Raw genomic sequence first — 57,430 nt, forward strand, 5'->3', positions numbered from 1 at the left:
GAAATACTCGAAATACTCAAAAGACTAGAAATACTCCAAATACTGGAAATACTCGAAATAATCAAAATACCCGGAATACGTAGTGAAAAACTCGAAATATTCGAAATACTCGAAGTACCCAAAATACTCGAAATATTCGAAATACTCGAAATACTCGAAATACTCGAAATATTCGAAATACTCGAAATACCCAAAGCACTCGAAGTACTCGCAATACTCGAAATATTCGAAATACTCAAAATACCCGAAATACTCGAAATACTCAAAATACTCGAAACACTCGAAATACTCAAAAAACTCAAAATACTCAAAATACTCAAAAAACTCAAAATACTCGAAATCCTCTAAATACTCGAAATACTCGAAATACTCGAAACACTCGAAACACTCGAAATATTCGAATTACTCGAAATACTCGAAATACTCGAAATATTCGAAATACTCGAAATACTCGAAATACTTGAAATACTCGAAATATTCGAAAGACTCGAAATACTCGAAATACTCGAAACACTCGAAATATTCGAATTACTCGAAATACTCGAAATACTCGAAATAAACGAAATACTCGAAATACTCGAAATATTCGAAATACTCGAAATACTTGAAATACTCGAAATATTCGAAAGACTCGAAATACTCGAAATACTCAAAAGACTAGAAATACTCCAAATACTGGAAATACTCGAAATAATCAAAATACCCGAAATACGTAAAATACTGGAAATACGTTGTGAAAAACTCGAAATATTCGAAATACTCGAAGTATCCAAAATACTCGAAATACTCGAAATAATCGAAATACTTGAAATACTCGAAATATTCAAAATACTTGAAATACTCGAAATACTCGAAATACTTGAAATACTCGAAATACTCGAAATACTCGAAACACTCAAAATAATCGAAATACTCGAAATACTCGAAATACTCATAAGACTAGAAATACTCCAAATACTGGAAATACTCGAAATAATCAAAATACCCGAAATACGTAAAATACTGGAAATACGTTGTGAAAAACTCGAAATATTCGAAATACTCGAAGTACCCAAAATACTCGAAATACTCGAAATAATCGAAATACTCGAAATATGGTATTATTATTTGAAGGAATATCATTGGGGTATTCGTAGAGTCAAAGATAAATTGCTTTCTGAAAAGAGGTAAGTTTATGAATGTAGACATCTCCTGTTGCACATAACGTAACAACATAAAAAATCTATGCTTACATTTTCAGTAGAATTAGATGGTCGTGACTTAGTGAGCGACATATCCGTCTCGTTCAACTGAACGAGTAAAAAAGATTAAACTGCGTTCTTAATTTTCTTATTGTGAGTTGAACTAAATAAGGCAATATTTTTGGACAATTAGTTGCTGCTAATCATAGTGGATGTCCGGTGGGTAAAATTTCCAAATTGGAACTAGCAATTGAAAGCTCTGTGAATTATAATCGTATAGTGAATGAAAACTATACACAAAATTATTTAACGGATCTTTCTCATTCGAGAGGAATGCCATCCGTTGTGAAACATCAAGAAGATCCAACAATTCATGTCATTTCGAAGCTAGCAAATTTATCCCAAAGAACTGACTGTGACATTGATTTCCATTGACAAATAAAAATCGACACTAAATTAAACCAACAAATGAATTTTTTATTTGTTTGTGCGCAGTTTGCCATACTCGACGGGCAATTTTTTTCAACGTTACTCTTCGATCCATACAAATCATCATTGATAAAAATGACTCGAATTAATGAAAAGGATTGAAAACTATAGGTATGAAAATTTAGTTTTTTAAATATTATATGGGTATACGCCACTTTCATATGTTACTTCTTCTAATATCAACGGTATTCATATTTTACTCCTGAAAAATTGACGTTTCTTGACAGGTGATAAATGGAGTGAAGTTGGCTCAATCACCGGTGATGGTGATAGAAAAAGTGATCACCTTCGGTGATTCCAAACATTCTGGTGATCACCTCTTTATCACCAGGAGGTGATAGTCACTTATCACCTTACATGATTCCACCCCTGGATTATGTAATTTTCGCGTGATATATAATTTCAACCCCTTTTAACTGAAATCCTAGTCATTTTCGAACCTGATTCGAGTTAGCTCACACCCCCGTTACTAAGTGGGAAGCCCACTTCAGTTTCGTGAAAATTGTTCGTTGGATGAAACTACCCTGGAACGGATCCAGTTTGCTTTAAACAAATTTTTGACCTTCCTCCATGTTTTTGGAGTCCCGGGTTGGCGGTTTAGGCGCTGGTCTTACAAGCCAGTTGTCGTATCTTCGAGTCCCGACCTTGAAGGATTCTTAGTGTCTACAGGATCGTAGTACTAGCCATGCAATGACTCTGTACGCTAAGAATCGGTTGCAAAGTCTGTTGAAACAGAAAGGCCAAATTCCACTAAAGGAGTGTAATGCCAGGTTTTCTATTTGCTTTGCCATGTTTTTGGAACTTGCCGCCTCTGGCTGCCATGAAAAGTTTTCAATGCCATGAGCATATTACGGATATATGCATGGATTACATCGACAATTTTCAGTATCTCACAAAGTCTTTGATTGCCATGAAGCAAATGAAGTGGAAAAAGTGAGGCGACATATATAAAAAATCCGAACGCCTTTTGAATTTTCGACCAAGTAAATAATTAGAAGAAAACATCGAATTCACCGAACCTCCGGCGAACGACCGTTAGTAGGTTAAAGCCGGGTATAAATAAATGATATAAATCCGTTAGATTTTAGAGCGTTAATAGAACTGTTTGGTAGCTTTTTGATTGATCCATGATGTATTTTACTAACCAATTTCGAGTTTCGTGCTTGAAATTTTTTAGATAACTATTTTGGGGTTTGTGTTAGGACGGTTAAAACTTAAAGCCGTCTTGAACTCAATGTTATACCTATCACTGCTAACGAGCAATAAACAGAGAGAAAAGATGGCATGTAAGTTATCAGTTGTGTAGTAACGAAGTAGCTTAAAAACAATTTTATACGCAATTCATAATACCCATTTCTTTGGATTCATCAAACCTTAACCTAGCAACTTAACTGATTATTACATACGGACTGGGAAAATCTCATAGACAGAAATACAGATTTTATTATGTCATGCACCTTTGCCGGGCGAACGATGGAAACGAAAATACAATTATTGAGTGTAGCTTGGGGATACTTGTCTGCGATACAAGGACAAACGGGTAAGATTCAAGTAGATCTACATCTACTATCAGAAGCGTACAGGGTCCGCCATCTAACTTTTTTTTTTGAACTAGCGGTTATTTCGACATTGGTAACCTTAATGTCACTTCTGATTTGACAGAAACTTTTATCCTTCCGCTGAACGAAAATGGTTGTGTATAAGCTTGAGAAACGCGTGAAAATAGTGCCAACTGGGCTTGCGATCAGCTTGAAGAAAACGCCGATTTTTGCCAAAAAATTTGTTAATGTTAATAAGTAAAATTGTCGCATCTGGGGGACGAAAAACCCGCCCGTCAACATGGAGAAGCCATTCGTAACCGAATGTTCGAAGTGAGTACACGCGTTTTTTTAACAATCGACATCGGTAAGACGAAGGTGCCTATCACAGCAGAGGCTGTAGTATAGGCATTAAATAAAAGTGATAAAAAGTAGCATCCCCGCAAGTGAGTTCTGTCTGTGCACCGGTTTTGTATCGGTATCAACAGTAGACGCTATTGTGCTATCCTCGGGCAGCAGTTATTTCTATTGTTTGCTACCCGCATCGCAGCAGCCAAATCCTGAGTCAAGGTCACGCTGAAGCACAACGAAGGAGTGAAGGAGCAACTCACCTAACAGCTTACCGTGACATACTGTTAAGTATTTTCTCAAACTTTTTCTTTCAACTTTTACTATTCATATATTTTCTTTTCATTTTATTTCTTTCTTTCTCATTTCAAGTGCGGGAGACTTCTTTACTCCCGCACTTTAAATATGAATATTGATGACAGTGGGGGTGTCTCGGAGGAGGGCGAAGCTGAACGAATGAACGAAGAACATTTAGAGGCTGAGTTTGCTTCCGAGATGCCATCTACCCCTCCTATACCATCTCCCCCTCCGATACCATCTCCCTCTCCGATGCCATCTCCCTCTCCGATGCCTCCATCTCCCTCTAAGATATTGCCTGCCCGCCAAAAAGTTTACCAAGACGATGGCTCGGGGGGTCCGTGGGTGGTATACTTCCGGCCCAAATTAAAGTCTCTCAGAGTTTTAAATATTGCTCGGGACCTGGAAAAACATTACTCGGCAATAAAAACAATAGATAAGGTTTCGCCAAACAAGTTACGCGTTGTTGTGTCCGACCTGAAGCAAGCAAACGCGATTGCTACCAGCGAGTTGTTCACGAAGGAGTACCGCGTGTACGTCCCGTCTCATGTGGTGGAGATCGACGGTGTGGTCCGTGACGAAAGTCTGACAATCGAAGATCTGATGAAGGACGGGGTAGGCCGTTTCAAAAACCCCGACCTTCATCCAGTGAAAATTCTGGAGTGCAAGCAATTGCACTCCAAATCGATAGATGGTAAATTTTACCAATCGGACTCATTTCGCGTGACTTTTGCCGGATCTGCACTTCCAAATTACTTGGTAGTGAGTGGAGTTCGTCTACCTGTTCGGCTGTATGTACCGCGGGTAATGCATTGTACAAGCTGCAAACAGCTAGGTCATACGGCAACCTATTGTTGCAACAAACTGCGATGCGGCAAATGCGGAGAGGCCCATGAGGACGATCTCTGCAGAAGAGCAGTGGAAAAGTGTTGCTACTGCGGGGAGAATCCTCATGATCTTTCGGTGTGCCCTACGTACATACAGCGTGCGGAGAAATTGAAGCGATCCGTGAAAGAACGTTCCAAACGTTCTTATGCGGAAATCTTAAAAAGAACCACTCCATCGACCCCTGAGAACCCGTTTGCAATCTTGCCAGTTGAAGAGGATACCTCTGACGACCCAGGCGAAGGACCTTCCTACACACAGGTTGAAGGAAGCAGGAAAAGACAAAATCTGGCTTCTCCCAAGCTTCCTCGTAAAGGCCTCAGACTGTCCTCTTCGTCACAAAAGAACCAAACGGAAACAAAAAGTGCTGACTCAAAACCGAAGCAAACACCTCCTGGGTTCAAAAAACTTAGGGATGATAAGGAGTACCCAGCACTTCCTGGGGCATCAAAAAACCCGAATGACCCCAAAGCACAACCAGAAAATCCAACAAACGCTGGATTATTGAAATTTTCTGATATCGTGGACTGGATATTAACAGCCTTCAATATTACTGATCCTCTGAAAAGCTTCCTAACTGCTCTACTGCCAACAGTAAGGACATTTTTAAAACAGTTGACTGAACAATGGCCCCTCCTTGCAGCGATCGTATCTTTTGATGGATAATTTACCACTGAGAATCGAAGATATGATCATTGTGCTTCAGTGGAATTGCAGAAGTATCATCCCAAAACTTGATTCTTTCAAACACTTAATACATACTCATAATTGCGATGTATTCTCCTTGAGTGAAACTTGGCTTACTTCTAACATCAACCTCGACTTCCATAATTTTAACATAATCCGCCTGGACCGAGAAGACTCTTATGGAGGGGTACTTTTAGGGATTAGAAAGTGCTATTCATTTTATCGTATTAACCTCCCCTCGACACCGGGAATTGAAGTTGTTGCTTGCCAAATTAATATTAAAGGCAAAGATCTATGTATAGCTTCTATCTACATTCCTCCCAGAGTCTCGATAGGGCATCGTCGGCTTGCAGACATCATAGAACTTCTTCCTTCACCGCGGCTGGTTTTAGGGGACTTTAACTCGCATGGTACAGGATGGGGCTGCTTATATGATGATAATCGTTCTTCGTTAATCCAAGATCTGTGTGACAACTTCAATTTGACAATTCTAAACACGGGAGAAATGACACGGAACCCTAGACCGCCAGCACAACCAAGTGCGCTGGATTTATCCCTTTGCTCGACTTCGCTACAGTTAGATTGCAAGTGGAAGGTAATCTGTGATCCTCACGGTAGCGATCACTTGCCGATCATAGTTTCTATCACCAACCGTGGAAGACCATCGGAAACAATCAATGTTTCGTACGATTTCACACGAAACATTGATTGGAAACGTTACGCGAGCTCGATATCTGAGAAACTAGAAACATCACAGGAGCTTCCTCCGGAGGAAGAGTATACATTTTTGGCTGGCTTGATTCTTGACACCGCAATTCAAGCTCAGACGAAACGAGTACCTAGCGCGCAAACTAGTATGCGTTCTCCCAACCCATGGTGGGACAAAGAGTGCTCAGAGCTGAAAACGAAAAAAGCTTCAGCCTTCATCTCGTTTAGAAGGAACGGAACTCCAGATAATTATCGGAAATACGCGGCGTTAGAATTTCAAATGAAAAGTCTGATTAAAGCTAAGAAACGCGGTTACTGGCGAAGGTTTGTTGACGGATTAACGAGAGAAACAGCAATGAGCACTCTTTGGAATACGGCCCGTCGCATGCGCAATCGAAATCACGCGAACGAAAGCGAGGAATATTCTAACCGCTGGATATTTGATTTCGCTAAGAAAGTATGTCCTGATTCTGTTCCGGAACAGAAGATATCCCGCGTCGCGACATTGAATACAAACGAAACACCGTTTTCGATGGTAGAGTTCTCACTTGCGCTCTTGTCGTGTAACAATAGAGCCCCGGGGTTAGACAGAATTAAATTCAACTTGTTGAAAAATCTGCCCGACTCTGCCAAAAGGCGCTTGCTGAATTTATTCAACAAGTTCCTCGAGGGTAATATTGTCCCACACGAATGGAGAGAAGTGAGAGTTATTACTATTCAAAAACCTGGAAAACCAGCCTCCGATCACAATTCGTATCGGCCGATTGCTATGCTTTCCTGTATCCGGAAATTGTTGGAGAAAATGATTCTCTTCCGTCTAGACAATTGGGTCGAAACAAATGGATTGCTTTCAGGTACACAATTTGGGTTCCGCAGGGGCAAAGGAACGAACGATTGTCTAGCGTTGCTCTCAACAGAAATTCAAATGGCATTTGCTCGTAAAGAACAAATGGCATCAGTTTTCCTCGACATCAAGGGGGCATTCGATTCAGTTTCCATTAACGTTCTATCTGAGAAGTTGCATCAGCATGGTCTTTCACCAGTTTTGAACAACTTTTTATATAATCTATTGTCCGAGAAACACATGCATTTTGAGCATGGTGATTTGACGACAAAGCGATTCAGTTACATGGGTCTTCCTCAGGGCTCATGCTTAAGCCCCCTTTTATACAACTTTTACGTAAATAACATTGATGAATGTATCAACACATCTTGCACGCTAAGACAACTTGCCGACGACAGTGTTGTGTCTATTATAGGACCCAAAGCTGCCGATCTCCAAGGACCATTGCAAGATACCCTCGACAACTTGTCGACATGGGCTTTTCAAATGGGTATCGAGTTCTCTACGGAGAAAACTGAGCTGGTTGTATTTTCAAGGAAGCGAGAACCTGCGCAATTACAGCTTCAACTAGGGGGTGAAACCATAGCTCAGGTTTTCACATTTAAATATCTCGGGGTCTGGTTCGATTCCAAAGGTACCTGGGGATGTCACATTAGGTATTTGAAACGAAAATGCCTACAGAGAATCAATTTCCTTCGTACAATAACCGGAACTTGGTGGGGCTCTCACCCAGGAGACCTGATCAGGTTGTACAAAACGACGATATTGTCAGTAATGGAATATGGATGTTTCTGTTTCCGCTCCGCTACGAATATTCATTTCATTAAACTGGAAAGAATTCAGTATCGTTGTTTACGTATTGCCTTGGGTTGCATGCAATCAACCCATACGATGAGTCTTGAAGTGCTGGCGGGCGTCTTACCGTTGAAAAACAGGTTCTGGGATCTCTCATATCGACTGCTAATCCGATGCGACATTTTGAATCCGATGGTGATAGAAAACTTTGAAAAGCTCGTCGAGCTTAATTCACAAACCCGTTTTATGTCCTTGTATTTTGACTACATGGCTCAGAATATAAATCCTTCTTCGTTTGTTCCCAATCGTGTTCATTTTGTGGATACTTCTAATTCTACTGTGTTTTTCGACACATCCATGAAAGAGGAAATTCGTGGAATCCCGGATCCTGTACGCCCTCAAGAGATCCCAAAAATTTTTAATAATAAATTTAAAGAAGTCGACTGTAATAAAATGTTTTACACTGACGGATCATATCTAGACGGGTCCACTGGCTTCGGTATATTCAATGTAAATTTCACCGCTTCCTATAAACTCAGTGATCCAGCTTCAGTTTACGTCGCAGAACTAGCTGCAATTCAGTATACCCTTGAGATCATTGACACTCTGCCCACAGATCACTACTTCATTGTATCGGACAGTCTCAGTTCCATTGAGGCTCTCCGTTCAGTGAAGCCTGGAAAGCACTCACCGTATTTCCTGGGGAAAATACGGGAACAATTGAGTGCTTTATCTGCAAAATCATACCAGATTACCTTGGTTTGGGTCCCCTCACATTGTTCCATACGGGGCAATGAGAGGGCGGACTCGTTAGCCAAGGTGGGCGCACTAGAAGGTGATATCTATGAAAGACCAATCTGCTTCAATGAATTTTTCAGTTGCTGTCGTCAGAAAACTCTAGCCAGCTGGCAGAATACATGGAATAGTGGAACTCTGGGACGATGGTTACACTCAATAGTCCCACAGGTATCGACGAAAGCTTGGTTCCGGGGGTTAGACGTGAGCCGAGACTTTATTCGTGTAATGTCAAGGCTCATGTCTAATCATTATATGTTCAGCGCGCATCTCCGTCGTGTGGGGCTCGCTGAGAGTGGTGTCTGCGTTTGCGGTGAGGGTTATCATGACATCGAACATGTTGTTTGGACATGTGTCGAGTATTGTGATGCCAGGTCCCAACTCATAGGTTCCCTTCGGGCCCGAGGTATACCACCCTTCGTACCAGTCCGCGACGTCTTGGCAACTCGAAATCTTCCTTATATGACTCTCATCTATAACTTCTTGAAAACTATCAATGCTCAAATTTAGTGCTCTCCCTATCTCTTTCTCGTCTACAGCTCTACCGCACTCTTCTTTACGTTGCTGGAAGTATGGCCTGTGTAAACGATGCTTCGGAGCATGCACCTGCCTTGAACTGACTGAGTTGCTGGAAGCTACCCAAAAACGTCACATCAACGTCAGAACACACCAACGAAGCATCCCAATCCAGAATAATCTCTTCATTGCTACAAGCTGAAAAACATGAAGATTCATCGAACGCAAAATGTGTCTAAAAGATGTATGCCACAAACCAATGATGTATTCAAATTTCAATTCAATACTGTGTAGGTCCCACCCTCCCTATGTCCCCTTACTAACTGGGGAGTATGCCGCCCCGTAATACGGCATCCCTTTCTCTCCCCCTAACAACAAGACAATCGGCCACGTTAAGCTAAAGCAAATGAGCCTAATAAAAATTTTATTTGAAAAAAAAAAAAAAAAAAAACATGGAGAAGCCGATGCATCCTCAGAGAGTGACGGTTTGGTGCGGATTTCGGTCTGGCGGCATTTTTCTTCAAAAATGAGGCAGGAGCCGCCGCCACGGTCAATGACGAGCGCTACCGCGCCATGATCAGCGATTGGTTCTTCCCGTTACTTGAAGAGGAAGACTTGGACACCATTTGGTTCCAACAAGACGGCGCTCCGTGCCACACAGCCAACGCTACGATCGATCTTCTGCGCACAGTCTTCGAAGATCGAATTATCAGTCGAAATTCGGATGTCGTTTGGCCGCCTCGGAGCTGTGATTTGACGCCGTTAGACTATTATCTTTGGGGGGCTGTCAAAGATAAGTGTTATGTGGACAAGCCAGAGACAATTCAAGCCTTGAAGGACAACATTCGTGCAGCCATAGCTGAAATAAAGCTGCATACAATCGAAAATGTACTAAAAAACTGGACCGACCGTATGGCGTACTGCAAGGCCAGCCGAGGCAGCCATTTGATTGAAATTATATTCCACAATTAACTGGAAGGATTGTACTTTGATATGAAAAAATAAATTTTGAAATCGGATGAACCGTTTGTGTTTTATTGCATGTTTTAAAAAAAAGTTACATGGCGGACCCTGTAAAAATGTTCAATCGAATGGTCTTCTAAAATGCTTCTTCTAAGCCCGAAACTGTCGAGCGAGACTCGCACAGGTGGCAACCGCATTTGGTTCATCATACACAATTGAATCTGTGTGTTGTGAGCTAGAATTGGATGATATTCTTATCGTTTCTCACGCGCTTGTAATACAGAGCCCTCACACTAAACTTTATTCGATATTTTATTCATCTTTTGACGAGTTTAGAACGGCCGACATACCGAAAATTCTCATTCGACTGATAAAGCAGTACAAATAAACAATTGTTGACAGCTGTACCCTAAGGTACCGTTGTAAAGAAATGTTATTTTCAAGGTTCAACGCGCCCTGGTGGAGTGCAGATGGATGCTGAAACGTAGAGAGGGTTTATGACTCTCGAATTGCGCCAGTTGTTTGAATAATGATGTTATTCACCAAGCATATATTGAAATGCTGCGGTGGAATAAGCATATCGATAAAATGACGGAGAATCACATGGATCTGATAAGAGTACAAATTGAAAAATAGGTCTAGAATTATTGTTGTGTTGAATGAATAATATATCATTTGCCTTGTTTTGTCAATTTATTGGATTCATTTTTGTTTTACACCAAACGTAAATTTAACTGTGATGAGCTTCTCCCTGATTTTGAAATAGTTTATCTGTTTTAATAAATAGTTGCTGTTTTTCGTAGATAGATTTCTCGAACTATTGCACTAAATCTATAAAATAGTATTAACATTGTTAATTGACAGTCGTAGAAATTAAATTTCGATTTCGGTCACTTCAATAAAAAGAATAAAAAAGTAAAACATAACAGTACTCTACTATAATAATAAAACAATCACTGATTGTTAGTGTAGTGTTGAAACGCTCTCCGGCAGACTTGCACGAACCGACTTTTCTCGTCGTTACTGACCGTTCCCGCAACATTCACTGTAAGCTGTAGCAGATCCTGCACGCAAATTGGTGCAGTTGCATCAAATATTTCATTTTCTTGTGCCTTCTCCATGTAGGCCCTATAGCGCTTCAGTGGCATTCTCCATGCGTTCGTAGGGGAGAAATCAGTCTTGTGAACTGCTTTTCCTTCCAGAGGGCAGATGACCAATTGGTCGAAAGAAAAGTTGAGACCATAAAACCGGAACAATTCTGTAGCACACTTCCGAACATCCGTTTCGCAGTCTTTAAGTTTCAGTTCTTCTGGTTTTCTAGCAACAAAATTCACAATCATACCTTTAAAAGTATCGTTTTAACTGTTTGAGTTAATTTATTAATTTGATGAATACTACTCACTCTTATGCACCTTTTGTTCTGGCATATTCTTTTGTAGCTGTTCCACCGTTGGTAGATATTCCTGTACTTGTAGGTAGAACATTACCAGTAAAACAATCAAATAACGACTGAAATTCAAATCCACTAGCTTTAAGAACTCCTGTAGGTAGTAGCAGAGTTTTTGCAATAGCGGAAAAGTCTGCATATAATACTGAATGAGCAGAGAGTTGTAATAATAAATTTCGCTATCGAACGTAATCCTACAGCAAACATTTTCACAATAATTTTTCGCTGTTAGTATTGAGTCATAACCAGCAATGTGCTTTTCTTCAATCATCCAGTCGTCATCATTTTTTGTGAAAAACTCACACAGTTTTTCAATCAATGGTTCAATAGAAGCATCCGATTTGGTTTCGAGTCCTAAAAAGAATTGGCTCATTATTTTTCTCAATAGTTGTTTTTCGACGACGAAAAATAAATTCTACCAGAATCGACGAATAAATTGAGGTAATCTTCTTCATATCCGACTCCGGAAACCTTTGCACCATAGCACCTAACCTTTACGTCAGGAGCAACGGCTTCCATTGCCATACATAGTTCCGATGGGATCACGCTTGTTGAATGAAATTCCCTAAGAAGGTTACCATTTTCTATTAAATCGTCGAGTTTCGGATCGTTCAAGAAGCGTTTCAACTGCTCGTCCATCGCGTTCGAGTTCAGCGGTGGTAATATCGAAGTGTTGACCGCATTATTCGGCATGCCATGTGGTATTTGCTGCTGAGGAGGTATTGGCGGAAATGATGGACGCGGTTGATGAGGCTGCCCGGAGTTGAACCGCGGTTGTTGTGCATTGCTAATCGGTTGAAATACATGGTGCCCTCCTATAATGGGTGGTCGCATTGGTGGTTGCATACACGGAACAGGTAGCTGCATACGTTGAAAATCTACAACGGATGACATCATTCGAGGCGGTGGAACTGTTCTGAACGGAACGATGTTTGGATGGAATGCTTGTTGGTTAGGCCCATTGGCCACATTTGAGTTCATTATTAATACGCTTCCTTGATAATGAGCAGGTGGTGGCTGAGAGAAAATATTTCGGTCCGCTAGAAACAAAAATAAGTGTATTAAAACTACATTCTATGATCACAGTAAATTAAATTTGTTGACCAAACAAAAGTCACCTCAAATTCAAATATGGAATTTACATGTTCGATAAAACAATTTAACATAATGCAAAACAAAAATACCTTGAAAGCAATTCGGTTTGTTAAGTCGCAATTTTTCCGTTATTTGGGTAGCATCATTCTGTAATTCAGTTGTGATCAATTTTTAGCAGACATTTATTGAAAACTATTCCTACTACATAAGAATACATATGATCATTACTCACATATAATTGATTTTGGAACAAGTACCGAATTTCCCATGTCTTATCGGACAATAGTAGCGAATTGTATTCCGGAACCGATTCAATACACTGTGCATTTGAAACAAGCAAATCAATTTCCGTAAGTAACTCACTAACGCCGCTAGCAATGATGGTTGATGGCTGATACTTAAGTTTTTGTAACGAATTCAGATAACGAGAAGTAATTCGCAGAAATGACTTTGTCATAAAGTAGAAATCCAATATGCAATCCAACGTTTGCGGAGGAAAATTTCGTTTTTCCAAAATAGCACATTCTTCACGAATGAACGTTTCGTAGCCCGAAATGACACGTTTGCTTATTTTATTACTTTTTTTGGATATATTTTGATGATATCTTTCAACCATCAAGTGAGTAAGCAGTTGAAAAGCACTGCTGGCATTCCACTCGCATAAACGACAAGTTAAAACCATTCGCATGTCATGGTTGTTAAAATCATTCTCATCGTCATCTGGAACCTGAAAATGGGAAAACTTGCTATCGGAAAGCAAATCCGTTAGAGCTTCCAGAAGCACTACCATATTCGAATCCAGCACGGCCATAGTGCCAACCTGACGGACCACATTTATGTATGCGGTTAGTTGCAAGGAGTAAACCTGAACGCGACGTTGATGCTGTAATTAGAATTGTTAATAGTTATAATATTATGTCAAATACGTTTTTACCCGTAATGAGCTTCTGCTCGGTGTATCGGATGAACAGCTGACAGTGTCCGTTGCCTGTGACATGTTGAGTAAGTTCAAGTAAAAGAATATTCGAGCTCCTTAAATAAGCCAAGTATGCATTGGATGATAAAGACCAAAAGAAAAAACAAAAGCGGATGATAACAGCGTTCTATGGAAACGGTATCACTACAGCAACTACATAACGTGTAGTTTTATTTTTCTTTACTCGAGCATTAGTAATCAACGACAAGAAATGATTGTACAAGTATAATGATAACAATAAATCGGTACTAACATATGAAAAGGGCGTACTATATAGACCCTTGCGAAAATTACAAAGGAATAATTCTAATTACTTGGGTTTTAAGCACTGAATTCAAGCATACCGTGCATAGTTTTATAGACAGGGCTCCTTACTACACGTTCTTATCGATTATTGAGTACTTGGAAAGCTATCTAGAGCCATGCCATTTCGTATTATTCTGTCATAGGCCTAATACGATAGGCCCTAATCACATGTTGGCGCCGAAATATTGACAATCGCTGTCTGCGCTTGGCAAGAATGCACACAGAAAAAGATCCAATAAATACTAAACGTCAAAAACTATGCATAGATTAACGAAAATGTTTGTTCGATGTATTTCATGTGTCCTATAAAAAGAAAAATGCAGTTTATTTCAAACATGAAACTATAAATGATTTGTTTCAAATTCTATAATTGGTCTTTCATTGATTCGATTCATCGAATTTGATTTCAATTTGATCGTTCAAAACTATGGTATATTTGTTTTAAATAGCTATTTGGAGAGCTATTGAAAAAATATTTTCGCTATGTTTACATAAAAATGAGCCAGAGTTTAATCTGATACAAATTATTTGTATTTGGTTTAATTTTGGTCAGTTTTCTCTGTGTGTATGCCAGGTAAAATTTTCGAATATCTGCAGACAGGGTTGCAAAAGTCTGTAACTTCGGAAAAATGTCTGCGGGATTCATTTCTTTATAAAATATGCAACACAAAACTGGGTTGGAGAGCAATGAAAAAAGGCGTGACCTTTTCAAAAGTCTGAAAATTTTGACAAGTTTGCGAGAAACTCGATTTTCAAAAGTCTGCAATATATGTCGACAGCACTAGAGTAACAGAGGTATTTTGGCCCACTTTATGCCACATTTACACTTCTGCTGGTTGCCAGCATGCTGGTGTCAGTGTACTGCCCTCTTAGGAAAAAACGTTCAACTGTGGTCCAATGATCCAAAGTATTAGACCAACGAAGGACCACCGTTGAACGTTTTTTTCCTAAGAGGGCAGTACACTGACACCAGCATGCTGGCAGCCAGCAGAAGTGTAAACGGGGCATTCATATTGATTTCATTTTGGCCCACTTTGTAAAAATATTCACCAAATGTTGTAATATTTTTGAAATACCCTTCCGCAATATCAAAGACATCATATTAACAAGATATCCAGCTCTCACATTTCCCGACAAATCATTGGCAACATCCTTTTTGCGAGCATGGCGCCCTCAGGCGAGTCAGAATCGAATCTTGTACATAGAAGTAAGGGAGAGAAATGTCAAATTCGTGCGCGCCAAAAATAGCAGCATTGCGCACCCATATAATTGACATGATAGGTTGAATGTGATGCCGTGCGATGGCGTTGATGAACTGAAGATTGATTTCGCTACAAGCTGACAGCGTCTGGCAATATGTACTTTAATTTGATTAGCTTCAAATTGATGCAACATGGATTATTTAACATCAATTAAATCCATAAAGTTTATTAGCTTGGCCAAAATATATGAAGGGACCAAAATACCTCTGTTACCCTATATAAGAAATTTGCAGATTTTCTAGCCCGGTTGCAAGGATAAGGCGCTCTAGCAAGTGTTATTGTAGCCAACATCTCGGGCATTCGGTGGACAATCAGTGTGCTCAAAATGTCGTAAACAAATAATCGAGCATTATAGATCGGATAATATATCAATTTCTCCATCGTAGTAGTGATATGCTGATCCATAATTTATGGGAAAGTATGGTAAAAGGCACTGAATAAATGTGTAGTTAACCATATTTAATTTTCTGTTGGTTATTCGTTTTCATTGTTTGATTTTTGTAAAACATGTTCACTACAGTAACATGACTTCCCAGCAGAGGGATGAGATTTTCAGACAAATCTGCAGACATGGCATCTCTGGTGTATGCAGTAACAGAGATCCCTCTCAGCAGGCCGTTCAATTTTGTTGGTTTTTGAGCGCTTGTTGAACGACATATTGCACGAAATATTCGTTTCATTTGCTGGAACGGTTTGTTGTTGTTTTTTCTCTTGCAAAAATAGTGTGAAAATTATGTGAAGTAGAAGTATTGTGCAGGTATGTATTGTTAGTTTAAACAAATAAGTGGAAAAAACTTCAGAAATTCTGCAGTAAAACTAGTCCAACGAGGCTCCAACTCCTCATGTTAAAAATGGCTCAACAATGGACCTCTGTCCGCCGGGTTTGTTGAACGAAAAAAATGGCATTCGGTTCAACGGTCTGTTTCAAAATCGGCAAACGAAGGTCCTGTGTTGGCCTCTCGTTGAACGATTGATTGGACTTTCATTGGACCAATGATCCAACGTATTGGACCAATGAAGGACCACCGTTGAATTTTTTTCTAAGTGGGATGTCATTTATACACGGAAAATAAAAAATACCTATTATTTGAGTTCTTTTTACTTAATTTTGAGTTCTTTTGAATCTTTTCTTTCGTTCGCTCCTTCCATTAGCGGCCCTTACACGATCATTAAAAGTGTCATTACTAAAAAGGAATGGCACTTTTAATGATCGTGTAAGGTCTACGAGTTCAGTAATGATGGAATTGTGGATTTTCCATCATTACCAACATTATTTCTTCTTCTTATTTTTTTTGTGGAAGTGATGAATATCTTTAGAACTATGCGCGAAAAAATGACAAAGTGTAGATTTAAATTGTTAATATTTCATTAACCTTAACGTTTCAATGACAAATCAAATTTATTTTCAGCTAAACGAAAATAAAAATATTGCTATTGCTGGAGTAGTTACAAATACTCATCATTAATAATGAACGTGTAATGCTAAAAAGTAATGATGTGCAGTAATGCAGTAATGACGAGCGTTTGAGCAGAAGTGTCATTACTTAGTAATGACACTTTTAATGATCGTGTAAGGGCCACTATTGTTGTCAAAATACAAAGAGCAAAATCACCCAACAGCGAGAGTTTCGTTCAATAAGCCAAAATTAAGCAAACCGTACCAACTTGAAATTGAGTCAATACGACTCAACTTTAGAGTAAATATAACTTACCATTGAGTAGATATAACTAATCTTTAAGTATTTTTTTCCATGTGAATTACGGAAACTACCAAGAGCCACTTTACCAAAAAATACCCAAATTGGGTGGAATGTACTTAAAATTAGGTTGTTTTGCGGTTCCGTGTACAGATTTCTCCAAGTTCCAACCCTTTCTGTCAATCTTGTATTGCAAGAATCCGACAGAAACAGAACCTTTAAAAACCGCTAGATGAAATTCTCTGCCAGAAACGGTTGTTGCATTGTTGCCAGACTTCCGGAATTCTGGCAGAATTTCGACAAAAATGGCTGACAGACATAGCCAGTCGTCTGGAGGGAAATCTGCCTGCCGCGTACAAATGCGGAAGAGCGATTTCTCAAGCCGTTACGTGGCGATCCAAGTAACAATTCGAATGCCTTATGGTTTTGATTATAATTTATTTCATGATTCATTTTCAGAACGTATGCACAAGTTTTAACGCCACGAAATGGTTCTATACAAAGATGATGATGAATCACAAAAAATAATTTTCATAAATATCGGTTAATTTTTCAAAAGGGCGTATAAGCAAGTGACAGTTTCTCTTTGTTTACTTTCTCTTCTAATAATTACCAAGCGGTTTCCACGTTTATCACTCAACTCTTTGCATGAAATGATACCCGAAACTTTCGACTTTCAAACAGAATAATGATATCAAAGAAAATCTTTTTAATCACATCACAATAATCGAAAGAGAGAGTGATTAAAGAGAAACTGTCACTTGCTTATACGCCCTTTTGAAAAATCAACCGAGAAATCATTCAGACTTTTGCAAAAATCGCATTGATTTCAAGGCGATTAGTTATAATTCTTATTTCGTATCCATACATTCACGATAAAAATAAAAGCGCATGAAGTTTTTACGTTCGGAAAATGCCTCAAGCTTGTAAATAAATCTAATAATATTCTTACTGATTACATTCAAAGCAGACATGACACACACAGTCAAGAAAAATATCAAAACAACAGTTTATTCATAGCGGAATTCATTCCATCCGAATAAATTTAATGTTGATCCTAAAGCTGGTTTCAAAATTTTCTTGAATTTGGAGTTTTAACGCAGGATTCTTCACTTTGCTTTATAAACCTTATGAAGAATGGTCCACTTGGCAGGAACATGCTCTCATAGAGGTTTTCAGTAGGCTTTCGTGGAATTAAATGTTTTAATGCCAGATTTATTATGTAGCATTGAAGACAGTTACAAGTATTTATTAAAATTATGAATGTTACTTGGGGAGAGAATGATACAATTTTGCCTGTAACATTTTTGACAGCTGCCGAATCTTACCAGGCTTCTGCCAGCTTCCAGAATTTCTCAAAAGTGGGACGACATCATTTGATATTCGTCAATCCCGCATGTTCATACAAAAAAAACTAATCTTGAGATGAATTAAAAGAGATTTAAATATGGGTATGTTTGGTAGTTAGTAAGAAATATTATTAGCAATAACATGTAAAACCGCTTTAAAACGATTCTGCCAGTATTGTATGGCAAGAATCAGGCAGAAACAGAACCGTTAACAATTGCTAAACGAGATTACGAGAAAATGGCGCTCAGTTCAATGGTCTGTTCTAAAATCGGCAAATGAAGGTTCCGTGTTTGCCTCCCGTTGAACGATTAATTGGACCAACGAAAAACCATCTGTGGCGGAATTACAAAACCACCACGTTTTCCACGTTAAACACTCAGAACAATTGCAATAGTACATTTCATTTCATTTCATTTCATTTCGACACAATGTAGTTACATTGTAAACGTCTTCTTGGGAATACTTTGTACGGAAATCAGCCATACATCGTAGCACATACAGCTTTATGATTTGATGCATCGGCACTTTACAAATCATAAACTTTAAATATTTTTTGAGTTGGACCGATACAGCCGAAATTATGCTCGGTACCAAAAACGGTCCTCCTATCTTAAACACTTGAACTGCTTACAGCGCACAAGCAAAGTAACGCAATGAATATAAACACTTTAAACCATTGCGCCGCTGGCGTGGATTTTCCGCCTCGCGCGAAGGAAAATAAATAACTTCAATTGTTTATTAAACACTAGCCTTCTCCATATAATCATTACCAAAACTTGTTCGATATATGTAATTGTCAAGTCTCAAGACTTCTCGTCAAACTTACACGTACACAGAGAAAATTTGTACATTTTATAAACGTTGAACGTTTTTTCTAAGAGGGGGGTTAGAGCGTTTCTCACAGATCTTTACAGATTTAAAACGAAAGTATATGTATATGTATCATCGATGATATACAGATTTTTCAACTTGAAACGCGGTTTTTGAATGGATAGTTTAATCAAATACAAAATTCTATTTGGTTTAATTCTCGATGAAAAAAGGTCGTGACATATTATCTTTATTTAGTAATTTCCTACAAATTCTGCGTTGCATATTGAAAGATGTTTGTTTTTGTTAATATCCTATGTGAAGTGTTAAATGGAAGGATTGCCGATGAGACGGTGATCATCGAAAGAGAAGACAAACAAAGAGGAGCTGTCGTTTGCATCTGGGACCTTTTCTAATGTCCATCTTCAGTTGGCTTCCCCGATTTTTTTTCGGGATTAATTGAGCACATCTAAAGAAAGATGAATAAACAATTTTAAGATCAATTTATTGGCATATGTATATAATAGTCGAGAGTATGCTTAGCTTATTGCACAAGACGTAAAGAGATAGACAATGGTTGTTTAGATTCTATAGTTTACATAACGCGATTTCTGATGTATGGGAGAAAATATCTAATTTCTCAATTCCATTCCGATACAAACTCAGTTTGTTTCAAAGTAAAATAATCTAACTTTTAAAAAATAGTCTTGCTACCCGACTATTTGAAAGACAAAAAGCATACCGATTTCTTCGTTCCTAATGATTTTTTTTATGAGGAAAGGGTTATCACTGTTAGCCAAGATGGGAAGTTCAACTCGTCAATCACTATAAATATTATTTGTCCCTTCGGTGGTGTTTTGGACATAACACATTATCGTCAATGGTTGAAACTTTCTGCGCCGGTTCCAACAGTAAATGATCATATTGACCATCTTTCGACACATCTTCAGGACCTTTCAGTGCATACTGTCGAATAAAACTTTCCACTACTTCTTGTTGAAGGACGGAAAATTCTAATAATGCCCCCCACGCTACAATCGCGAAAGGCCGGTCTTTAGAAGGAAGATCCGACGAAGTTATTATATGCCGGTATAGACAACTTTTGACAATTTTCTTCAGTTCGTCAGTCTGCTGTTTATTGGCGCATGGATGATAGAGGGCGATAATTGCACCATGCTCGCTGCTGTGTAGCCACCGCTGAGGTGGGACGTACTTGTATTCACCATACCGAGGCCACAGCGGACGGTGAGTTCCACTGAAAACAAATGGAAATGTTGAAATCTGATTTGCATTCGTGAATATCTACTTACTAAGTAGGTATACTACTGTCATATATTATGCTGGAGTTCATGCATTTATGAATCGCAACATATGCATCTGGAATATCGATTAGAGTGATCAGTGGTTCCACGTTGTAATCACCACGATAGTCTCGTTTGCTATCCAGACACATGTATACTGTGGAGTGACTGATGTTGTATGGATCGAAGTCAATCCCTAAATTTGATTTAGCATCGTCACATTCCTCGTTTCGAATACCCATTACAATTCTACCATGTTCATCTACTGGTGGATGGGGATGCGAGATGTAGTCCGAAAAAGTCACATTCGAAACTATTCCTGTTATCTGTAGATCGTCTGGTGATTTGGTATACCAGTTGACTACAATTTGTTGTGGAATATGTCATTACAAATTTGCATATAGATTTGATTAATTCATCATTTACCTTCATCAATCGCAGTACCCAACGCAAGTAGCAATGAATAAACTAAAAATTGGATTGGTTTGAACATTTTAGGAATGTTTTAAGGATCACTTAGAACATGACGTAGTATCACAATGCGAATAGGTATGTGTTTATGTTATTTTTCCTGTTACTGTATAAACATAAGCAGAGATAAGGAAATGCGCAGGCATGAATTCATTGTTACGATGCGTAAGTAAAGGTGGTAAAAATCTTGAGCAAGGACATGAATTGCCAATACCGAGAAATTTCTAACACGAATATAATCTATTTGCATCATTTTCACACGCGGTTCTAGTCATTTTAGCTGGAGTAGTATTGCAGACAGCTGGCAGCCACATATCTTTCAGGACCGATGTGGCAATATCCTGGTGGATACGGTTGTATCGTTCAAGGTGTGTATCTGACAGCGGTGAGGCAGCCGAACACCAGAATGGCTCGCTGCAGCTATTAGCAAAGTCAATGCGGGTGCTAGTACCCTCTTGTGAGGAATTCTGGCAACATTCAGAAGGCTGGCTGCATTCCGGCTGCTGTCAAAATTGTCCAGGCGAAATTGCGTCATTATCTCGCCATATGTGTCTTGTTTATTTCCCTCCTCTTTTTTTTTCTTTTTTTTTATTCGACTTCATTTGATATTCGTCAGTTCCGCATGTACGTACAAAAAACGAATCTTGAGACGAGGTAAATGAGATTGAAATATGGGCATGTTTGGTAGTGAGAAAGTAATGTTTTTTTTGTGTTGTCCTGGGGACGGCTAAGACCGATCACGGTCCATCTCGCCTAAGAGAAAGTAATGTTATTGGCAATAACATTTCCAATGATTAGTATATATGAAGGGCAATAACTTATTGCCTTTCATATGTATATTTTATTGAAAAAATAAACCCAAGACGCTTAAAATGTAGAACCGATTCAAAACGGTTCTGCCAATCTTGTATGGCAAGAATCCGACAGAAAAGAACCGTTAATATCCGCTAGGCGAAATTCTCTGCCGGAAATGGTTGTTGCATTGTTGCCAGACTTTTGCCGGAATTCTGGCAGAATTCCGCCAAAAATGGCTGGCAGACCATCACCATCACATACGAACGCCTTCAGCAGTTAGATACAACCGAATACAAATTATAATACCCCTAGGTCACTTACGAACGGATCACCATTGTTTGGTTCAACGAATGATCGATTTACCCTAGCCAAATTTTACATTCATTTTTGACAAAAGAAATAAAGCGAAAATGTTTCTATCTGGCCACTTTACTTAAAGTTGCTATGGTATAGTCTTTAATAATTTTAACGGTCATTTCGAATATTCCTTTAGTTGGGACAATACTAGTATATGTCATGATGGCGCCACGTTACCCCATCAAAAACATCTGTCATCTGTCATCTAGACTGTGTTATTTTTTCACTTACCAAAAGAGTTACCATTCATACAGAATTATCTGTAATGTATACTGATTTGTATACGTCCATGCGGATATCGTTCAGGATACAGATTGAATACATACTGCCAAAACTAAATACATAATTGTTCCTACTTTTCATCCTCCAACGCAATACAAAATTAAACCCATGTTATGTTACGATATTTATTTGCTTCTGACCTGCAACCACTTAATTTCGGGTGTAAATTACTAACACAATTATTTTTTTTAGATGACTACAAGTTCATTTTCCATCTGGACCGATAATGAATGAATATTACAGCTATGTACTGTCGTGTCCAAATTTGGGAATAATATCACGTCGTGCCTTCGTGAAAGTAGTCCAAAGAATGGCGCAACTCTCCGATTCCCGCTCAGACGATCGAAATCTAACTCTCTTCTTTTTTTTCTCTCTCTTTTCCTCCTTTTGTGGTGAAACGCATTGAGTGTGCGGTTTTGTTCTTCTTCTTTTTTTTTCTTCTTTCATAGTTGCCAGTTATATTGTTTAATTTCCGTGCCAGAGGATGTGTGCAGTGCTGAGAAATTAGACTATGTATGTCACCGATATTCTTACTTAATTCATTATCACTACATGTACATGCCACAATCCAAAAATCGTACCTGAGTAGTCATTTTTCGGAATAAAAATAAATTGTTTCTTTCAAACATCGCCAAAAAGTTATCAACGTAATCCCATAATTTATTGCAACGCTTCATTTTCAATTATTATACAAAGCATGATGAAATCAGGCATCATTGCAAGCAGATGATCTGTGTTGACAAAAGAGGGGGAGGGGTGAAACCAACTTGTAATAAAACTTTTACATAACACAAGGGTTTTACCGATCAGTGCAGTAAAACTTTATTCAATTCAATTGAAACCGAATGTGAAACACACTGACAATCTCATTACTGCAGTAAACTTCACACTCTGACATAGACAACGTTCGCTGACGTACCGAACGGACAGCATTCAGTTCTTCAATCGATTCTCTTCAAATCAAAGCTCAGGTTAACCACCGTCAGTTGATCTCTTGAAGTAACAAAATATATCTTTCAATAGTGTGAGAGTGATATTATTCGATTGAAAATGAAATTTTACCGCACTGGCACCGATAGTAAAAAGTTAGAGAATTGAATACAGGTGGAACTAGTGTTCCACGAAAATTTATTATTACAAGAATTTACTTATAGTGTCATGTCTGCTAGTCTGTGGTATGGTGGCCATACCGTATTGTAGAATAAAAAATGGCTTAATATAGGTTAGGCTTGACTGATTTAACAATCTTCAGCAAACAAATTTCTATTATAGAAATAAAATATGTGCTTTTTGCACAAACCAACAAAACCCCTAAATGTTCAAACAAATTTCTTTCAATAAAATTATATTTGCTGTGGAACTACGTTATAAGAGCGTTCTAACTCTACACATCCGCGATAGCCATTCTGCGACGCAATCACTGTTATTATTGATAATTAGAAATCAGAGATTGTCTTTGACCGACAACTGACCTTCCTGAAGACCTACTTCAATTTGTTCTGGGGTTCCGTTTGTGTATGGCGATACATATGAATGAAACATCCTAAAACTATGCTAACATTATTTGATAGTTACTCATTACAATCACATTGGATGCACATATCCTTCGAATTGGACTTTCCGAGACTAATCATTGTACATGTGGCAAAGGTTATCGCGATATTGATCATGTCGTTTGGACATGCGTGGAGTATTTCTCTTCAAAACAAAGCTCAGATCTCAACTAATAAATTCCTTGCGTACCCAAGGTAGACTATCCAATGTCCCAGTTCGCGACATTCTTGCTTGTCGTGACCTTCCTTACATGAAACTTCTTTATCATTTCATTTCATTGGAGTTCCAATTTAAATTTTATTTTATGATAGCATAAATCAAATAAACATAGATTTCTCACTGTAATAGTAATGTAGTTGAGCAACCCGTGACACCAAAAGCACCGTCTGGTGGAGAATGGGTGCGTAAATGCTCCTAAGATGCATGCAAAAAGTTGCCTGCGCATTTAACACAACCACAGTAGCTAATACCATGTTCACATTAGCGCTGATATCACTTGATATACCGAGATGATATGCATATCATGTCGAAGTGTTCACATATGATCGAAATGATATCGTTTGACAATCAAGTTGTCATATTGAATGTTCCCATTAGGAGTAAGATCAATAATATTGCTTTTCTCTCCTACAATTCAATCAATAATTGAAGTCTTGCAATGAATGGTTTCCGAACCCCAGTATTCGTTGAAAATTTAAAATTATAATGATTGTTTATTGTCACTCTCAAAGTGACGTTTATAAATGAGTACGTTCAATGCCATCATCCGTGTTGCTAGTAGCGATTTTTGACAACTCGACATGATATCGTACATGATATCCCGGATATCATGCCAAAATGGTGATACGCGATGACATAAAATTGTATGGGATATCATGTGATATCGCACATGATATCATCGGATATCAAGTATATCCGTATATCACTTGATATCAGCGCTAATGTGAACATACTATAATGGAAAAAAGTACACCCGTTGAGATCCTTTCGAAGAAAGTATATTTCTTCTCTTAGTATTAAGAAAAATGTTTCAATACATCTAGTGGTGTAAAGATCCCTTTCTCATATTAATAATACTATCATCATAAATCAAATAAACATAGATTTCCCATTGTACGGAGACACCAACAGCGCTTCTAGTGAGAAACGGTTGTACTTTTTTCCATTAGCTACTATCATAAATCAAATAATAATAGATTTCCCAGTGTAATAGTAATGTAGGTGAGCAACCCGGGACACCAAAAGCGCCTTCTGGTGTAGAATGGGTGCGTTAATGTTCCTAAAATGCATGCATAAAGTTGCCTGGTTGTGTTAATTGTGCAGGCAACATTGTACATGCATTTAAGGAGCATTTACGCACCCATTCTACACCAGACGGCGCTTTTGGTGTCACGGGTTGCTTAACTCCATTACTATTACGCTGGGGAATCTAGGTTTTTTTATTTATGCTATCATATAAAAAAATAACCAGAATCGGCTTGTTTGGTCATCTACTGGTAATGCCCACCGATTGGAGTAGTGAGTATTTGAGCCCGATTTAGACATTTTTTACGAATTTTTTTTCACCCCTTCAAGTGATAATATAAAATTTCAACACACTTACCCTCTGAGCACAATGAACAAGTAGTAAGTAATTAGTTCAAGTGGTAAGTAATTCGAAATTGGAATTTTTACACTAATCACAAGGCCTTTCATTCGAATCTGGTTTAGTGAAAATCGGTCCAGCCATCTGCTAGAAAAGTTAGTATAAAAAAACGTTACGTTGTGAGTGTAAAATGGTTTTCAGTACAAAAGACATTACATAATTATTCAAATGCCCGGGAATAACAAGTATCCAAAATAAGTGGTACTCGATCGCTAAGCATTCTATAGTACTTGAAATGTCAACTTTGGACTGGTTTCTTTTTTAAAAAGTTTAACTAAATTTCACAAATTTCTGAAGATTTTCCATGTTTAATCGTAGCTCATACTAGTAAATATTATTGTCAATCCAAAGTATTGTCAATACCATCAATCCAATTGGCTTGATAACTTCAGTCCGAGTTTTTCAAAAAATTCTAGCGTTTGGCGCTTTAAATATTGCAACTGAACATTAAAATATTGAGAGAAGAGGTAATTGCACATATTTAACAGTTTCTCCGACGACACGACCTGCCACTCGTCTATCAAAACTGTATCGTAAATTTAACTACCCCTCAGTAAATCGTAATGTCAAAACGAGTTCGCATGATTTTTTTAAACTGGCAACCTTGGCCGATAAATTGTTATTTTCGACTAATAGTTATCGATGTCCTAGCAACGATTCGATTAACGTGTTGTTTACATGTCTTGTACCGTCGGATTGAGCGCAAATCCTTCTCGATAGCTGCTGAACCTAAAGGACCTTGTTTTCGATAGCTACACTGAGCTAAATTTTCATATTCACATTATATGATATTCTAACGATTTTTCACTATTAGCATTTCCAATGATAGCTACAAAGTGTATTAAACATCATGTCAAAAATATAAGATAATCTTATGAAACATAAAACTCTTCGTAACGTTATTTTTACTAGATTTTCATATAACGAATAAAATTTCCAGTCTGAAACAAATTTATTGGCACGCCCTATAACTATTACTAGATATCCACACAACATACATTGAAACAATTTATGAAGCGCATATTATATTCATTTCGAATTAATATAGATAGATTTATCTATACCATATAACTAGTTTTATAAAACTTATATATAACTTTCAATGGAGGTCATTTCAGTTCTATATAGCAGTTATATATAGATCAAATGATTGCTATTTGATTAAATAAGTGATACATATAAGATTCTAATCAGAAAAAAATACTGGGATTATGGTGCTTAAGGGAATAAAAAACAACAATAAAAATAATTATCTTATTAAAAACTTATTGTTATATTTTTCGTATATAAAGAGTATCATAATAAAATATTATTTTAAAATTTCAACTACACTTACTTCTTTGGTTAAAATATTATTTCTTGTTATTTTCTTCAGCTGTCTCGTTTTTTTCCTTGTTGCCGATTTGATGTACGCTTCCAATGAAATTTATAAGTTTTCGCATGACTTTTATTAAACATAATCAGCATGCGATTAATAGAAAAGTGTAATGAATATCAAAATTATGTTGGCTTAAGTTGTATCAACTTTTCGCATAACTTGTATATTTATTGAACATCATTTAGATTTTATGTAGAGTTCCATTAAAGGTCATAAGTTGTCATATGTCTTTTATGAAACACCATCTTCGTACGATTCATAGGACGCATCCAATGAATATAAATTATGTAACGAGTTAGGTTTCATCGGATTTCAATATACATTATATGGAATATTTATATAACTTTCATTATGGTAACGTCTATTTAGATTTAACGTACACTTTAAATTATAAGTTATAAGTTTTCATATAACCTTTATAAATAATATTCTGCATACGATTCATATGACAAATCTGATGAATATAAGTAAGATTTTCATTTCAGTGTACATTCAGAGTATACGGAAGTGTGATCGTTGTAGAAGAGTCAGAGTTTGATACCTTTTGTCAGTTTCCGTGCCTTAAACTCGACCTATATATGTTTTGTGTATGTCTATCAAATTAACATGTAGAAACGCATAGAGCCAGTACTCAGAAATCTTATAAATAAATTACAACTGTGTTGTGGTTGGCACCCAACTCTCCGGTTTAATACACAATAATATAAGAGTTATAAAGACAGGTGTACAGCGAAAAAATACTGAATTTCCAATAATTGATGGAAAATGTCGGCAATGGAAGAATACATCATCTTATTTCCACTGCGCATTAGAGCTGGCTCCCACAATTTGGTTCCAACTAAGTTCCAGGCTCAATCTCCATGGCCTGCGTTAGCACTCTAATGACATATGTTTATATGCCAAAATCAGATAAACCAAAACTAGGTTCGATTATTAGATATCAAACTGTACTAAAGATTGCGTAACAACCCTATTCGGTATTTCGATCGAATCGTTATATTTTGGACTAATACCAAATTTTGTATTATCTAGAGTTCGAGATTTCCATAAAAAAGCATCACTCAATCGAAATGCAGAATGAAAATTTTTACATTCGGCCGAAATATTCTAATTCGATCGAAATGCAGAATACGATGTCAACATTTCATAAGGGCACATAAATCAATGAGAGTTTCTCTTTGTTTACTTTCTCTTTTGTGAATATCTCCTTAATTTTCACGTGTACCTACAAATTATTTATGTAGAATGAAAGACAATATCCCCATGTTTCCAACAGTACCAAATATGTAACGAACGTTTGTATAATAACGCAGATATAGTCGAAAGAGAAAATAAACAAAGAGAATCTGTCAATTGTTTTTAGGACCTTTTGAAATGTTGACGTCGAATAGGGGTAATAATTTCGGATTACATTCAGTTTATTTATCAGAACCAATCCAGACTAGATAAGTATATTAACTATTAGAAAATTTGTGATATATTCTAGTGTCCAAATGAAATCGTTCTATTATTAATACAAACACACAACTGACATTTTTTTTAGAACCGTACCAACAATTGTGAATTTAAAAAATAAATAAAGAGAAAGGTAATCTCGAGGTTATGCCCCATTTCACACGAAGATTTGTTATTACAACGGTCGTTGTAGGTGCTAGAACCTAAAATATTTGTTTTCAACTTGATTAGGTTAAAAAGAACATTGTGTAGTATACTTTTCCACAAAACTGAAATGAATGCTATCAATTTTGCTCATACTTTCGCTTAGGTAGGCAGTTTACTTTAAGAGCTCCTCGTATGCATCGCCCGCATGTCACATTTATGCACTGGTACTTCATTTTCACCGTGAAATCGCTTAAGAAATGAATTCTGATTTTCTCTGCAATGGAAGGTCCATTCGAAACCTTCTGAAAAATTGATTCCTGTTATATTGAATAAATGCATCAAACTATTTACAGTCGGATCAGACTGACGATTGTTATGAGATTCAACAGCCTGGTCGCAAACTCACTATCACAAGCAACTTGGTCTGACCGCTTTGCATTGTATATATACAATTCCTGTATTATTCGTGTATTTATTTTTCGTCACCGAAGAAAATAACTTTAGATTTGTCCGTGAATCTCTGCGTCAGTAAATTACGGAACGGATAGATCTAGAGGTTTGTTATCATCTTTGCCACATTGGAATTGGTAGTATCGTTACTGACAATATCTTCTGGCTTAACTTAAACCGACGACACGACCTGCCACTCGCCTATCGAAACTGTATCGCAAATTTAACTACCCCTCAGTAACTGGTAATGTCAAAACGAAATCTCTAGAAAAAATGTTGAAACTGGCAGCACAAGTTGATAAATTATTGATTTTGAATAACAGTTACCATAACCTTGGTTACTGGTTTTAAACAGATTTTACAATGTAAACAAAACAAATGTTGATGCCATTCCACAAGCCGAACATTCGATCGAGGACGATTTTGGCCGCTGCCAGAGGCTTGTTTCAATTGTAGTGGAAAATCTTGTGTCACCGTGTCTTGGAATTTTCCTACCAGCACAATTTTTATCAGCTGTCGTATAAACCGAGCTGAGATGGATGAATTCTGGTCTTAGTCAATTAAGTGTAAAGAAAAACAAGAAAAAAAAAATATATGTCGATATACAAATCCGATCTATTTCACTATAGCTAGAGTGTTGAATTAACGCAACAACCGTTCATGACTAGCAAAGATCTATTTAGAGCAAGCCCGAACGATTGAAACATCTGGAATAAAGCTCTCCTATCCATGACGGAAGATTCCGAAAATTCTCTGAGAGAATAAAAACAGAAAGCCTACTATCAAATGTTATTACCAGACAAATATTAGCACAGTAATATAAGTTAATTATATAAAAAAACAAAAACCAAACAAATCATATCCATTACACCGATTTCTTGCTTATTATCGTTTACATGAGATATCGATTCAAGTTGTATGTGGAGTGTTTTGAACAATACTTCCAATGCTTTCGGAACCGGAAACCGAGTTTGCCATCAACTAACAAGACCAATTTGAGTACAAAAATCTGGAATGAGTTATTCCTATGTATTAATTAAAATATATTGTACAAAATAAACATATTCGCAAGGGATTTTATAGCATCAAATTATCCTTAAGCTGTAAATGTTCGTAGACAATCCGATTTCACGCTAAGAGTCACTGTTTGTTTATTTTAACACTGGTCACTTGGTAACTAGTTCGTAGCAACTAGAACAGTGTTGCTCAAAAGATTATTTTTTTATATTAGTAAGGGGTCACTCAATTTATGGTAACCGGTGGTAAATCGTTTACGAACACTTTTAATGCCGACTTTTCTTCGGAGTGTCAGGTCGTGTCGTCGCTTAAACTGCTCGTGATTTCCGCGTTCATTATACATATTCAGCTAATGAATCAAATTTGCATGAAGCCAACAGATAGTTTATACCATATACCTAGAGTGCCTGTGCAGATACCTGTCTGCATCCCGAAATTCTAATTCGTCCACTGGCTACGAAGAGACTGTTATATCGTTGGATTCTAGCTTTATTTTCCCATATCAAAGAAGGATCCATTTTTGAATTCAAATCATGTATTTTTGGAAAATTTTTTTTTGTTTATTTACTTCGCTGGAATTTCTTGGTAACTGTGTGGGTACAAACGAATTCATAATAATCAATGCATAGCATGCCATGACCAATTGGGTTGGGTATGACTGCAACAGGTCAATCGTATTATAAAAGAACAGCTTCTGACATTTCATCACGAACAACCATACAGGTAAGAAGTGCACCGTTCTGGGTGATTCCGTTTTCGATTAATAGTTGTAAAATACACAATGGCGATCCTGCCAGGAGGCGCAATTGAAATAGCAAAGTTATTCAGAACCATCTCGCATGGAAACGGAATCACCCAAAACGAAACAGAATCTATTCAGATATTGGTACTATTTGGCACGCAGTTTTTCATTTTACATTGATTACGCAATGTTGAAAATGACGGAAATAAGCGGATCACTATGGTCGCGCATCATAAGCGGACCAGGAAGGTCGCGCAATAAAATACATGGATAAAATGATAACAATTTTCATTGAAAAAGGCGGATTCATGAAATCGCGCATCACAGAGCGGATCAGGAAGGTCGCGCAAATATTTAAATGTAAATGAGCGGACCGGAAACGTCGCGCATAAGGAGAGCAGGCAACGTGGCCGTGCAAATAAAAAAAAATAAGCGGATTTCAATAATCGCGCATCATAAAGCGGATCATTAGATCGCGCACATTTGCGTTATAAGTAATTTTTAACGATAGAACAATACTCGAATTTATTGTTTTCAGTGGTTTTATTAATTACTTCCGATAGTTCTTTCAACGTGTGACGTGTGAGTGGACAGTGTATTAGAATTTCGAGTGATTCTCAAAAATGAATGAAACTTTTTCGTGTTATAACGCCGCGAGATTCTATCGGTAGTCAAAAACAATGAAGTCCATGTGACTATAAACGAAATCGATGGATGTATGGGCATTGTAATCTTTCCAACCAAACAAAGAAAGAAGGAGAGAAGATTTTAGTAATACAAGAAGTATGTTAACGTATGTAGTGTCCGTATTTCTTGGAAGATTCGATTTGCGCTCAAAATCTTGTTAATAATGACTATGGAAGTACTAGACGATTTAACGGAACAAGGCGAACATTCAACACTAAAATATACTATCTCTCTTGGAAAAAAACGTGTTTCGAATCAATAAGTAGAAAAGACCAGAAGCATATAGTTGCAGCATTTTTCTGCATCGACGATCGACAACGGAGTATTTTGGATTAGATACAGGAGACGGCTATGAGGTAGTAACAGTTAAGGTTTTCCCAGCTACTATAAACGGTATTCATTTCGCATCAAATACTGGATGCTTTTCTGTGATACTTGAAAACGCACTGCTGATTGTTTACTGCATATCTGAAGATCCAGAAAATTTATTGATACAGGAACACAAAAATATACCTTGGACAATTTGTTGAGTGCTATCACTTCATACCAGATCTAGGAGTCTTAACTTATTCGTATGGGTTTCATACACGTTACTTTCATTCCGAAATCATAAAAAAATCTATTCAATGTGAATCTAAAGTGTTTTATTTGATTGAAGTGATTGGAATTGCATATTTGCATTTTGCAAAGGTCGCAATTTGTATTAGCGATAATTGTCTGATATACGCAGTATCGATTCAGTGTTTGGACAAGGTAAATCAAGAATTGACGAATAGGGCTTTGAGCCAGGCCAAACAGATGACTTGCCATTTAACAAATGAGGTGAATGCAAGAACGAATCAGTATGTAATAATACAGCAAAACAAAAATCTTTATTACATTATCTATTAATCACCACAAATCAAATATCCGATTTATATCGTTTATGATATCTGATTTCATTCAGATGCATCTGAAAATATGTCTCCTCTTTTGAACGATAGGAAAATGAAACCTAAATTTTTGCACTTCTCTGAAATAATTAATAACAATAGTAATGGTTCAATATATCTGTTATAAAAGATAAGTTACCTATCATTATAATGTAAATTTCAATCAGTTTCACTCCTCTAATATAAACAAAAATCATTTCATAAATCATCAAAAGAACAAAGAGCGAGTTTTGAACATTTTCCCTTGCATTTTGAGATACACAATTTCAGAATCCAAGCCAGAGCTGCCATCTTTATTTGAAAAATCTGTATTTGGCGAAAAAACCAATCTGTACATTGTCTATCTCGAAAAATCTGTTTAGTGAGGCCTGGTTTCGCTCCACCTGGTTTAACCCTATGGAACCAAAAAAAAACACAAAAACAGAAAATCTATATTTATCTGTCAGAAAACTTAATTATCTGTATTTGACGGCCCCCTGTCATGACGCCATCTTGATAAAATCTGAATCAGAACTTCAAAATCAGCTTATTGCAAAGTTTTATGGTTCACCTTGTTTATTGCACGAAAATTAGAGATTTTTAGATCGATTCTCACACAATAACTTGTGAATTTACCTAAAATATAGCAGATCATCAAGTGGAGGTGATTTTCACAATTTGAAAGTCACGATGAGTATCAAAACATCGCAGTGTTTGGGGCCCAAAACACGAGGGTCTCAACGTAATCGGTGTACTTTCAAATGGCTGGTGCTTACATACCGGTGTCAGATGGCTGGCATTTTAAGATAACATGTCTGTTTTTCTGTGTCGAGTACAAAAATCGGAATAATTGGCAGCGCTGATCCAAGCAGTTAGCATATATGATATACACGCTCTTTGAACATAACTCATGGTTTGAGTTTCGATTACTCAAATTAATAAACTGGAACAATATGTCAAAATTTGAGTATGGATTTGAGTAAAATAAACTCATTGTCATGAGTTCTCTCGCATTTATTCATACATTAGAGTAAGCGTTGAGCGTTTAAACATTTGAGTGAAAAAAATACTTGCAGTTCAGAGCGTTTTCATTCTCGGAATATTCTTATCGAAATAAAGAATGCGAGAATACGTCGTTTTCCATTGCCGTTTCTAGATGCTGTTTTGAAAACATGAATCAACGTCAATCATAGATGTTTTGTGGTTTCAATTGTGCTTAGTGAAGAATATTAAAATAATTCAATTTTGACTCCAAACCGTTCAAAAGGAAACGGTTTTGAATCACTATTTTGCGCATTCAAAAGAAAGAAGATTAACTTTGTATATGAAAAAAATTAACGAAGAAAAATTTCTTCATTTTGAGAGTAAGGATCTCAAATTTTGAGCTGAACTTGCTCAAATTTTGAACAAAATATTTTTTTCTTATTTTGAGTAGAAATTACTCAAGTTTTGACGTCCCTTAACTCAAAAATGAGTAGATACGTGGTAACTCAAGTTTAGAGTACGTGCACTTTTAATGAATTTGAGTGATGTGTCACTCAATTTTTAGTTATGTTCAATGAGGGTGTTTGACAGATAGGACCGAGCAATTGAGCAATTTGACGTCTCAGTTACTCACACCGATGCAGAGTGCGCAGATCTATTCATATACGAAATTGGAATGTGTGCGAGCCGAAGTCAAAGTTTGTTGTGGGTTCAATTTTACACTGAGGAAAAACATTTTTGACTCATAATCATACACTGCGAAAAAAGCATATAGAATTTCGTAAGCTATGGACTAATGAACCAAGTAGAAGACAGTACCATTACGTGGTATAGAGTTTCATGAACGATTTTATGTCTTTCTCAACTGTTCTCTTGGCATTGCAGTGTTTTTTATTGCATATATGTCTTCAATAATTGGCACGATGCGGCTCGACAAAATTCTCTGGGTTATTTCGACATACTCACACTAGCATTAACCTTTCAACTGCTGAGAATAGCTACACCAACACATTCGCACGTGGATTGGACTATAGTCAACCATGGTATCAGTGCTGTCAACTGTTTTTTCCAAAAATCTGTATTTGGCGAAAAAAAACTATCTGTACAATATCTTTCTCGAAAAATCAAACATCAATTTAGTGCGAAAACTGATTTTGCGACCAAAAAAAAAAAAAAAAAGGTCGCTCGACCTGGTTTACCCCTATGGAATCCAACACGAAAACTGAAAATCGGTATTTATCTGTATGAAAATTGAAATATCGGTATTTTGAGAGAGCATATCTGTATTCCTGTATCGAGTCCAAAAATCGGTATAAATACCGAGAAATCGGTATAGTTGGCAGCGCTGCATGGTATACACAACTCACAACCACGATGGTAAATTAACAGGTGGAGAAATTCCTCTATGTGCGATTACACGATTATTTAATTGTGAAGATATTATTATTCTAGGCACCCTGATATTTTTTTTCAGAGGAGAAGGTGGATGTGTGGGTACAAACGAATTCATAATAATCAATGCATAGCATGCCATGACCAATTGGGTTGGGTATGACTGCAACAGGTCAATCGTATTATAAAAGAACAGCTTCTGACATTTCATCACGAACAACCATACAGGTAAGAAGTGCACCGTTCTGGGTGATTCCGTTTTCGATTAATAGTTGTAAAATACACAGTAACCAGTCCGTAGCAACCAGAACAGTGTTGCTTGAGAAGACTATTTTTTTAAAAAACAAGGGGACGCTCAATACTGTGGTAACTGGTAGTGAATCACTCACGGACACTTTTTATTGCGATTTTGCTTCGAAGTGTGTGGTCGTGTCGCCGGTTTCTCTCTGGAGAGAAAATATTGTCGGATTGATGAGCAGTTTTGATTTCTTGACAATATTTTCGTCAATCCAATGAAGTTTCCATTACACGATCAAAAGTATAGTCAATACTCCTTGTATTGACAATAATATTGTCTCGTGTAAGGGCCGCTTTTGTCAACGGCCGAAAAAAAACGAAAACTTGACAATTCAAATAATAAGGTGAAGTAACTAAACTTAAATAAATGTGTAAGTTCTTCGAATTTACCCTGCACATTTCATAACGTTCACTCAGCAGAAGCCGTCATCTGTCAAGTGTACTTCAGAAAATGTGAAAAAATAAATTGCGTGTGTTTTGACTTCGTGACGATTCGTCAGTTTTTCTCACTTTAATCGGAATAAATTGTACTATTTTTTGCCGAAAAATAGTCGAAACTGTGCCGAATAAAATATGGAACCGTTTGCATGTTTTATGGTAAGTAGATATGTGTTTTTTCGTGCTTGAATTCGATTTTTCTCCTTCCGATGCTACCTTATGTAGTGCGGCCTTTGCTTAGAAGGAAAAATCGTCAATCTCATCCCCACGCACACGAACATAACAATGTATTTCATGTGGAAAAGAAACCGCATTTCCCCTGAATATGTATGTGCATCTTACTCACGGACGTAGTTCCCGACTGTATGGCAGTCAATATTGTGTTGGTGAGAATGCACTCGCGGCACACACTTGCCGGTTTTCTCATGCACCTGGAGAGAGGCGCCGATGCATGAAACGCGAGTATTGAGCTGAGCTCTTGTAGTAACAGTTATGCCGGGATAGGCGGTGTCTGCCGCGAAAGCCGGTGTTTTTGTTTAGTCAAGTGAACGGTAAATTGCTACGCTCCAAATCGCAATGGTTCGGTAAGATATTTTGGTATATCGCAACCATTGGGTAACGCATTTTGGACAATGCCGAAATGCAATGATACCGAGGTGAAATCCCTCAGTGCAGATAAATTATTACTTACTACTTACAATGTGTTAATTTTCTTTTAGGACGTTGAAAATTCTCGGTCCTACATTGACGAGTTATACTCGGAAGATGCGTACAAGTGTCAGGAGGCCATAGTATGCCTGAAGAATGCCGTCATTGGATCCAACAAGAAAAAAGGTTCCGTCATTTCTCAAGGCATCGTCCCGAGGTTGATTTCCCTGCTCCGTGATGAAACCAAAGCACCCAACTTACGGCTAGATGCGGCTATCGTTATCGGCTCTTTAGCCAAAGGAACAGAATCTCAGGTTCACTCTCTTATTTACTATGAGACCGTTCAAGTACTGTTAGGAATTGTGGTTAATCCTAACACCGAAAGGCGCCTTATGGAGACCTGTTTGGGTGCCTTGAAAACCGTCCTTCAGTACCCGTTTGCTCCGATCGAATTGCTGCATTCAAACATTGGAAATCTAGTTAGGCTGATCCGTAAGTACACAGCTAAATTCACATAGTTCCATATAACACTTGTACTTGCCTGTTTGCAGATCTTGCCTGTCCGGAAAGCTCTATTCAATGCCAGGTGTATGTTGCAAACATTTTCGTGCCACTATGCCATTCGTCCCACCAGCAGAAAAACCTCTGTCAGGCCAATGTGATTCCTTTTCTTGCACGCTTGATGACTTGTCAACTCACTATCCTTCAAGTACCTGCCCTCAAGTGTCTCGCGGCAATGTGCTTCACAAATAAGTACGTATCCGACATAGTGTGTTTGACTTGCCATGAAAATCGCTCGATATTGGACATCTTGACGGAGCTTCTCTCGAGAACGCGGGACGTTCAAATTCAGTTGTCTGCCAGCCGTTGTTTAACCTATTTGCATCGGTCCGGTTCGCTTCGGGCGGATGACTATAGAATCGTCTACAAAACGCTACCGAGTTTGGCGCGGCTCTGTTCGGTAGACTTTGAAGAGGAAACCCGTGCAACGGCCGCCGAAACGTTGGCATACTTGGCTGAGGTATGTTTCGGTTTTTGCAATTTGCCGAACGAGGATTTTTTTTCTCCAATGTATGTTTGATTTTAGATTGACTCCGAACTGCAGCGTTTGGCAGCCATCAGCAACCATTTGATATGTTCGCTTGCCAGCCTGATCCGATGCCCGTCGCCACTGTCGCGTCAGGGTGCATTCCGATGTTTTGCATCACTGGCCGCCAACGATGAAGACATTCGGAAACGCATCATCGAGATGGAAGGACTGATGGAGGAAGTGCTGAACGGACTGAAAGATACATGCCCAGAGGTATGGTCATATTCGATTCCGCTGAAGAATTTTAAACTTATTACGTGTGTTACGAACATGTGTATTTTCTTATCATAGCTAGAAAATATGGGAACTAACAGTTCCGCCGTTTCACAGTTATTCTATAGATAATTGTCAATTGAATGGATATTCCGGAGTGTGTAGTATTTAGAGCGTCTCTCTGTTGACTATTTATCGCTTTTATGTAATCATCGTGAATCCCACTCACCACTGACACCGCTACTTCGATAATGAAAAAAACAATGAGTACAAGAAGCGACTGTTTGACAACGCCCTTACAAATAAAAAACATGGGTGGCGGCTGACTGGGAAACTTAGGAAAAATTCGGTAAATCCCCGGCAAAACCGAGTAAATATTTTTATTAGATTTTATTGGAGTAAGTTTAAGTACTTTTAATGTAAAAATGACTGATTTTGGGAAAATGATTAGTACAACTTATTTTTATAGGATTTGTCTTTTTTCGACTATAAAATACCGCATCTTCTGACCTGCGGATGGTATGATAGATCTTGAAATCATCAGCGAAAAAAACTCATGGTCCATCCAGACAAAGATTTACATCATTGAAGTAAAGTAAAAATATCAAAGGGCCAAGATGACTCCCCTATGGAATACCAGACGTTGCAATAAATTTTTCGGAAACACAATCGTCAGTTTGGATAGTAAGACGTCGATTGTTGAGATATGAATGTATGCATAGAATGACGGTTGCACCAAAGCCGAGTTGATCTAATTTTGCAATTGTGATGTATTATTTTTATATCGTTTATTTATACCCGGCTTTAATCTAGTTGCGGTCGTTCACCGGGTAATTGTGATGTAGATTGATTTTATCCAAAGCGGAAAAGAGATCTGTATAGATAACGGGTGTTAAAGATCTTGGTGTTCTTCTCGATGAGCAACTGACATTCAAACAGCACAGCAGCTTCTCGCGACAAAGGATTTGTCATGAGGATGGCTGAAAATTTTACAGATGTTTGCTGTTTATAATATCTGTACTGTTCACTTGTTCGTTCAAATTTTGTGTACTGTCAGACCCTGTCAGCTTAGAGACAAATTATTCTTCAGTTCAGCTACACCAACGCACGGCATCATATTGAACATTGTCCGAGACAAAGCCATGTACTCCGCCTCACACGATGACAAAGCTACGGTGGGTTGCTTCTTTACGTTCCACGAAATGGCTCCACCTTGCAGCGTAAAAACGTACCCAGTTGTAGACTTGCGGTTGTCTGGATCTCCTCCCCAATCGGCATCGCTAAATCAAATTAGTTCTGTTGAACCTTGGTTCCAGTATTCCAGCTTCTTCGTAGTGGTTCCTTTCAGGTAACGAATTATCCTCTTGGCCGCTTCCCAGTGCTGTCGTCCGGGATTAGCACTGAATTGACTTACAGCGTTTACCGCATAAGCAATATCCGGACGAGTAACTTGAGCTGCGAAAGAGAGACATTCAATAGCTTCTTTGAACGGTATCTTCTTCATTTCATCGATTTGCTCTTGATTTTTTGGTCCCATGGATTTGTCCAGTCTCATACTTGGGTCAGCGGGAGTCGCAGCTGGATTCGAATCCGCCATTCCAAAACGGTGTATGATACTATCAATATAGGTTTGTTGATCGAGCCAGAGTTTTCCTTCCGCCCGTTTTCTTGTTACTCGAATACCCAAACAGTATTTCGCCTCTCCAAGATCCTTCATCTTGAAATGTTTGCTCAAATGCGCCTTCAATTTCTGTTTCAGAACTTTATCGTTGGTAAAGATCAGAAAATCGTCAACATAAATTGTAACGAACATCATCTTCTTTTTATTTATCACCCAATAGAAACAGGGATCTACTGTTGAACGAACTAGACCAAACTTTTGCAGAACGGCATCCAACTTCGTATTCCATACTCGGCTGGATTGCTTCAAGCCATAAAGCGCTTTCTTTAATTTGCACACTTTTCCGCTTCGTTGTTCCATTCCTATCGGCTGCAACATGTAGATCTCCTCATCGTTCAACTTTCCTTGCAAGAACGCCGTAACAGCATCCATCTGATCGATATCCAAATCGTACTTCACCGCAAGCGCCATGAGGTAACGAATCGTCGCATATCGCACCACGGGAGAATACACCTCGTCGTAATCCACACCTGGTCTTTGTGAGCAACCTTTAACAACGAGACGTGCCTTGTACCGTTGTACTCTTCCGTCTGAATCTCGCTTCGCGGTGAACACCCATTTGTTCCGGATCGCTTTACGTCCCTCGGGTAGATCTACAAGTTCCCACGTACCGTGTTGGTTCAATGACTGCAACTCGCTGTTCATAGCTTCTATCCAACGGTCTCTGTCCGGCCGGTGTAGAATCTCATCAAAGGTCTTGGGCTCTTCCATCTCGTCCCAATCGATCGCATCAGGAGGCAGCTGAGGGGAAACAGTTTCACCAGAAAATGTCCCAAAGCTAATATAATCAGCATACTTGCCTGGATATACGCGCTCCGGACCACCGCGCCTTAACCCTTGCTGCACATCTATTGAATTGTGGCGGGAGCGCAACTCCATTATTGTCACAATTATCGCCCTCATTGGTAGGAAGAGCAGCAGCTTCGTCTTGCAATCCTTCCTTACAATCAGTACCTGGGTTAGCGGGTATCACAATCTCTTCGAAGTGTAACTCGATGAAATCGACTGGTTCAACAGCTTGGTCGCACACAACGCTTTTATTTGACGCACCCTCCGCAAGAACTACATTATCTCGGCTGATCTGGAACTCACCTTTCTCCGCATCAAAGATTCTGTACCCTTTGGTGTCCTCACAGTAACCGACGAAAATGCAGTTTCTTGCCTTCGGATCGAATTTCTTCCGTTTCAATTTCGGAACGTGCACCATCACACTGGATCCAAACACCTTCAAATGTTTCAAGTTTGGCTTCTTTCCAGTCCACACCTCTTCGGGCGTCTTGCTCTTTAGTGATCTTGTTGGACATCGATTCACTAGGTAAGCAGCAGTCGAAATAGCCTCCGCCCAAAATTTCTTCTCGAGCTTCGCATCATTCAGCATGCATCGTCCTTTTTCAACCAATGTCCGATTCATCCGTTCTGCAACACCATTCTGCTGCGGCGTATAAGGACTTGTGGTTTGGTGCCGTATGCCATCACGCTCCAAAACTCGACGAAGCCATCATTGATGTACTCCTTTCCATTGTCCGTCCGCAAGATCTTCAGCTTCTTACCGGTTTGTCGTTCAGCACTGGCCTTGAATCTTAAGAATGCTTCCAATGTTTGGCTTTTCTTCTCGAGAAAGAATACCGCTACCTTTTTGCTAGCATCATCCACAAAGGTGAGGAAATATCGGCTTCCCCCAAACGATGGAATTTCGACAGGACCACACAAATCCGAATGCACCAGCTCTAGCAATTCCGTTGCTCTTGAGTCGCTAGTTGGAAACGGAAAACGTGTTTGTTTGCCTACAAGAAATGTTTTACAATTCACGAGTCTTTCGTTCTTAAAATCAATTCCATCTGCCATTTGCCTTAGTTTTTTTAAGCTACCTTCGTTCAGATGACCGAGTCGCCTGTGCCACAGATCAATGCCATTCGCCAGAAACAAGTTCTCCGGCCGCGTGACACAATATAAGCCTCCTTCTTGAACACCAGTAACAATCAACTCGCCGCTATTGTCCCAGACTTCGCACTTATCCGCCGTGAACACCACTTTATTACCTCGATTGCAAATTGTGCTCAAAATACCATCCATCGGTTTTCACATCTCCGATCGCGAATATGCTGCACAATCCTTTCGGCTTGGATACCTTCGATGTCTTCTTAGCTTGAGGACACTTGGCTGCAAAATGTCCCGGTTTTTCGCAAATGTAGCAAAGCTTCTCAGTTTTGCTAACTATTTTTGATTCATGAGATTTGTAACGGTTAGTTTTGCTGTACAGCGCAACTTCTGTGTTGCTGTTGACCGGACCACGATCCAGTTTCACATCTTGCAAAATCTTTGCTTTCACCGCATCAGCTGTCAATGCAGCCCCGGAAGCTTCTAGTCCCATGATCATGGGCTCGTACTGCTCCGGTAAACCCATTAATAAAATCGCTGCGAGCCACGAATCGTCTACCTTGAAGCCAACGGATGCAAGCTTGTGTCTCGTGCTCATCAGCTCGTCAACATACTCTTCAACACTGGAACAATTGATCAGCCGCACCGAAGTAAACTTCCTCAGCAAGCCAATTTCACGGGTCAATCCGCTATCCTGAAATGCGGATTTCAGCTTGTTCCATGCTTCTTTTGCCGTTATCGCATCTTGAACTAAGCTGTAGTTATAGCTCTCCATACTTAGGCAGATCGTGGCTAAAGCTTGGAGCTTCACGTCCTCAGGAACACCGGTGCCGTCGCCATCAACCGCAGACCAGCTTCCTTCGCGGATCAGGATCATCCGCATCGCAAATGCCCATGTCGCATAATTTTCCCGTCCTTTCAGCTTTTCAATGGCTGGCAGCGCGACGGAACTTCTGGTGACTCGAGCATTTCCTGCTTCACCCCTAACGCCGGTTGAATTTCCATCTCCTTGCCGAACAGGACTTCTTGCAAAGGACATTTTTATCTTTTCTTCAGGTTAGGCCTTGTGGGCCCATAACCAATTGCAGAGTTATAAGTAAAACCGTCTGGTTGGTTTGAAATATAACCTTGGAATGATTGTTTATTGAAAATAACAAAGTTCTTAGCGACGCGTTATTACCGACTACTACGACAGTTTTTATATGGGTATGCGGTGCTTTATTTTGGCGCGCATGAATTTGACATTTCCAGGGTTGTAACGGTGGTGCGATTTTCGCGGATTTCGCGCGGTTTCTGGTCATATTTTGATGCGATGGCGCGGAGTTCGCGCGAATTGCAAGAAATATTATTTCAGATTTGTAAGGCATTTGTTCGAGAAAAAATAGTTCCTTATATATTTTTTAAGCTTTTGAGTTTTATGAAACCCCAAAAAATTAAAAATGAACGTTTCAGCAATCGAGCCAGCAGGTCGAGCTGACCGAAATGGTGAATTTGATAAAACCAAAGTTTACGAGGATGCGGCTCTAGCAAATATTTTCTTTAGCGGACAAAACTTCGATTTTACACTCTCCAATCTCGAGTTGTACATATCGCTATTTAAGCATAGCTGTTACCAGTAATTACAAAAACTTTTTCATATAAAGTTTTTTTGCACTCAAAGATATTGATGTCAGATGGAAGATATCGTCTCAGTGAAAACACATTCAATAATGCAAAGAACTTTATTAATGGAATGCTATTTTTCGATAATATTATCACCAATTTTGTTTGTGATAAAAATCTCATTCTTAAAGTAAAATTTGCACGATGGCGTACGAAGCGAAGTTGGACAACAAAAGAAGCGGAGAAGGAAAAGTTTAAACGTTCATCTTGTACTGGACCCGACAGGATTCCATCCGTGGTGATAAGAAATTGTTCTAAAGTTTGTTGGTTCCACTATCCAACATTTTCAATTGCTCTTTGCGTTCTGGATTTTTTCTTGAAATATGGAAGAAATCCTGTGTGTCTCCGGTTTACAAAAATTAATATCTGAAATGGAAGACGATATATTGTGTGAATTTTTCATACTTTCTTAATTTCCAGAGCAAGAATTTCTATGGAAAAAGTATCAAAAAGTCTTTACTAATTAAATAATTAATTTACTGAGAGGTACCACGAGAATGCAATGTCGTTCACTGCATCAAAACCGTCGTCCGAACACGAGAAAGACAAACAAGCCTCATGAGTTTTTCTCTTTGAAACTCGTTGATACCAAACATTTTAGAAAACTATGATTTTGTGTTATTTGTGGTTATTTAATGCTACTGAAAATTTTATCACACTTTGCTAATCATATTTTTTATAGCATGAAGAAAAAAATATGTTGTTGGGTTTAGTACAACAAAAGATATTCATGATTAAGTTATTCTTGTTCAGTGTAAATTTAGAAAAGGACCCCCATAGTAAAGTAAGTCGTATTCACGACAAAAAAGTAACAATGGTATAATATCCAACCATCGTGGAATTGCTGCTTTCTGCGCTGTATCGAAGTTGTTGTTGAACACATAGTTGCTTTGATTGCATATCTGAGACTCAGCATGGGTTCATGCCAAAGCGTTCAACTTCCACAAATTTAGTAACCTAAACCGGCTGCTCGGCCATCCATGGAAGTTGTCCATCAATGTCAACTTCCCTTTCTGAGCAGCCAAGATAGCCGTGTAGTGTCGGTAGCGGTTTCCCAACTGGCTAAGAATAATGCTACGGTCCACCTGTACCGGTGGTATAAGTCCACCAAACAGGTAAGCCGTGTGGCATCCGGCGGAATTATTTTCTACCAAGAATTGATCCACTGGTTTCCTGTTATATGTCGTAAAAGGCCACAAAAATAGGATCTCCTAAGTCAAGGTGTATTTCCGTGTCGAGGACTGAATGGCTGCAGGAGGTTAAACAATGCACTCGTGAACGGAATATCTTGGAACCTAGCCGCTGATGGTTTGTTAAGGAATCTTAATAACATTGGATTTCTGACTTATGGTTTTGCCGATGATTATCATATATTGATGACCGGTATAAGCATTATTACTCTCTTTGATTTAATGCAGCAAGCCCTGCGATCTGTTCAACAATGGTGCTGTCAGGTTGGATTATCTGTAAATCCGGGCAAAACATCAATGGTGCTTTTCACTCATCGTAGGATAATCACAGGAGCTCGTCCGTTACAGTTCTTCGGTTCAGAGGTCACTGTGGTCGATCAAGTTAAATACGTCGGGGTTATTCTTGATTCAAAACTGAATTGCTGCTCACATTGACTTCAGGATTAAAAGACTGAAAATCTGCTCACATTGACTTCAGGATTAAAAGAGCTTGCATGGCACCAGACCCTCTCAGCTTGGAGCGATCTCAATCTTCAGTTCAGCAACGCCATCGCACGGCGTCTCATTCAACATGTCATGTCAATTGTATGGGTGCGCAGTGCTGCTATTTTGGCGCGTACGAATTTGACATTTCTCTCCCCTACTTCTATGTACGTGATTCGATGCGGACTCGCCTGAGGGCACCATGGTCGCAAAAAAGGATGTTGCCAAAGATTTGTTCGGGAAATGTGAGAGCTGGATATCTTGTTAATATGATGTCTTTGATGGCACGTCGGCCAATGCAGACGAGCTTTTGGAAAGTCATGGGGACTCAAACCCAGATACATTCATTGGATCTACACAACTATCGTTAGACCAATTTTAGCATACGGATGTCTTGTATGGTGGCAGAAAGAAGAAGTCGCGACAGTTCAGTCAAAGCTAACTCATCTCCAAAGGATGGTCCTAATAGCGATGACAGGAGCATTCACGACAACTCCTACTGCTGCTCTAGAGGCGCTACTGTGCATTAAACCACTACATGTGTCCCTAAAACAAGAAGCATTATCTTGTGCATACCGTCTTAAGGTTACAGGGCTTTGGAACAGTAACCCATTAGATTATGCTACCAGCCACTCTCGCTTGTGGTCTCAAATGGTTACGTGGGATGAGTATTTACTCGCTCCTAGTGACCTAACTCTCACATGCAGTTTTCCTTTCAAAACATTCGATGTGAGCTATCCTCTTCGTGAGGAATGGTTGTCTGGTTATTTGGAACGACAACTTGATGAACACATAGTTTGTTATACGGACGGTTCTCTGTTGAATGGTCGTGCTGGTACTGGTGTTTACTGTCGTGAAATGAGGCTAGAGCAGTCTCATTCACTTGGTAAACACTGTACTGTGTTCGAAGCAGAAATCTACGCTATTCTGTGTGGAATACAATCGGCAATGATGAGTTGGCTAGAGCTGGTGCAACGAATGATTTCCTTGGTCCGGAACCAGCTTTGCCACTTTCAACTAGTTGGGTAAAGCACAAGATTCGTTCTTGGGCTGCATCCAAACATGCCAACAAAAGGATATTTTCTCGTTTCTCACCCAATGTGATAAGGAGCTATAGTCAGAAGAGTTCATCGTTCTTCTTGGAGTGAATAAATCTTTTCTGTATTCTCCTTAAATAGGGTTTAGCAGATTGTTTGGCATCCTTTATGGGGTACCGAATTTACTTCTGCTCGTACATACTGCGAATCGTTCTGCATTCTTCCGGGAGTGCAGAATGGTGTCGCTTTTGTAAAATCTCCAAATCCTCTCGGGGATTGGAGGTTTTATTAACTGTGCATCGTTCATCAGAAAGAACGCACATAGTAACAAACCTAAATAGGTTTTACAGCAGACTGTTCGGAACCTCGTAGGGGTTCAGAATTTACTTCTGCTTCCACTAAATGTGATCCCCAGCAGATTGTTCAGCATCTCTTAGGGGTGCAGAATTTACTTCTGCTTCTTTGTGTTTTTGTGTCGTCAATTTTCCCCATCCTCCTTGTCCAAACTTTACCATTTCCCTTCAATCCTTCCCTCTTATATATCGGAAAAAATAATGCTAAGAACAAATTGATGGCAAGGCACAAATCTCCAAATATCAAGGGGAACGTGCCATTTGAGCCAATTTGTTCTGATTCCTGAACCTAAACTTCCTTCATCATATCAGGTGTACAACTTTGCTTACGCCGTTTTTTCCAAAATTAAAGGCTTAATTGCAAAAAAGTGCTTACAGATGTATTTATCAAAGTATTGTCCGTCACTAGCGACAACTTTCTCCCATCTTTCCGGCAATTTTCGGATCCCGGCTCGAAAAAAGGAGTCCTCTTTTGACGCTATTCATGAAGCAATCCTTTTTTCCAACTCTTCGAAGGATTGAAAATGTTGATCTGCCAGGCCGTGTGCATCGAGCGGAATAGGTGGAAGTCAGAAGAGGCGACATCTGGGGAATACGGCGGGTGGAGCAAGACTTCCCATTTCAGCGTTTCCAGGTACTTTTTGACCACTTTTGCGACGTGAGGCCGAGCATTGTCGTGTTGGAGGATGATTTTGTCATGTTATTGTGACTTTGTCTTGATATTGTGGCCGCTTTTCTAAAGCGCATCAGTTGCGTTCGGTAGCGATCTCCTCGAACCGATCCGATCGTATCGAACTCACTTTTCATCACCGGTTACGATTCGATGTAAAAACCCCTTACGATTTTGTCTTTGAAGCAGTTGCTCACATACAAATAGACGGCGCTCGATGTCCCTCGGTTTCAACTCGTACGGCACCCAGTTTCCTTATTTCTGTATTATGCCCAGGGCCTTGAGACGTTTTGAAATGGCTTGCTGACTCACTCCCAACGATTCGGCAAGCTCTTCTTGGGTTTGGCACGAATCTTCATCAAGCAATACTTTTAGTTGTTCATCTTTGAAGGTTTTTTCTCTTCCACCACCATGTTTGTCTTCGACATCGAAATCACCATTTTTAAAACGTTGAAACCACACGTTCTTTTACACAGAGCAGCATCACCGTAAGTTTCTGAAAGCATTCGATGCGCTTCAGTTGCATTTTTTTCGAATTATAACAGAAAAGTAATACTTTCCGCAAATGGCGAGAATTGAGCACATAAACAGACATTTTCGAACGTGAATAATACGAAAACAAGAACAACTGTCACTGAAACGGCAATGACAATTCGGCACTGTACACACTCATTTTAAAGGCATTATCATCTATGTATTTTGACCAGCCTCAGCCGGTACAGCAACTAGGAAAAAGTCTACCAGTAGATTTTATAAACACCGATTTCTCTGCTGCGTTCGTCAAAATCAATCATAACATAACGATCTACAAGTTAAATAGACTTGGATTTAACGGATCATATTTAAATTGGCTTCGATCATATCTAACTGGTCGTGAAATGATAGTGAAAATAATAGACTGTACAACATCACCAGTTACTGTAACCTCTGGAGTTCCTCAAGGAAGTCACATTGGACCGCTTATATTTTTACTATATCTCAACGATCTATTTTTTTCGATCAAGTATATGAAACTACCGTTCGTCAATGACCTTCAAATATTTCATACAATCAAATCTGTAGCTGACTCAGAGCACCTACAAGAATATTTAGATAATTTAACTAATTGGTGTAAAATCAGGAAAATGGTTTTAAATGCCTCTAAATGCTGCGTCATCTCTTGTAGTCGCAAAAAGTTTGTATTCAAGTTCGACTATAATATTTCATAAACTGTTCTCGAACGCGCATCGTCTGTTAAGGACCTGGGTGTTCTTCTGGATTCCAAGTTAAATTTCAAAGAGCACATAGATTTTACTATTTTCAAAGCCTCTAAGCTGTTAGAGTTTATTTTCCGCGTTACTAAAGAATTCTCTGATGTACATTGCTTGAAGCTCCATATTGCGTTCGCTCAACTCTCGAATCCGACGTCTTCCATGGAGATATCCTTTAAACTTACCGAGTGGCCATGACCGCTGCAAACTAATTCGTCTCGATTTATTATCTATCCGTCGCGATGTTCGTAAGGCTAGTTTTGTTTGCGAAGTTTTGACGCGAATCGTCTGCTCCTAGCTACTGTAACTAGACATTTGACGTCGTGATCTTTGATCCTATTTTTTCTGCGGATTCCTTATGCTTTAACTAATTATGGATATAACGAGCCCATTGCTAGCATGTGTCGTATATTTAACAAATGTTTCAATTCTTCTGACTTCCATTTATCACGTAATGTTATCAAGAAATCGTTTCTCATGTTATTGTCTCATTAGATTTAGTTGCTGTAGAAGAACTAGATTTAAGGAAATGTATCATTTGGATGATTGTAATCTATTGATGTATGAGATGACGAGGTTTTACGCCTGCCGGAGAGCAAGTTTGACAGAAACTAACTCCAGTGGGCGTTTCCCTGCTCCAAATAAAAGAATAAAATTTGAGAAGGAAAAGAAAGACATTCAGAGTAAAATCCGACTACAGAAGAAGGCTCTGCCTCAGAAAACAAAAGCAAAACAGTAAGCGATAAATTGTATTGAAACTGTCATTAGAAATATTAAATCAGATCATCCTGACGTGGTCTAACTTAAAATTTTTCTTTCCGAGAAGGAAAAGCTTGCCGAGCAAGAAGATGTCGAAGCAAATAATTGTCTTTGCTGAAATCTGTTTAGCTTCTTTCAAAATCACAAAATTGTAAGCAATTTAATTTTCACTGTTAGTTCTACGGTAAGCATCACCTGCACAAAAATAGTGGTGTAAACGCTTCGCTCAAATATCGCGCGTTTTAGTTTTCAACTGCGTTTTTGTTTCGACTTCGCGCGAATTTCGCGCGTTTTAATTTTGAAATTTTTCGTGACAACCCTGCATTTCTCTCCCCTACTTCTATATACGAGATTCGATGCGAACTCGCCTGAGGGCGTCATGCTCGCAAGAAAGTATGTTACTTGTGATTTGTGTTTTGAAATCCTTATTACCTAAACGATGCTCATAGAATCGAATCGCTACAACACAGATCTATTTGCTTCGCTCTTCGGCGTTTACCATGGACCAAGACTCACGAACTACCAAGCAACGAAAGTCGCAGTTTAATAATCGGTCTCGATACATTACAAGTTCGACGAGATGGTGCACGTGCTTTATTAGTAGCAGATGTTTTGAACGACAAACTTGACTGGCCCGCTTTGCTCCGTAAAATTAATTTTAACGTCCGACTCCGTGCTCTTCACAACAGTGCATTTCTTTGACTTCCTTTACGACGTCCCAACTATGAAACTCACAATGCTGTTTTTGGCGCGTACCAGTAGGATTTGTCTTTAATCTATCACGCAATAGGATACTTGAAAAAATTGTGTATGTAGTTAGAAATTATCATCGTGTCTATTATTATTTAAATATATAAATAGAGCTAAATACTGAAACTAAAATCTGAAATTAAATTCTAAACCTGAAATAAAGTTCAGAATTCAAGTGGGTCAAAATCGAGGCTCCAAATTTAATCTTTTGATTAAATTTTGATTTTTAATATTTTTTACGTTTCGTTCAGTTTTCTGCGGCTGCTGGTAGCAGGCGACTGAACGCCACGACTGAGCGTTTGAGTCATTATACCACGTAAAAGTTTGTCTTCGCTGCTACTGCTTGACTGTACCAAATTTTTGGATACTTCTGTTTGTTAGTATTTCTCTCAAATTGAATATGTTGGATACTTAAGTAATAAAGCTGCAAAAATTTATTGCATAAAAACAAGTGTTTCAGAAAATTTTTATTGAACTGTTTCAATTAAACGCGAACCTAAGTTTGTGAAAATCGCAAAAGTTACACATTTTCATTTTTCTGCCCATTTTATCCCATAACTCCTGAACCGGAAGTCAGATCCAAATGAAATTAAGAAATTTAATATCGGCTTCGGTTCAAAAGTTTGTTTTCACAGTGGTTATATGAAAAAGGCAAAACAGGACTTTGTAGCACTTCAAATTATCGAAATATTTGTTTCAAATCAAATTCCTGAATTCATTCGGAAGATCTCAAAAAAAGCATATTCTTTATTTCGAATAATTCGAAATTGTATTATCTACATATAAATGTTCATTGACATGGAATTTTTAATATTTTTTGCGTTTCGTCTCATTATTGCAGAGCAGTTTAAATTGAACTGCTTTATGCTAAACTCGGCAGTTCAATTTGAACTGCCGAACTTACGACGAAACGAAAAAAAAATTAAAAAACGGTTATGTTCCCGAGCATAAGATTTGGATAACCCCTAAATGATGTGATTTTTGTTTAAAACCTTTGAAAAACATAAAGTATTTCTTCTAAACATAGAAGATTTAGTTCCGTTCTAAACTCAAGAACTTTATCGTCATAAACCGGGAAATTGGAATGTCACAACTCTTTAATAAAAAATCTCCAACTATTTTCCAGGTACGATTATCTGCTGTCCGGTGTCTTCACTCTTTGTCGAGATCGGTCCAACTACTGCGGACAACGTTCCAGGTTAGAGTTATTTCTCTTGTCACGAAGCACATCGATGTAAACAACTTACACTTGCATTTTCAGGATCATTCGGTGTGGCGCCCGTTGATGGACTTGCTCGTTGGTGAACCTTCTCTTGAACTGTTAACCGTTGTAACTTCGACTATCTGCAACCTGTTGTTAGAATTTTCTCCCGCCAAGGAACCCATGCTCGAGTCAGGTGCAGTGGAAATGCTTAGCGAACTGACGAAGCATAGCGACCCAGCACTCCGGTTAAACGGTAGCTGGGCACTTATGAATATGGCTTTCCAGGTAAATGGTACGGTGATTTAAGCGTAGTTTAGTAATAGAAACAATTATTTTCGTCACGAAGGCCGAACAACACGTCAAGTCAAAAATCATCAATACGTTAGGTACGGATCGAATATTCCAGCTTTTGGGCGATGCGGATGAGCGAGTGATAATGAAAACCTTGGGGCTGTTGAGAAACCTGCTGAGCAATACTCTGCACATCGAAATCATCATGTCGGAGCATGCGTCGGAGGTGCTACGGGCGGTAATATAACTATCCTTTGAAGATCTAATCGATCACGAATTCTCACGAGTTCCCCTTACTTCGAACAGGTAAATCTAGTCCTGGATGGACCCCATCCGCCTGAAGTGAAGGAACAAGCTTTAATAATTATAAGTAACATAACGGCTGGTGCACGTGACAAAGATTACGTACTCGAGGATGAAAATATTCTTAAGAAAATAAGAGAGTTTCTCGTAAGTGTTAATGCAAATTTTATGTTAACCTATAGCAGGCTGATTTACATCCGTGTTCCGTCCCCCGCAGGTCGTGTCCGACAATAAGCTACAGATGGGAGCGGTGTTCGTAGTGCGAAATCTCATGGATAAAAGTGGAAGGCAAAAAATGCTGCGGGAATCGGGTATTCTAGAAAATTTAGAGCAACTACTACATATGACACCCCGTGATTCGCAATTCTACGAAGAGTAAGTATAAATATCCCGACCTGTTTCGATTGTATTTTTTTTTGAGAATTGTATAAGTAAATGCCAAACAAAAAACAGGCAATTGGACGGATCTGTCTGTGGTGCGGTTGTTGATGATCGATTTACATAACTATTAAGATTAAGTTGACTGAAATTGTTCTGAAAAAAAGTATTCAAGTATATAAATATCATAGTAGGAGTAATTACTTTCTTTTCATTATTAGTATTTTCTAAAATCATTTCTTAAATTTGGAATGCGGAAAACTGTAAGACTGGTTCCAGAGTAACCGACAAAGAGCGGAACAAACAAATGTCCATTGTAACGAGTGAATTCCACAAGCCCCATTGCAAATAGTGAGGTGCCGTCTGCGGTCATTGTGTGGCTCTAAGCAAACGAACAGAAGTTCTACTACTGGGATTTTAGGAGAGCTTCAACCAAATACGGTTTGGCCACAGCACGCGATAACGTCTTTCGATTATTCTTGTTTAAAGATCGTTTACACCAAAAACCAGGCATACGAAAATATGTTTTCTTTTCAAATTTCTATTAAAATGGAATTGTAATATTCCCAAAACTTCATACTAAATCATACCGATTGTTTAAAGATCGTTAACACCAAAAACCAGGCATACGAAAATATGTTTTTTTTTTCAAATTTCTATTAAAATGGAATTGTAATATTCTCAAAACTTCATACTAAATCATACCGATTCAACAATTCGTTCAGCGCACTTTTTCCTTTCCTCTGGGTATTGCAATTTAAATCATTCTGTTTCAAAAATTTTTTCAGAACTATTGCATTGTTAACTCTGCGGGGGGTTCAATGGGGAAGGCACAAAAATTTGAAAGAAAAGTGCACCATCCACATTGGACACTGTAAAACAAATTCTGAGAACGAATTATGAATTGTCAAATAATTTGACCATTTATATAATAAGTATGCTATTGTTCATGGATCTTAATGTTGAAAAATTTTCCATGGGAGACGGTGTGGCTGTGACTTCTAGTTCCGGAGATATGATGGTATAAGTGACGTAATCGACTAACTGCACTTTTCTCGCCGGATCAAACTTCTCGAAAATAATCAACGAATTTCGATAAACTTAGGCTTATTCAAAAACTAAAATTATGTCTCTGATCAAGTTTGGAAAATTATGTTGAACACTGATTTAGTAATTTACACTTCCTTCATCATACCTTTTCCACAATAACGACTACAAGTAGATTCTATATACACCGATTTCGCTGCTGCGCTCGACAAAATCAATCAGCACATAAAGATCTCCAAGTTAAGTAGAATGGGATTCAAAGGATCATTTTTGAATTGGCTTCGATCATATCTAATTCATCATGAAATGATAGTGAAAAAAGGATACTTTACAACCTCACCATTTGCTGTTACCTCTGGAATTCCTCAAAGAAGTCACCTTGGACCGTTTATGATTTTATTTTATCTCAACGATCAAATTTCTTCGATCAAGTGTATGAAACTATCAACAAAATGGTTTTAAATGCTAAATGCTTCGTCATCTCTTTAAGTCTCAAAAAAATTGTATCCAAGTTCGACCATAATATTTCACAAACTGTTTTGAAACGCGCACCGTCTGTTAAGGACCTGGGTGTTTTTTCTGGATTCCAAGTTAAATTTTTAAGGAATTTGAAGAAAAAAATAGGATCGAAGATTACAACGTCGAATGTCTAATTGTAACAATTGCAACTTTGTGGCACATAGAGTTTACTATCTCCAACGTCACAAAGTGATTAGGATTTATTTTCCGCGTTACTGAAGAAATACTCTCTGATGTACATTGCTTGTTAGCTCTTTATTGCGTATTAGTTCGCTCAAATCTTGAATATGCTGCTGTTATCTGGTCACCTTATTACCAAAACGATATTCCACGAAAATTTGTCCGATTCGTTCTCCGACATCTTCTATGGAGATATCCTTTACACTTTTCGAGTTACCATGAATCGATTGCTCCGAGCTACTGCAATTGTTACAATTAGACATTCGACGTTGTAATCTTCGATCCTATTTTTTTCTTCAAATTCCCTAAGTTAGAACTAATTATGGATACAACAAGTCCGACAAGTTCAACTTTCATTTTTCACGTAATGTTATCAAGAAACCGTTCATCATGTTATAGTCTCATTAGATTTAGTTGGATTTGGGTGATTGTAATCTGTTGATGCAAAAGATGAGGAAGTTTTACGCCTCCCGGAGAGCAAGTTTGACAGAAACTAACTACAGTGGCCGTTTCCCTGCTCCAAATAAAGGAATAAAATATGAGGTGGAAAAGAAAGACATTCAGAGTGAAATCCGAAAACAGAAGAAGGCGCTGTTTCAAAAATAAAAGCTTATCAAGAGGCGATAAATGATTGAAACTGAAATTAAAAAGAGTAAATCAGATCATCCTGATTTGGTCTACCTTAACATTCTTACCGAAAAGGAAGTTGTTGATGCAATAATTTAACATTTTCCGTTCATCAGAGAGTATAAATTAACGAACGCCATCGATGGATCTCAAAGTGACGTGTTTTATGCGGACTTATTTGTTGTGTTTATATGACAAACTTATGCATATTTTTAAATTATATTTACGTGGATTTTCAAGTTCTGCGGAAAGTATCACCTGCATAAGAGTAGTGGTGTAATACATGACTTATGCATTGGAACCATTTTGAGTCCAATTCGGATCCGGACAAAATTCATAAATTTTTCAAAGGACCCGAAGACCTTTAATTTTAATCTAAGCCCTGGAAAATCGACTAAGTCTTCTTGGAGAAAAGAGAGTGAGTTCCGTTTTGGAGGTTTTGACCACTATTTCCAGTACTTTCGGAATCGGATTGCGGAATGCGTCGAGCTGTGAAATAGAGGAATTTATTTACTATTTTTTTCTATAACATAAAACAATTGAATTTTTTTTCGAGGTAACACCAGATCTCGACGATTCGTGCATTTCTTAGACAAAACAAGAACACCGCATAACTTTGAAAATTCGTATAAAAAGCCGCACTCGTTTTGACTAAGACTGTTTATTCTCTACGACCTGGAGTAAGTTGATGGAAGACCAATGTGCCCTCGGTGTTCCATTTCTTGTACGCGATAATCGGTCATCTTCGTTGGTTTTATTATGTAGTCGAAATGCCCAGCAAAAATGTTTCTTCATACAGATTCTAACTACACCGATTTCTGGGCTCAGATATTTCCACTCGTAAGCACCGTAATCCTTAGTCTGGTTACTGTCATCTCATGATCCTCTGCTTATTCAGACAGTATGCAGTTGGACTTCTATGGACAGCCCAGTTCGTCAGAATGTTGGTTGTTACTGTGCTACTATGTGATTCGAAATTTTACAACAGATTTTAGCATTCCTCGAAGGCATGGTAACTAGAAGATATCTCACCAGGAGATCATCGTAGTAAAATACACTTCCAAAAGTAAAACTTGACCGTCATCAATGGTAATTGAAATAAATAAATTCCGTTTGTTTTTGCTCTTTTCAAACCAATGGATTGCTACACTACACAGCATACGGCAGGAGATTTTAAGGTTCGACTTCTCGGATGAGCACTGAGTTGTCCCCTTCTAGTGTTTATCACTGCAACCACCACAACCACCACCAACACCACTACCATCATTAAGTCGTCGTGGATCCATTGTTGACCTACCTGTTGTTTGCAACTGTTGGATCAATGGTTGAAAGTATCTTCTTCTATTGCTGCCACTAGTTGTGCCATTTATCGCAGCTTGAATCATCCTCAATGGCGAAGAAAAAAAAAGAATAATAAGATGTCACTACGATCCGTATCCGTGGTGTCCCGGAATCTACCAAAGTGTTGGAAAACTTTGGAATTTTCGTATGGCACGAGAGGAGATTTGGCAGCAATGTTTGTTAAGTTTATTCTAATTTTATTAATTTATTTAGTAACTGTGAACAAACATAACACGTGACTAGGCTGGCACGGGAGGCGCATTTTGTGCGGTTTAAGACGATTGAAGAATGCTTGAATGCTTCAGTTTATATTTTTCCTCCAAGTTTGCACTGCGGAACGATTCTGAGACCGACCTCTAATCATTATTGCTCTCTCGTCGTCAGACCGATATGTTATAGAAATACTTTGTAAATTGACACACAAATTGTACATATTTTCAACTTCAATTCAGTGTAACTCAGAAACTTAGACTGGAAAGCAGAAACTGAGAGTTTTTGCTGTAAAATCACGTACTGATTGCTTGTACTTGTAAGAATGAATGAGAATAGGAATGCTATTCAGATAGTAGGGTACCTAATACCCTAGAATGCGCGTAAACCAAGCAGGTAGATTCTTCCAACGTAATGAATGAAATGTAAGCCACCAACAAAAGCAAGGTGTCAGAAGGCATTTAGTAGAGACCACACCAGTTTAGAATTGTTTATTTTTTTTCAACTGTGGAATAGACTATGCGTATGCCAAAATAAGTTATGTCTGCAGTACTGTTTTCCGCGTTAACTAACCTACTCCAGCTATAGAACGATTCTCGAGGTCCCACAAAATTGTAGATAGTCTTACAACAGCATGTATATAATGAAATTAGTTATTTGTTTAACTTTCGAGGCTGAAGTGTATAAGCTTCTAAATTCTTTGATATTCCTGTTCGGCCAAGATCCAAAATTATAGGACCACAGAGATGAGATATAAATCCAGTGATCAAATTATTACTAGTATTAGAAGAATTTATTTTGATGACAGCCATGTCTAGCACACAAAATAAAATTTGAATTTTACAGGTAACTTAAACCCTCATACGATGTACTTCATAAAGACCTAATTTGTCAAATGATGGAAAATTTCATTTGTGATGACTTAGTGCTAGATTAGCATGAATTTTACTGGTTTCGACTGTAATTTACATTCTGTTAGGAGGTGGGACTGTATGAATTTAAATGTACCTTTTTCCAGCCAAGTAGATGAGTGCTGCTGTGGCTCAGTCGATTGACAGACGTATTTTGTGATGAAATGATTATCGGTTCAAGTAGCAGCGGTCGCTATCAGTACTCATTTTTTTTCAATGAATTTCATGTCATGGACTTTTAGACACAATAATAAATGTTCTTCCACGTAAATTTGCGTGAACTGCAACGCTCCATTTATGTGCATCTAATAAGATGTAAAATCACAGGTTTTTTCGAAGTGTGTACATTCGTGAACTTGTACATCCATACCGATTCGTCGTTACTCTCGAATCTTCTTTCTCTTGTTTCTATTGCATTAGCCTTAACAAAAGGATTGTTTTGTTATATTTTGCCGACACGCTCAACTCAACGGAGTCAACAACGATGTAAAGTTTGAGCTGAAGATCTTCAGGTAAATGCTACATTTGTTTTGGAACGAACGCCATTCCCACCTGCCAGTTTTCAAGCAGCTAATCATTTTCAAAAAATGAGCTTTTATACTAAAAACTAGAAGACGAGTCAAAACGGTTAACATGATGTATGACTAAAGTAGATTCTTCAACAATATTGTACATAATTTTCAATGAACAAAATAATTGTACGGCAAATGTTGCATTCCTGCTGACACTTCTAAGAATACTGGATCGGTGCGTACACTGATTTTTGTTTGACGCGGGGATACGCTTCAAACCACCAACATAAAACACCGCGTTAACCGTTTGGCCAGTTGGAACGAATTCTTTATGAATAATACCTTTGGAATCATAAAAACGAAAACATTGACTTGATTTTTGACTTCTCTTGACGAGTTTTTTTTCGGTCTCGGCTCCTCTAAAGACTTCCACTTCGCACTTTGAGGCTTGGTTTCGGGCTCATATTCAAAGAACCATGTTTCGTCACCAGTCACAATCGAATACAAAAAGCTTGGGTCCTTTTTGGCTGATGTCTCTTGAATGTTGAATTCTAAGGTCTTTTTCGTGTTGTTTCAAAATGTGCGGAACAAATCGAGCACAATCAATCGGTTTTATAAAACCGATACACTGAAGAAGGATGTAAATAACATTCCGAAATACGCGTATCTGTATTGTAACGTTTGTTATGCTTCATTAAAGTTTAGTCACTTTGTGAAAGTGTAATAACGTGACAGTGAATTAGTGGAATTAAATGGTACATAAACAGTGCAACTATTGAATATATCCCGCTAACAGAAAACATCAATTAATGTTTCGACTTTGGTTTCAGTTCATATTAAGAAATTATCGAATATTTCCAGATCATTTTTTGATAAATCAATGAACTGTTAGTTTATCTTTGAAAGGCAGGCAATTTTTTCCACTTTTCCTCTATAACCACTTAATAAATT

At 38.3% G+C, this 57,430-nt stretch overlaps 3 protein-coding genes across 3 annotated transcripts; 1 reads left to right on the forward strand and 2 right to left on the reverse strand.

Moving 5' to 3' along the window:
* Positions 1-10,690: 10,690 nt before the first annotated feature.
* LOC131437255 (uncharacterized) lies at positions 10,691-13,794 on the reverse strand. The gene is made up of 6 exons (XM_058606481.1): positions 13,523-13,794; positions 12,821-13,471; positions 12,678-12,735; positions 11,913-12,533; positions 11,449-11,847; positions 10,691-11,388 (listed from the first exon to the last, which is right to left on the reverse strand). The coding sequence occupies exons 1-6, from the start codon at positions 13,583-13,585 to the stop codon at positions 11,000-11,002; spliced, it is 2,181 nt and encodes a 726-aa protein (XP_058462464.1). The 5' UTR covers positions 13,586-13,794; the 3' UTR covers positions 10,691-10,999.
* Positions 13,795-19,296: 5,502 nt separating this feature from the next.
* LOC131438677 (uncharacterized) lies at positions 19,297-20,856 on the reverse strand. The gene is made up of 3 exons (XM_058608851.1): positions 20,717-20,856; positions 20,300-20,651; positions 19,297-20,244 (listed from the first exon to the last, which is right to left on the reverse strand). The coding sequence occupies exons 1-3, from the start codon at positions 20,781-20,783 to the stop codon at positions 19,824-19,826; spliced, it is 840 nt and encodes a 279-aa protein (XP_058464834.1). The 5' UTR covers positions 20,784-20,856; the 3' UTR covers positions 19,297-19,823.
* Positions 20,857-35,291: 14,435 nt separating this feature from the next.
* On the forward strand, positions 35,292-55,830 carry LOC131435174 (armadillo repeat-containing protein 8-like). The gene is made up of 10 exons (XM_058602792.1): positions 35,292-35,451; positions 36,012-36,432; positions 36,492-36,961; positions 37,028-37,243; positions 50,083-50,154; positions 50,218-50,445; positions 50,507-50,689; positions 50,758-50,901; positions 50,972-51,129; positions 54,663-55,830. The coding sequence occupies exons 1-10, from the start codon at positions 35,428-35,430 to the stop codon at positions 54,706-54,708; spliced, it is 1,962 nt and encodes a 653-aa protein (XP_058458775.1). The 5' UTR covers positions 35,292-35,427; the 3' UTR covers positions 54,709-55,830.
* Positions 55,831-57,430: the final 1,600 nt, after the last annotated feature.

The sequence above is a fragment of the Malaya genurostris genome, chromosome 3 (genome assembly GCF_030247185.1).
Source record: "Malaya genurostris strain Urasoe2022 chromosome 3, Malgen_1.1, whole genome shotgun sequence".
NCBI lineage: Eukaryota > Metazoa > Arthropoda > Insecta > Diptera > Culicidae > Malaya > Malaya genurostris.

Excerpts from the sequence above, each read along its gene's own strand:
- LOC131437255 (XM_058606481.1), bottom strand. The coding sequence starts at position 13,585 with ATGTCACAGGCAACGGACACTGTCAGCTGTTCATCCGATACACCGAGC. Across the intron at positions 12,534-12,677 it reads CAAACCGAATTGCTTTCAAG|CGGACCGAAATATTTTCTCT; the intron begins GTATTTTTGTTT and ends TTTTGTTTCTAG. Across the intron at positions 11,389-11,448 it reads AGAACAAAAGGTGCATAAGA|GTATGATTGTGAATTTTGTT; the intron begins GTGAGTAGTATT and ends ATACTTTTAAAG.
- LOC131438677 (XM_058608851.1), bottom strand. The coding sequence starts at position 20,783 with ATGTTCAAACCAATCCAATTTTTAGTTTATTCATTGCTACTTGCGTTG. Across the intron at positions 20,652-20,716 it reads GGGTACTGCGATTGATGAAG|TCAACTGGTATACCAAATCA; the intron begins GTAAATGATGAA and ends AACAAATTGTAG. Across the intron at positions 20,245-20,299 it reads GACAGTAGTATACCTACTTA|TGGAACTCACCGTCCGCTGT; the intron begins GTAAGTAGATAT and ends ATTTGTTTTCAG.
- LOC131435174 (XM_058602792.1), top strand. The coding sequence starts at position 35,428 with ATGGAACCGTTTGCATGTTTTATG. Across the intron at positions 50,690-50,757 it reads CGTCGGAGGTGCTACGGGCG|GTAAATCTAGTCCTGGATGG; the intron begins GTAATATAACTA and ends TACTTCGAACAG. Across the intron at positions 50,902-50,971 it reads AGAAAATAAGAGAGTTTCTC|GTCGTGTCCGACAATAAGCT; the intron begins GTAAGTGTTAAT and ends CGTCCCCCGCAG.